Below are 72,089 nucleotides of genomic sequence, written 5' to 3' on the forward strand. Positions count from 1 at the left end.
TCCCCATGTGTTCCTATTCTAAAGAAAAAAAAGGGGGAATAATATCAAAATCTAATTGTTCCACTCATTCTTTCAACTAAAGTTCATTGGGAAACACCTTTGCTTGAAACCTAAGCATTGCTTTTATTTACATTGCAACTTGCTGGATGAGTGGTGCATAGTGACAACAAGTGTTTTATAAATTATGTTTGATCATATGCCTTTAAAATAATTCTCGGCAGGGGGACGGCTAAAGAGGTGGTTCAGGACACTGGCTACTGTTTTAGAGGACCTAGGTTCACTTCCCAACACCCACATATAAGCTTAGAATTATCTTTAACTCCAGCTCCAGGTGATCCAGTGCCCTCTTCTGCTGCCCTCCGTGGTAGTACGCAGATATACATGCAGGCAAAAAATGAATACACATAAAATTTAAAAATAAATAAATCTTTAAAAAATATTCTATTTATTCCCCTAAAAAAGTATGACAGAATGTCAACATAGATTCAAATATAGCTATCCCTCATCACCGTGAAACTATGTACGCTTCCCCCGCTTTTATTGAGAATAGATATTTTCCATATATTCAATATATTTTGATTAGATTCCACTCCCCCGACTCCCCCAGATCCTGCCCATCTTCCCACCCACCAAAATCCATACACTCCCATTAGAAACCAAACAAGCATCTAAAATATAAATAAATAAAATAAGACAAAATAAAAACGACCAAAACCGAATGAGACAAAACAAACAAACAAAAAGAATCAAGGCACAAGGAATACACACAGATGTGGAGACACACACTGGCGTACGTTAAAAAACTCATAAAAACATAAAATCAACATTTACACAACGGAACACTACTCAGCTATTAAAAATAACGATGTCTTGAAATTTGCAGGCAAATGGATGGAACTAGAAAAGATCATCCTGAATGATGTAACCCAGACCCAGAAATCCACATGCGCTATGTACGCACTTATAAGTAGATATTAGCCATAAAGTACAGGATAGCCATCCTATAATCTACAGACCCAAAGAAGCTAAGTGACAATGAGGGCCAAGGGAGGATGCTTAAATCACACTCAGAAGGGGAAATAAAATAGACATTTGAAGTAGGTGGAGTAAGGGAACTGGGTGAGAGAGAGGTGGGGAGGGGAACAGGGAGTGGGGATCAGGCGTGGGTAAAGGCTGGGAGAAAGAACTGAAATCTCATGGGGGCATCTCTGGAAATGGGGGGGCTGCCAGCAGTCTATGGTGGTAACCCTAGCTGAGACTCCTAGCAGCAGGGAGAGATGGAGCCTGAAGCGGCCAACTCTTTAGCCAGGTAGGACTTCCAGTGGAGGGAAGGGGACACCAACCCACACACAAAACCTTCAACCCAGCCAATCAATGACTGGTCCAATTTGAGTAGCATGCCATGAGAGAGAGAGCCCACCACTGACACTAATAATAATACTCTGCTATTCTTGCAGACAGGAGGCTAGCATAAGAGTCATCCGAGAGGCTTCACCCAGCAGCTGATGAACACGGATGCGGAGACCCACAGCTAAACATTATTAGGTAGAGCTCGGGAAGTCTTATGGAAGAGGGGGAGGAAGGGTTAAAAGATTCAGAGAGGTCAAGGACTACTCAGCTCACCTGAACTCATAGGGGCTCACAGAGAATGACCCACCAACCAGAGAGCATCCATGGGACAGACCTAGGCCCTCGACACATACGTAACAGATGTGTGGCTTGGTCCTCATGTGCGACCTCTGACAGCAGAAGCAGGGGCTGCCTCTGACTCTACTGCCTGCTTTGGATCCTTTTCCCCTAACTGGGCTGTCTTGTGTAGCTTCAGTAGAAGAAGACACACCCAGTCCTACTTGATATGTCAAGGCAGGCTGATGCTCATGGGAGGTCTCCCCTTCTCTCTAAGAAGGGAAGGAGCACGGAGGGAGGGGAGGGGAGGGGAAAGGGAGGGGCTTGGAAGAGAGTAGGGAGAGGAGTTTCCTACCAGGATGTAAAGGTAATTAATTAATTAATTAATTAATTAGAGAACATAAAATCAGAAACTATAATATGTAAATAAAAGACTTGTGAAAACATGCACAAACAAATCATTACCCAGCAAAAGCCCCCCCCCAAAACTACTATTGAATTCATTTTGTGTTGGTCATCTACTGTTGCATGTGGAGTCTGCCCCTAAGTGTGATTTGTATACCCAGGAGACACCATTGGCGAAAACTAATTTTTCTTTTGCCAGAAGATATCAGTTAGAGATAGGTCGTGGGTTAGGCATGGGGCCATGTGTCCACTACCCCTCTCAGTGCTGGGATCCCATCTGGCTTAGACCTGTGCAGGCCCTGTGCACGCTGCCACAGTCTCTGTGAGGTCATATGTGCAATAGTCCTGCTGTGTTTAGAAGGCCATGTTTACTTGGTGCCGCCCCCCCCCCCTCTGGCTCTCAGACTCTCGTACCTCCTCTTCTGCAGAGTTCTCTGAGCCCTGAGGGGAGGGATTTGGTGGAGACATCACATCTGGGGGTGGATGTTGTAAGGTGTACGTTATGTGGTTGTGGGTCTCTGTATGGCTAGCCCCCCTCACCTGTAAAGTGAAGGTCATAACAACTTCTTCGAGAACTACTTCAGTCTTAGAAAGTTAATTCATAGTGCCTCAGCTGTAAGCAGGTCCCAGAGGACTCCCGTGTTCTCCCATGATTCTCTTTGCTCTCAGAGGACTCCCGCATTCTCCCATAATTCTCTCTGCTCTGACTGACGGCAGGGATGTCAGCTGTAACAAGTCCCAGAAGACTCCTGCGTTCTCCCATGATTCTCTCTGCTCTCAGAGGACGCCCACGTTCTCCCATGATTCTCTCTGCTCTGAGAGGACTCCCGCGTTCTCCCATGAGTCTCTCTGCTCTCAGAGGACTCCCGCGTTCTCCCATGATTCTCTCTGCTCTCAGAGGACTCCCGCGTTCTCCAATGATTCTCTCTCCTCTGACTATGATGGCAGGGATGTTCTCCTGGACATGCTTCCCTCACACCATGACTTTGCATCCTCTCCCACCATTAAGAGCCATTCTGGACCTGAATAAATCCTGGACTGATGGTTCCTGTAGTCTTTACAACATGCGGACATGGCAGTAATGCTTGATGGGTTTTTTTAATCTTGTATGTAAGACACTGCACTGTTTTGAAGGTATTAGGTCATTTAATACTCATAAAATGATATTGGTTGTGTTAGGCTCCTCACTTTCTAGATGCAAATTTTTAGTAGTTTTTACAAACCTGTCTATGAATAGAAAGCCAGATCAGAATTGAAACCTAACTCAAGACAACTTGGCCCAAGAAACTACAAGCTAAATCCAACAAACCTCCACAGAAAAAAAAAAATAGTACTTTTATTTTTCCAACAGGAGAATAGGGCATCGAGAAAGTAAAAGAAATTTCTGAGAGTGAGCAAGTGGTCATGTCAACTGAAGGCCAGTCCCAGCACTTTTCACAAGCCCATCTGATGGCCGGAGGGCTCTGATCCCAGTGCCTGTGACCTTGGAATTAATAATGTGTCCCCAGACTAGTTGGATTAGTGACTACAATGGATAGCCATGCAAATATGGGGGCTGGAGTTCACATCCCCAGAACTCACATAAAAGCCAGACACCCCGAGCAAGCCCATGTGACTCCAGTGCTCTTAGAGAGAGAATAGAAACAGAGAGAAGAGAATCCCAGAAGCCCATGGGCCAGCTAGCTGGGGACTACAGGACAAAAAAAAACAGCAGTGATCTCATCTCAAACAAGGTGGGAGGGAAAGACCAGAGTTTAAGGTTACTCATGAACTCCACACATGCACATACCCACATATACACATAGGAATTCAATATGCATACATACACACATACCACACACTCACACACACAAACACACATACACACGTGTGCATATGCAAGCAACTTTGTGGTTCTGCCATGTATGATGAAGTAACTTCCTGCTGGGAAGAGAGGTCCTCCAAGGGAGCTAAACATACATAAATGCCAGGACAATTGCCGCGCAGTGGTGGCGCACGCCTTTAATCCAAGCACTTGGAAGGCAGAGGCAGGCAGATTGCTATGAGTTCGAGGCCAGCCTGGTCTACAAAGTGAGTCCAGGATAGTTAAGGCTACACAAAGAAACCCTGTCTCAAACAAAAACAAAAACAAAAACAAACCAGAACAAAACAAAAAGACACCAGGGCAATTTAGTATTATTCCATGAGATTCTTACAGGTTCTCACACAACTTAATTGATTATGTATACTCTCACAAATCAGTTGTGAAGCAAGGATACTTTAGAAGAAAGGATATTTAATACAGAATTACTCACTCATAATATGTACAGTTGAAAATATAAAGCTCAACAAAAGGAATGACGTTCCTGTATTATGAAGGAAACTTACCATAGGAGATGACAAAATATTACTATCATGTTATCCAGTTACCATGGTATTTGATAATTTTAAAAAATACATTGAGCAAAGAAAGGACTTGTCAGTTGCGTAGAAAACCCAACCACAGCTTGATACTGAACACTCAAAATATTGTACCGCAAGGAGTGGCTGCTTCTGGCAAGTTTCACAGGTTTTCCTTTTTATCTCTTTTAATGGATTTTGTAATTTCCTATAATGAGTTTACTTTATAAACACAAGGGCATTCAAAACTCACAAAACTGTACTGGAAAACCTTAAAAATATAAACATGAAAGCTAGAGAGATGGCTCAGTAAGTAAAGGTGCTTGGTGTGTGCATCAGCCTTGCAACCTGTGATTGCCTCTCCAAACCCAGGCAAAGGTGGAAAAGGAGTACAGACTTCATGAGTTTGTTCTCTGACTTCCACACATGCTTTGTGGTACACACACGTACACATGCACACGCACATGCACACGCGCACACACACACATGCGCACACACACACGAATACACTCGCCATAATAACAAATTTAAAAAATTTTAAAAACATTTTGAAAACACTTCCTTGTACGGGACTCTAGGCCTGCTTTAGTGCACACAGCCACACAACTGGCCCCTTACTTCCACTCCTTTATTTCCTTTAAACTTCCCTCCTCAGTCAACTTCTCTTCAGCATGTGGCCCATAAATACATACAATTTTGAATCATCTCTTCCTACGTATTTGCCTTGGCAACTCATCCCCTTCACGTCATTAACTGGCTTTGCTATGGGACCCAAATGTATGCATGTTGCGGATCTCTCCATCCCCTGACTCATGTTTAACCATTGTGTCTGCTCAGATATCACAGACTCACTTCAGCCCCACATATGCAGCTCTTGGCTCCTGTTCTGCCTACGACATGCCCCATCTTGGCTAATAAAAAATCCCCCTCTCTAGTTGCTCAGGGAAAAACACTTCCTGCCATCAAGGATCTTTGTCTTTCACACAAAATGCTAGTCAGTCTCTCTGGAAGTTCTGCTGACCCTAAATTCACACCCATGGCCCAGCTACTCCTGTCACCCATGCCCAACTCTGGATCTAATGTAAGGCCTGTACTAGCTTTTCTACACCAGTGATAACCCACCCCCTTTGTCTTTTCTGACAACTCTCTTAAATATATAAGTCGGATCATTTTACTGTGGTGCCCAGACCCAGTAGTGCCTCTCCAAAGACAAAGGAAAAAAATCAACCATTTCACTGTAGATACACAGTCCCTTATCATTCACATCCACCCAACTTGCCCCTGACATATTCTTCAACTAACTATACATAGTTTGTTAAAGGGTGATAATAGTAAATTCCAGAGCCAGGCAGTGGTGCCACTTGCCTTTGGTTCTAACACTTAGGAGGCAGAGGCAGGAAGATCTCTGAGTTTGAAGCCAGCCTGATCTACAGAGTGAGCTCCAGGATAACCAAGGCTATACAGAAGGACCTTGTCTCAAAGGAACAAACCAAAAGCAAAAAACAAAAACAAAAACAAAAAAAAACAAAAAAAAAAAGAGGAGGAAAGGGAAAAAATAATAAATTCCAGGGGGCAAGGATTTTTAAGCATATTGAATCCTAAAAGCTTCAAACGCTCCGAAGGAAGATAGAGCTTTGTTTTTTTCCTTAAAAGTTAATTAATTCACCAAATGAAGGAGACATCATAACTAGCCATGGCTGGCCCATGAAGCTACTTTTTTTTTTTTTTTTTTTTTTGGTGTGGCTGGCATCTTCACAGTAGCAGTCTATAGAGCTAAGTGGTAACCACCAAGGCCCAGCAGAACCTCACAGGCTCTTATGGCTGAGGAGAATCCAAAACATAATATTACATTCTAATTCCTCTGTGGGTTTGCTTTCTATTATCCTTTCCCTAGCAGTTTCATCTCACTCTGTCTTCTGTGTGGCCATATGTTGTTTGTTAAAACCATGTCTCTGAGTAGAATATTAAAAATTGGAAAATATATCACCTTAAACTTGTAGATGTAGCAATAAAAAATATGAGTGTGAAATTGAAAACCAGAAAAAGAAGAATTATATACTCATAAATAGTACGTATCGAATAAGTTCTTCATGACAGTGACAATTATGCCTAAATGACACAAAACATATACTAATTACCAGACATTCTTTTCAGATAAGCTACTACTAGACACAGTTTGTAGACAGAACAGGAAATGCTGTCCCAAGGTCAAAAAAGGCAATAAAATGATGGATCCCAGATTCAAGCTGTGTCCTTTTGAGTCCAAGTGCCACAAACCTCCCCCTTTGGAGCACTGGTGCTTGTATAATTCTTCCTGGGGGTGGGGCTGGGGTAGCTTTTTGTCAGTCACCTTTATGATTTCTCAGTAACCACATTTTCACCCAACTGTCTTCACTAGTAGACAGATGCATAATTCTTCTAGCTCCAGAGCAAGTGAGCTCTGTCCATTGGCAAATGCATGCTGTCATCCCTCCGATGTGTCCGTGTGGGGCTCGCACACATTTTCCACGCAATCCAGGATCTGTGTCCCTAAAAGACAGCTGTTGTGATTGAGTCACCTCCAAGTCATTAAGATATGGAAACAAGGAGGCGAGGCGTGGTGGCACACACTTTTAATCCCAGCACTCGAGAGGCAGAGGCAGGCAGATCGCTGTGAGTTTGAGGCCAGCCTGGTCTACAACAGTGAGTCCAGAACAGCCAAGGCTACACAGAGAGACCCTGTCTTAGAAAATGAAATAAAGCAAAACAAGCAAACAAAACATGAGAGAGAGAGAGGGAGAGGGGGGGGGAGGAAAGGAGGGAGGAGGGAAGAGGAGAGAGAGGGGGGGAGGGGGGAGAGAGAGAAAGAGGGAGGGAGGGAGGGAGGGAGGGAGGGAGGGAGGGAGGGAGGGAGGGAGAGGGAGAGATGGAAGCTCTTTCAAAAGGGCTGAGACAGGGTCAACTACATTGTTCCATTTTGGTCTTTTTGGTTGTGATGATGCCTAAGAATATCAAGAAAGAGCTTCACAAAGAGAGTTCATAAACAGATGCATCCTGGCTTGGTGTATAAATGAACACCTCCCACAGACTCTGGGCAGGGAGGCACATTTCAGACACAATGATCTGCTAATTTCCACATACCACTTCCGCTTCTACTCAGCAGTGAAAACATAGTCACTAAAGTTGCCTGAAAATGTACAGGACAGTCCTTAAAAATTCCGGGCCAGAGTGCTCCAGTGCACCATTCAGTGCTGTGACTAGCAGTCTGTCGGGGCCTTCATTTCTTACATACTAAAATAATTGGCCATTAAAATAATAGATAATTTCCCCATAGGTCTCCAATGAGTATTCAGTGAGGTAGATGAAAACAACATAGAAGAGAGCCAGGGAGAGCAGTGGCATCTAATGGTTCATTGTTATGGTTTTATAGTTGAGGCCTGAAGACAAAGTAGAATAAATACCTTGCCTGGAAATTGTCAGTCTGACAATGAACAACAACCATCTCGTGACTCGTTTGCTTTTTACATACATCATCCAGCATTCTATATCTTGTCTTTAACACATACAAAGATGTTCATTATGGATAAAAAGTTTACAGTCTCTCCATGCCTTCTTGGGCTATGATCCCTGAGTCTTCGGTGCAAGAACGGTGTTACTGCTGTATCAGTTATGGCTGGCCACCACGTGATCATATGTTCTTTATATTCTGATTATTTGTAGCTTTCTGTAATGGCCTCCATTGGTTGTTGCAAAGACATACTTCTTTGCTGAGAGGTGAGACCTATACTTAACTCAGGTGTTTAGAATATAGCCAGAGATTATGCTGGCTTAGTAGACTGGTAGTTGTAGGTTCACCTCCTAGACCTATGAATTCACCAGTTTGCTAAGTTTCCAGTACCAGGCATCATTTTCCTCTTGCCAAGCAGATTTTAAGTGTAATTGGAAAGACATGGTTACCACCCAGGCATGTGTAGCATTTCTGCACCCTTAGCTTTACTGTCCCATGCTGGTCACTGTTGTTATTCTTATGCCTCATAGAGTATTGGCTGCTTCCCTCCTTTGGATGCCTGCATGGTGCTCTCCCATACCACGAAAGCTAGTCCTCAGGGAAGAGTCATCCAGATCAGTTCCAGCTCCCTGGTCTCTAGGCCCTGTGTCTAAAGTGTATGGTGTCTTCAGCAACAGGGACTTAGCTTGTGACTCTGGGGAGCAACCAAGGGCAAAGAAATAGCCTGTAATGTTTTAGGACATTTTAGTCTGTAGGCTTGGGTGCCAAATTGGGTGCCATCTGTAGGCTTCGAACTATTCCAAACCTACTTTACTTGGGGTTCTTTAATGCTTATACCTCCCTTCCAACTCACCTATCCTAGATAGGAAAGAAAAGAGGTTAATGGGAACAGAAGTAGACCTTAGATTCGGTTCCTGGGAGCGATTCCAGTGATGTAGTCAGCAGGACTCCAGGGGACCCATTAAACAGCAAACCAGCAATTCAGCAAAGGTGGATGCAACCACAGTAACTGTAACCTGGAACCTCAGAGCATTCTCTGGAGCAGTTCTCTCTAGGAGAGTCTCGAAGTGGAGCAATGAACACCCAAACAATAGAAAATGATGCCAAGACCAAAAGGCCAGCCTCTTGTTTTGGGTATATATATATTCTCCTCTCAGAGTCTATAGTAGGGTGTTTTTTAGCTAGCATAGACCAAGCCCCTGAAAGAGGCAGCTCCTATTCTAGTAGATAAACATCGCCCGTTTTATCACAAGTCTGTTTCCCATCTCACAGTTAGGATCAAAACTAAAACATGTTTACATCCACTACATTAGTCTCTTGGACAAGCCTGACCAATAGCTAAAAAGAGAGTTTCTGATATTGAGGATTTTGTTAAGTAATCTTTGGCTTTTGTAGGGAGCACTTTCAACCCAGATGAGAAACTTTCATTCAAACTATATATGTATATTTATACACAGAATTATATATATTATAGGCTTTTAAAGCAAATTGTTAATAGTGTGTAATTTCTTATGGCTTTTTCAGATATCTTTGCAGTTATTTTAATACAGAAGGAAGAGGGAGAGGAGGAAAAAGCAAAATTATTTTTAAAAAGAATAAGTAAATGCTTAGGGGACAGAGAGATGGCTCAGTGGCTAAGAGCACTTGCTACCTTTGAGAGAGCCAGGATTCAGTCACAGAATCCACATGGTGGCTCACAGCCTTGTGTAAACACAGCTCTGGGGGACCTAATACCCTCTTCTGACCTCTGAGGGTACCACTTGCATGTGGTACACTTATATACAAGCAGCCAATCGTAAGATTAAAAACAAAGAAATCTTTTCTAAAATGTTTTAGAAAACAAATGTTGTAAAATGTGCATTACATGAGGGGGGCACTTCATCTGCCTTTAATACATAGCATAATTTAGGTCATAAGTATTTCCAGGTATGTAATTGAGGACTCTGAGAACAGTGAATGAGCCACGTCATATTTTAGAAGGCTGTTAGCCTCTTGATGAGAGAAGTGTAGGACATGTGTCTTAGATTTCCGAGATTATGATTTCATTGCTTCGCATGAGTGAAAACTGATTTCTTTCTTATTCAGCTAATTTCCTCAGTAAATGGGCATCAGCAGAGATGCCCTTAACAAAGTATGGAACATAAAAATGGAAAAATGACTATTTGTTTCCACCAAATAGATGGAAAAGAGTGTAGTCACTAGCACTGGCTACGCATCCATCAAAGTGAAATGTCAAAGTCAATGTGTGTAGCCATGAAGGATGCTGCAGTCGAAGGCTGGCCTTGCTGCATAAAGCAGGACATATGAAAGCCCACGACACCATCTGTGCTATGAATTACTTTTCCTCTTCCTATTCACTACCTCCTGCCCCTGTATTTTAATGATAATGAAACCCTGAATTAGGTAGTGCGCATCAACCTGAGGCATGCCTTGAGTGCCCTTGCATTTGTCACCTCAGCACACATCCTCAGGCTGAGCTGCAGTCTGTCTACTACATTGCACAAGGACAGAACGGAAAGATTGGGAGTTGACAGTAAGACACACTGCTGTAATATATATACTGTGTCATGCTGTCAAGTCAGAAAACACCGAAGGGCCCAAACAATACTCTTTTAAATGGTCTCCCTTTTTTAGGGATGCTCAGAAAGAGATTGATTTTTAAATTGTCTGAAGGTAAACTATTGGTATCACTTCTGAAGATATGCCAGGAGTTGGTCCTTCATATGTATTTTTTCAAGCACCTAGATATGATTCTAACATATCACTTGTATTAGAATGCTGGATTAGTTTTATTTTAAAATATTGAATGAGTTATATTATTGAATATAAAGAACCATTGAATCTAGATAATCATTAACGAATATATAAAGTATATGACTGTCCCAAAATAACTGTCCATAACAGTCTCTTCCTCTGCTTGTATACACTCATCTACTCAAGCATTTAGTTAGATCTCTTAGTCACTGGCAAGACACTATAGAAACAAAATCCACCTTTCTCCCCATTGTGTTCAGTAATTAAGGAAGGGGAAGGTAGTAAATATATCCAAAACTTTACAAAATATAGTTCCTGCAGCACAGTGATTTCAAATCACATCTTTGAAGAACTGGTCACTCATAAATGATTAATCCAGCTTCTTCACAGTTCACATAATGTAAGAATAAATATAATGCTAAGTGGAGAAAGTATACCTCTGCCCCTACAAGTGCTAGACGACATGAGAGAGGAAAAGATACACGTAATATTTCCTAAAAGACTTCTTAGAGACTTCAAAGTGGAAGACACAGCAAGCAATTCAAACACAGACACCAATAAAATGATGACAAATGCTGCGGGAAAGGCCAGGACTTATTCACTGCTGGTGGTACAGCAAACTAGCACAACCACTATGGAAATCAGTGAGGTGGTACATCAAAAAGCTATCAATAAGTTTATTGCACCATCCAGCTACACTACTCTTGGACAGACACCCAAAGGACTCTACTACAAAAACACCTGCTCATCCATGTTTATTGTTGCTTTATTTACAGTAGCCAAGGAATGGAAACAGCCAAGATGCACATCAACTGGTGAATGGATAATGAGTATATGATGTATTTACAGAATGGGATATTAGTCAACTATTAAGAAAAAACAAAATTATTAAATTCACAAGTAAATGGGTGGGCCTGAAAATAATCATTCAGAGAAAGATAGCCCAGCCTCAGAGAGATAAACATCATGTGTTTTCTCTCATTTGTAGATGTTAACTTTGAATCTTCAGATATGTGTGCTTCATTTGAAATACCCATAGAGGTCAGGAAATTAGTGAGGGGCTGGGAATACGGGGATCTTTCAAGGGACGGGAGATAGAATGCATTGGTACAAAGGCTCAAAAAGGGAATCAAAGAATAGGATTAAATTGAGTTGGGAACTAGGAGGACAGGGTGCAGGGGGATAAGGAACATTAAAGATCTTTTTTTTCAAGTCATACAGAAACCTATCTACTACTGTTGAAGCTTGCATGCACATGTGCATGTGTGTGTGTGTGTGTAAGTGAAATATTTATTCTCAATAAAATATTGAGAATTGATAACTACTTTATGAATTTTTAGCTAGTGAGGTCTCATATATGCCCAAATATTACAAGCTACTGCCATTGCTTTTGGCTATCCTCTAGAGCCTGACAGTGAGACCCTATTGCTGAAGACACCACATACTTGGCTAACATAACATGGAGATGTAAAGCTGATACCCACCCGGAAGTCTCATTCCTGCTGCCTAGCCTCCACAGTGCTAGATGGATGCCATACACACTATCTGAGGTGTGAAAAGCACTTGACGATACTTAGCCAATTATGAATCTGGGAATTTACAACAGCTGCCCCGATAAGACATACCCACTGATACAATAATATTATAAACAACATGGCAATGATCAACCACTTTCTGGTCAGATTTTTAGTTTCTTTCCGTAGGATGAAACCCATACGTGCCACCACTGCAGGCCAAGAACTGGTAGCTCAACAGGCCACAGATCACAGGGGAGAACCTACTGCTATCACTCTGCCAGATAGATGCACAAAGTATTAAACCGACTCTTCATGAGCTATCATTATACCTGCAGAGTAACGCATAGCTCAACCCTCATCAGAGAACCTTCTATTTGCAGTAGATGGTGAATAATATGGAGACCCACACCTAACTCGAGGCACAGAGAGTATCAGACTGCAGAATTCTCACCTCTGAATGGGGCATCTATATCACAGTCCTTCCCAAGTCTCAGGGAGCCTTGTGGAAGAGAGGGCAGAGTGTAAAGTAAGAGGTAGCAGCTGACTACACGGAAACACAATCTTCCAGACATAGCAAGGAAGCTACACAGATGAACTCACAGCAATTTTGACAGCGTGCACAAAGCCTGTGCAAGCTCAAGACAGGCCAAAGTCAAGCATGGAGAAGGAAGATGGGCACAGTGCCTCAGCTGTGGACACACAGCTAAGGAACGCTTAGCAATTGATGGTTACTGAAAGAAGGAGAGTGAATTTCCTTCAAGGGCATTGATGCTAGTAACTTGATCGTGCTACAGTGGAAGGCCATACATCAAAGAATATATGGGCAGCACAAATTGGACCTAATGGGTATATATGAAAAACAGAGGACACAAGGTTGGATGGATAGGGAAGAGAAAGAGGGGATATGGATCTTGGAGGAGTTGAGGCAGGGAGTGAATATGGTCAAAACACATTATACAAAATCCTCAATGAACTAATAAAAATATTTTTTAAAACCAGAAGAAAGGGAAAGGGGGTGTATAATGCTGTCTTCTGTGCATGCCACAGCTAATTCACTCAGGACTTTCCAACAGCTACAGCTCTCTGCAACAGGCCTACATAAGACTGAGCCTATTAATAATCTGTCATAGATCATGGAGGTGCCCCTGGGGCCCTACCCCTCCCTCCTTCCTGACAAATTTGCTGCTGATGGATTCTGGGGGACTCAGTTGTATACCACTAATCTCTAAAGGATAGTTCCATACCTGTGGCCATACGGATGACCTTGCTTAAACTCAATGGATCTGGGGAAAAAAATCCTTGAGAAGGAATTGACTAGTTGGAGGGTTAATGAAGAGTATGGAAGCCAAGGGAGGGTGGGAGTTCCAGTAATCAGAGCACACTTGATACACACATGAAATTGCCACAGAACAGATTCAATAAGTGTTTAAAATCTAATAATTAAAATATCTGCCATCCAGATAACTATGAATTTGATCTTATTTAGGAAGTGGGACAGACGCAGTTCATTAAGGAACCAAGATCAGGTCATCCTGGTTTAAGATGGCCACCCAATTTGATGAGAATGGTCTTTTGAAGGGCAGAGGAGGGAGAAGACACACAAACAGGACACCAAGATGTATGCAGGAATTAGCATGAAGCATCAACATACCAGTGAGTGCCAAGGGTTGTGGGCCACCAATAGAAACGCAGAGAGGCACAGGAACCAGCTTCCTGTTCCAGAGCCTGCAGGAGGAACAGATCCGTGCTGAAGCACTGACGTCAGGTCAGAGCCACCTGAGCGGTGAAACCACGTATTTCTGTTGTCTTGAACCACGCACTTTGAGGCGTGAATCAGATGTAGTGGGCTTGTGTCACTGAATTAGCAGCGGTCAGCTGGGCACTGTCGGTACACATGCTCCATATTTGTGCTATTCAGAACTGCATTCACCTGACCCACGTGATATGATTCAATGCTCCAATTCAAAATGAAATGTTTCAAATGCCACAGTAACTTTCTTCCTATATTTTCCTTAGAAAATGTGCCAAAAGTCCATTTGGATATCATCAAAGGTCTGGTTGACTTAAGATCCGGCCTCTAGGGAAGAAAACACGGAACGGTAAATTTGCTGGAGGGCCCCGTCAGTGCCTGAGCTAGCCACAACGGACCCTTTATGTGACAAGGCTGCCCTCAATTTTACTCTTACATTTATGACTCCCATTACCCTTTCCACTTGTGACATTCCTATTTGCCACTAATTGACCAAATTAATCAGCGGGATGGGAAATAATCGCTCACTAGCTGTCAAGCAAACCCCGTCACTTTGTGACTTCTGAGGGGCTCAAAGCCATTCAGTTCAATCAGCTTCATTGTTCTACGGATAGTGCAGTGTGATCACCGGCAGAATTCCTTCATGCTTTGTTCTCTTTTCCTCCCCCACGAGACAGCGAGACATCTTAATAAATATGCCAAAAATAGACCCAGGCCCTGCGATGGTACAACGGCTGCCTTTGAAGGACTCTGTGATCCAAGATGATCCGCTGAAAAAGTTCTGTCCTTTCAGACCACCCTTGTAATGTCTTTAGGGAAGAAGTAACAGATTTTTCTGGTTGTCCTAAAAGATCAGTGGCTAATTACAGCTAATTGCAGTCACCTTTCACCTATCTGTGCTAATGGAAGGCATCACCCATCACCGATGCCAGCAATCCCCACCGGGCCATTTTCCATTAGTTTTCAGCAAGGAAAAGGACAAAAGGCATTTAAAGCAGGAGGCTTGTCTCCTAGTTCTTTGGGAAAATCCTGAGCAAGTCAGGGGAAGGTAGCCTTGCTCCTTGGTCAACACATTGGCCTCGCTATTACAGGTTCTCTAAGACTAGAGCCCCTTAACAGACAGTGCTGAGAAATAATTCAAACTAACAAACAAACCGCCTAGGGCAGGTGTGACTTTAGGCCTGGAAGCTGACTTGAGATTGATGGTTATAATTAATAATCATTATAACAAAAATAATAAAAAATTTGCCATTGTTGGGCACCTTTGAAATGCCAGGTAAATACTGGAAACAATCCTTCAAGGTGTTATTATCTTTTTGTGCACAAGAAATTGAGGCTCACAGAGGTTACATAACCGGCCTTATGTTGCCCAACAGCAAGTGACCAAATGCCTCACCCTGTTTAGGCTACTGTAGCAAAAATGTCCTGGGTACCTTGTAAGCAAGCTTATTTTTCACAGTTCTGGAGAGTCCAGACGGAAGTCACTGGCATTGTCTGGGTCTGGAAGGACCTTTTTATTCCTTATAGGCGGCCCATTCTCATTTTCTGACAGAAAACTCCCTCACTCTTAAAAGGCACTAATCCCTCTCATGAGGGCTCCACCCCCAAGATCCAATTATCTTTCTAACTTTACACCCTATCAGGGGTCAGCATATGAATCTGGGTAAAAGACAGCATAAGCACATAGACCATTCTGACTCTGAGGTGAGATTCCAATCGCATCTCACTCCAACTGAAGGGGCGGGATCTTACTTAGTTTCTCACTCAAGATTGTTTTACTTTCCTTTCATGAGACTGGGAAGCAAAACTACTGGACAATGTTTGCTGATCCTGCCTTTTAAACCCTCCACTAGGAGGACAGGTGCTTGTTGCCTGCTCAGAGGATGCTGGCCTTAAAATCAGATTATATCTCGATAATATCCTAAATCGATAAGGCACTGTTGGCTGCCTAGTGCTGCCCAGCACTAAAAGAGACGATGGTAGCACATACCCACAACCCTGGAAAGATCAAAACTCAAGCCTAAAGTGTAATTTCTACTAAATGCATCTCATTTGCGCAAAGGTAAAATTAAAAATGAATAAATCAAGCACGGTCAGTCAAGGGCTGTCTATTCCAATTAAATCACGTTAGAGAATTGGGTGCTTGGCTAATACAAATATATTAGCATCTCTCTAAAGGACATAATTTTTTATGACAGATGGAGCTTGAGGGTTTAGCAAAGAATCTAAAAAGATTCTAGTTAGAGGTTGTTTTATTTAGAAGCCACCGACAGGGATAGAGAGCCTACAAGGCCCATTAAATTGAGACTGTGCTGCATAAATGTGTCAAAATCTTCTGCCTACATCCACTACGCCCACTGCCTAGTGGGCACCTCAAGGGGAATTCCCACCACACAAACCCAGGTTATGTGTCCTTACTTTGAAAATATTTTCTTCCTAAAATTCACCTTTCTCTCAAAATAAACTTACACTGGATATTCTAGAAGAAAAGATAAAATGTTGGAACACCAATAAAGAGAAAGTATACGCCTTCAGAGTTAAAGAGGTGATGAAGCACTATGGCTTTATATTCTACAATAAGACTGTCATAATTTAATAATAGCGATTTAAATAATAAGCTCATGGGATGATAGTGCTAATTAGATTACTAGTAGTAAAGTCCATCCTAATTTTCAAATTGATCAAATCAAATACTGTACGTCCCTGACAACATCCAGAAGTGATCAATCGTACCCACCCACACTCACACTGGGAAGATACACATATGCACAAATAATTATTTCTAACAATATAGTTGCTATAAGCACCCTGGGGGGTCACAATGTGTCCAGACACCCGGATTCATTTTCCATGCACCATACTCACCTGAACCTCTTTTTGGCTTTATGAGTTGTCTCCGCTCTGTCCAGTCTTCTGACCCTTGTGCTCATCGCCTTTGCAGAGACTGCTACCTTTTCCTACCTGGGACTCTGTAGGAGTCTCCTTCCAGTCTGCTCATGAGTGCCTGAGTCCACTGGCATATTTTTCCTTATAGAATTATGAGGCCAAAGTGAAGACCCACACTGCCTCCTTAGTTAACACATACATTTTCACTACAAGAAGGATTTAAATGTAAAACATTAAATCCTGGATTTCCATCCTGATCTTGGGTACTACTTACACTCTTGGACACCTTTATGTCATGTGGCTTGGAAATCTTGGGCATAGATGTATAGTTCAGAAGCACAGTTAAAAATATCCTGAGTGCATCACTCAGTAATGAACAAATGATAATCATGATTTCAAGCTCCTTGCCTTTAACTGTCCCAACCGCTTTGGCTGTAGCATAATAGAAACATTGATAATCATCACCTGGCAGTGTCAAACTTTCCCACAGCATCATGGTTTTGCCTATTACTTTGGCTAAACTTGGAATAATAGTCTTTGAGGGACAGTGATCAGCTGAGAACTATCCATCTGACATCACAATCTCCCTAAAGCAGACCACACGTGATGCACAAATCCTCGGAAGTATATAGGCTCCACCTTTTGGTCCATAGTACAATAACATTGACGGGCAAGAGTTCCAAATTCCATATCAGATGCTTGAAGCTTTACTATGGTTCAAATTTTTCTCTGCTGAAGGAACTTTGATTTCCTACTACTTAAAATGGTGGGTACTTACAAAACACTGGTAGCCCAGACTGCCTCAGAATCTTCTAGAGAGAACTTAATGCATGATGCCTGTATTTGGACCTGGATTCTTTACTACTTGCCTAACAATTCATTTCTGTCTCTGATGGTAAATGGAGAGTAGACAGGCCCTAGCATGAGATGGCCCAGTTGTTAAGCTGGTGATAAATTGGGAAGACACATTAGGGGAAAGGATGTAAGTTAGATGGTTCTTACAAAATCTCCATCTCATGTGTCAAACTGGACCGCCTAGGGCTATGAGTAACTGTAAACCAGGACATGACAAACTTTACTTAAGGAAAAAAAATGACAGACACTTTTTAGCTTTGTGAGCCTACATGTTCTAGTGAAGATGTATATGTACTGATATAAACATTTGAAGTGCAGCCATAAAAAGATTAAACCATTCTTAGCTTTCAGGCCATTAAAAAAAAAAAACAGTTAGGCAAACAGATTTGACCTCTGGGCCATAGTTTGACAACCCCTGTTATAAAATACCGTGAGCTCAACACACAAAGTCAAGACAGCCTGTTCTGCCCTGACTACCAGGAGGGAGAATCTTTGGGAGCCAACTGAAAGGCTGGCTGCAACACTGAAAATGCTCAACAATTTATGTACAAATCTCTTTCGGTGGGGTTTAATTAATATCTAAGCTCTAAATATTAGTGGTATAAATCCAAATCAATTCTCATAATGAGATCCCTGTTAGCAACCCTTTAAACTAGAACCAGCAGTATTTTTAAATTTTAGTCGTTTAATTATTTCTATTATTAGTTGTTTCACGTGGCCAACACAAACTGGACTCCGTGGTTATTTTAGCGGCATGAAGGTGGAGGTGGGGGATGGGGAGGGATGGGGATGGGGGGATGAGGGTGGGTGGGTTGGGGAAGGGTGGGGGGATGGGAGGATGGGGGTGGGGACCTGAAGGGGGAATGGACATGATCAGAATATATTGTATGACATTCCTAAAGGATAAATAAATCTTTACATCTCCAGTTGTCTCTACCCATTGGAAACTTCATTGTTTTCTCTTTTGATTTTTATTACATCCTCCTCTTGGTTTACTTGGTGAACAATTTGCACACATTTTCCATTTTTAAAAATAAAATTTTAGATTAGTTTAAGCTGTTTTCTTTTCTAGAAAGCATTCAATAATATAATTTCTCACTTATCACTTTGTTAGTGGGCCCGGTGAATTCAAGTATCTTGTGTTTTAACCAAGAGCTGGTTAAAACTATGTTTCGTTTTTTCACAAATTTCTTCTTTACTTGTGTTATATTTAGAAGTGTGTTTCTTCAGAGATATATTTTCTATATTTGTTAAAAAATTGTAAACTCCCAGACCACAGAGACCAGCCAACCCATGCAAATATGACAGTAACTATGTAAGCTAAAAACACAAAAGCAAGTAGAGCAAAGTCAGGCTCAGTCAAATGTCTCAAATTACCCTATGATGACAGAGAAAGCCTTAAAAAGTAGCCAGAAAAAAAGGCTAATTCCATAAGAAGTAAAGGATAGATGATTGCAGATTTCACAGAAGAAAGAGCCACAAAAAGTAGACAACTAATACTTTAAAGATATTGAAGGAGAATAATGCCAACCTAGAATTCTATACCCAGAAACAACAAAGGGAAAAAATATGAAAGATTGTGTTATAAGCAGACCAACAATGTAAGAAAAGATAAAATAAGTTTCTTTGGTAATCTGTTCTTATTCATACCTCTATGGGAGAGGGTTAGTGCAGTCCTCCATAAATGCCACTTGACTTTCACAAATCTGTAGATTATTCCAAACAGTGTGATTTTAATAAGACAAGCAGCTTCATCCTTGAAGTAGAAAAATAAAAATCCAGTCAATACAGAAGCTATACAAATGTGGCAAATTAATTTTGTCAAAAGCTTAAAGGCAAAACAAGAACCCGTGAGAGTGCTCTGATAAATAATATTGAAACAAGTGGGCATCCACACTAAAAAAAATGGTTTCCCACCTATACTATGTAAATATTAACTACAAATTTATTACAGATACTCATGTAAAACTCGGTTATAAACAGTTGATAAGAAAATGTAGGTGTTAATGGCATTGCCCTTGATTTATATGGAGAGTTCTTAGCATGAAGGGTGGAAAAAACCCACACTAACATAGTAATAACCTAAGCATTTAATAAAAGTTTCTTGTCACAAATACAGAAAGAACTATAAAATGAAAATCCAATTTAAAAATGAATGAAGATTTTTTTTAAAAACTTCACAGAAGATATGGAGATGAAACATACAAAATGCCTAAGGATAAAACAATGCAAATTCTCACAAACCCTTTGAGAAATCTGAGGAGTGAGAAATATTTCCCATTTTAAAATCTATTTCACTCATTCTAAGAGTAACGTGTTACACTGTAACAAAACCAGCAAGAGAGCCTAAGAAACAAGTAATGAATGTAGAAGCTTAAATCTTGCGATGCATAAAAAGGATAAGATTCAGTCCAGGAATTCAAGGTGAGTCTAATACATGAGAACCAAGCAGTGGTGCCAGTGTAGTGGCTCAAAGCTATAAGCCTGGCACTCGGGGGCTGAAGCAGGAGCATCATCACTTTGAGGCCGATGTGGGCTAGATAGAAGCTCCTGTCAAAAAGCTCTCCACCAGTGTAATATAGTGACAAATTGGAAAACTGCGTGTGTGTGTGTGTGTGTGTGTGTGTGTGTGTGTGTGTGTGTACGTGCGTGCACACGCGCAGTGTTATATGAAGATGGCTTTTGAATGTGAATGTTCATCCAGAATTGATGGTGGTATTTCAGCTGCTTCTATGTGCTCTAAATGGTTTCACTATCATTCCTGATGGTGAGACCTGGTGATTGCTAAACGTCCATAATTGCATTGTATTATACCCAAGACTCCATATTTTCATTTATTATATTTTCCTATTGAAAAAATAAAAATAAATTAACTTTAGCATACTTTTTAAAAAAAACAGGAAAACATTTAGCAAAATCTTTGTTGTTGTTATTTTTATAATGTTTACAATTAGGAAAGAAATGGAGGCATATTCTACAGAAACAAAACCTCTTCATTCTCCCAGACTCATAGGTAAACATCTAAATGATCTACTTAAATATGGATACAGAAATACACAGGTTAAAATGGCAAACAGTAAAAAGCCCTGGAGAGTCACCTCTGCCTTCTACAGTGAGCATAGGATATCGCTATGGCTATGACATTATGAGTAGAAATAAGGCGAAAACCTGAGCATCAAATTTATGGATTATATGTATCCTAATATAGAGGAGGACAGAACAAGATACACTGTGGTTTTGTAAGAATCTGGGTAGATGCATGACAATGTGTGTCTTTTTTCATACAAAAATAAGAGACTAAAATATTAATAGTCAACTGAAAGTGATGCCAGTCTTATTTACCAATGCCAACATGTCCAGAGACATGTTACGAAATATGAAGTGAAAACCTTCACTGCCTACAGTTTTTCCATGAGAATAAAGAAAGTGCATTTTTCGCAGTACAGTAGCAGAAATTAGAGCCTATTGAAGAGAGAAAATATGTAAGAATATCACACATTAAACTATAGTCTCATTTTATCCAGCCTGTTTCCTATAGAAACCAAAATGATTAAATTAAATGACTTAAAAACCAACTCTAGATCTATTCTAACCCAACCAAATAGTAGCTCCAATTACAGCTGCTGGGGTGAGCAGGTTCATCACTGCTACATCCTATGTAGAAAGCTCAAGGTACTTATAGAACCATTAGTTTGAGGGAGACTCCAAAGCAGTTCACACTTACATGGGAAGACACCAGAACTACACTTTTCCCAATAGGCTGTGTCAGTTCACCCTCCTCTGTCATTAGCAAATTCTTTAGAAATTTGAACCACCTGGAGTCCTGCAGGATATTACTGTAACTTTTTATAAGGGCCACATCTGGTTGATTGAACAAAATGAACAAGAAGTGCTAATATGTTATAATCCTTTGTAAACTATACAGATTATACATACTGGCTCGGAAAACTTTTCTATGCTACTATTCCTGACAGCAATATGGAAGTTCAGAAATCAAGGGGTAGAACTCAGAGTAATGTTATGTCCCAGTCCTTAGAAATAGCCAGTGATGGACCCAAAGCTCTAGGTTAAAATCCTGGTCTTCAGTGAAACACACCTTCCATGGGAGGTCCCAAGTCTCAGCATGAACTACCAAGTGTAAGTTCTCCTCTGGAGCTTTTGACTTATTGTTCCAGGAAAGAGTGTGGGGACTACATCACAGCCAAGAACTCAAAAGTCAACATCAAAATGTGATTATTTCGCTCGCTACAAAGCTAAAGTGAGGAATGCAGGCAGAGCAGGCCGTCCATTTGGATACATGGGGGCTGGGGGGGGGCAGTTGTAGCTCCTCTGCCCTATAGGTTAGTGCAACACTCTCAATTAAGCTCTGAAGACCCAAGAGGCTCAGCTCAGCTTCTGAGTCTAGGAAACATTCATAACGAACAGTGGACAGGAATAATAATCAATCTCAGAATACGACCAACAGCAGCAACAGGCCTGTGTAGCCTCATATCTAACCTGCTTCCCCCAAGCCTCTCCTTTAAAAGGCATATTGGGAGAATTACATCCTACACATGAGTATGACTTTCAACAATATAGTGGAAAGCTTTGGTTTGTTGAGACTGCCACGTGACTGCCACTGAGCTATCCCCTTCAGGGGAGAACCTGCAGAGGAGAGAACGGCTAAAAAGCCCTGACCTCTGGCTGTTGTAGCATAAGCATCCATTACTGGACGGACCTTCTCTCTCCCAGCTTCTCCCAGATGGACTGAGTTACAGTGGATGTTGAGGCGGGGAGCATCGCTGGTACCTGCTCATTTCTGCTGTTAAGTAGGACTACTCTAACACGCGATTTTCTTCTTGTCCTCCGCCTGTGTCTGAACAAGAAATCCCAGCGCCATCCCTGCAAGTAAGGCTCTTCCTGCCCCGTGCCCCTTCCTGCCCTCCCCTCCTCAGAGTACTGAGCATCTTTGACCTTAAACAATGCATGATATTGTTTAGGGATGGATGGCTAGTTACAAAGAGAGAGAATAAAGATAGCAAAAACTAATCAAGAGAGGATATAGACAGATGCTCTGGAAATAGACGTTAGAAGATCTCTGACTCAAAAGCCACTCAGCAGACACTTCATAAAGGTACCCCGCAGTTTCAGAAATGAATGCAGTGGAGTTACGAAGGGCTCCGGCCCTCTTGGACACAAATCTTCAGGACGCCCATGTCTAACCACGGCATTCCTCCTGTTGGCAACATGCTCCGTTCCGACCGTGTTGGAGTTGAGGCCGCTCTTGCACGCTGGAAATAACCCAGGGCAGATGGGGCCAAACAGAGCAGCTGCCTAGTGTCTGAGCTTCATATGGGTTAATGATGAGACTCCCTCTATCTCTAAAGCAGGTTATGGCATTATTTGAAAGGCACAAAGATTGAGACTAGCCACCGAAGAGAAACATGAAAGAAGCATGCCTTAGGAACGCGCTGAGCTTGCTAAGTTCTACGCTGATCTCTGTCAGCTTGACCCCAGAAAGGAAGGACTGTATCCCAGAATTCCTGCTTGCTTTTAGTACTTTCTGTCTTCCTCTTGGCCTTGCTATGTAGACTGTACACTTGTGGCTGTATTTGTGTCCCAGGTATTTCTATATGCATCTATACATTGAGTATAGATTCTCCACTATTAGCCCCCCAAAAACTAACACTCATACTTATAGAAGCCATTTCATTTGGTACTGAGAAAAAAATGATCTCAGTAATAAGCTTATTTATTTTTTAATCTATCATCCAGAAGCCATAGGGTTTATGTTTCACTTTTCAGAGCTATAAAGAATTAAATGCAAGAGCACGCAGTAAAGTCTTCCAAATCACCAAGGCCTCCAGAGTAGCTACCATGAAGCCATCAAGAGCTTCAATTAGACAGCAAATTCGACATCCCCAAGACTATATATAGCCCAGATGGTAGGTTTGGGCCATAATATATAATTTTTAATAAATTCTCAGGACATTTAAAAAAATAAAAAGAACGCTTGGTGTAGAAACTTCTCTGACAAATAACCCATCCCCCTTCCCCAACAAGAAAGCCAAGCCCATCTGAAGGCTCCACACACTATGGAAATCCCACTGTAGCAAGTCCATGCAGGGCCAGGAGCTGAGAATGGAGGTTGGAGCAGCTTTCAAGCCTGGCTCACCGCAGGATGTAAACAGTACAGGAGCATCTGGGCCCACGAGAGAGAACCAAAGAGAAGAAACAGCAGGCTTAAAAGAACAAGCAAGAGGAGGACCCGGAAAATGTTACAGGACAATAAATTACAGCCCATAGCCCAATCCAGATGTCGGCTCACGGCACTGCAGTAGCCACAGCACGGGGAGGCTAGTGAACCACATTTACCATGTGTGCATTGCTCTGTATTTAATGTTTAAGCTCTTTAATTCTTTGTGTCTATGAAAAGCCTCAGTCAGAAAATCCAGATGGACTATATTAATCAGAGCACATAATTTTAGTGGTAGACATGCTCATTCCCAGAGCCTGGATATATTCCTAGAGCTTTGCAGTGCCTCTTTGTCTTGAGGGAAAAAATATGCTTGGCTCGGCAGCATTTGTTAATTTATGTAAGAAGGAAAATGAATCACATATAAACATATGGAAATATCCAAATGCCAATTTTTTTTTTTTTTAGGTTAGCTCCCTGCGTCCTCATTTTCCTTCTGGCTTGGGATTGGTAGTACCGACTTTTAACGTTAAAATGACTCCTTGCTTGTGTCTGTGTGTGTGTGTGTGTGTAGGGGGGTGTTTCAGCACAAGCAAAATTAGTGTTTTCTTTGGACAGAGAACTGACAAAGGACGGGAAATCCTTACTTTAAGATATTAAAGTTAAGGGTCATGAACATTCAAGCAGGAGTTACTGCCATCCAGAGGCAGAAAGCCACGGACTGCCACATCCTATTACAGTTTCACAATGCAGGACGGAAGCCAAGAAAAATGTGTAGGTTGTTGCAGTTTTGGTCATTAAATCATCATAAAAAAAATGGAAAATACCAAGATTTAAATGTCACTGGGTCTCTGGTATCCTCCAGAATAACAGTGTCTCCAACACTCTCCAAAGCTAGTTACAGTAAATAAAATAATAAATAAAATAAAATAAAAGGCAACATCCTGATCTCAGGCAGGCCATCTGTGCAAACTGCCCCAAGTGCTCCATTACACTTTCAAAGTGAGCTTTGCATGTGTCTTTGAACATACATTTTTCTTGTTTTAAAGCTATGATGCTGCCGTGGTGACACTGAGGTCACTTGGTCTAGCAGCTGACCAGGCAGCTTCATGTCCTTTAATATAAGTGAAATGCTCTGCTTCCTGCCTGGAGACTGTCTGGCTGGAAGTAAAGATCATCACCGTGCATAACCATGCCCAGCATTTGGGCAAGAGCTTCCAAAAGTGTGCACATGAGTTGTTTTAGTGGCATCAACAAGTGAAATCCTGAAAGCACTGGCAATGCCTGAGCACTGTGTGGTTCTTCTAAGAGAACTCCTTAGTTCTCTTGGCTTGGCTGCCAAGAAAAGTGGCCCTGTCTCAGGCTCTATCATCAGACATTGCCACTAACCTTCCTGAGAACAATTCCAAAGCATCACAAAGACAAACTTCTCTCTCTCTCTCTCTCTCTCTCTCTCTCTCTCTCTCTCTCTCTCTCTGTGTGTGTGTGTGTGTGTGTGTGTGTGTGTGTGTGTGTGTGTGTGTGTGTGTATTCCAACTCAAAATCAGGTCAACTGAAGTTTTTAACAACAGGCACAAGTAATTGCATAATTGCATTTGCCACTTATGGGTATTTTGTACACTCATGACAGGTATGACTGTTTTGGAATAGGTTTTAAAACTTGGAAACACACACACATACACACACACATACACACACACATACACACACACACACCACCACCACCACTACCACCACCATCACCACCATGTAAACTCTCAACCAAGCAGAAATACAGTGTCTCTCTGGGCAAAGCTTACTTCAACTCTCTAACTAAATCCTGTCTACACAAATGCAAACATTTTGAGTCAAATAAAATAATTTATAATTGCAGGATAAAACATTATTAATTTTTTCACTATACCAAAAGTATTTCATGCAATGCTAGAATATTTTAAGGAAGCCACTCTCAAACAGTGTAAAGGAGAGATAAGAAAGGCTGTACCCACTGGTAATAGAAACAGTTGTGACTACAAAACACTGACATGGAAGCAAACTGCCTACGCTTCTCTGAGCTCCCTCCTGGTCTTAACACAGGGCTCCCCTGTCTTAAGGGGATCTTTCCACTAGATGTCTTGCATGTTCAGAGTTACCAGTGCCCTCTGCTGGCTTTCTGCTTGAAGTGAGAGAAAGGAGAGAAACTGACAGAAGCAGAGGCAAAGGCAGAGGCAGAAGGTGGAGGGCAGAGAGGCAGAGGGCAGAGAGGCAGAGAGACAGAGGCAGGGGGCAGAGGTAGAGGGCAGAGGGCAGAGAGGCAGAGAGGCAGAGAGGCAGAGGCAGAGGACAGAAGCAGAGGGCAGAGGCAGAGGGCAGAGGCAGAGGGCAGAGGGCAGAGGCAGAGGACAGAGGACAGAGGCAGAGGGCAGAAGCAGAGACAGAGGTCAGAGGCAGAGGACAGAGAGGCAGAGGCAGAGGGCAGAGGCAGAGACAGAGGCAGAGGGCAGAGGGCAGAGGGCAGAGAGGCAGAGGCAGAGGCAGAGGGCAGAGAGGCAGAGAGGCAGAGAGGCAGAGGGCAGAAGCAGAGGCAGAGAGGCAGAGGGCAAAGGGCAGAGGGCAGAAGCAGAGGCAGAGAGGCAGAGAGGCAGAGGGCAAAGGGCAGAGGGCAGAAGCAGAGGCAGAGGGCAGAGGGCAGAGAGGCAGAGGCAGAGGCAGAGGGCAGAGAGGCAGAGAGGCAGAGAGGCAGAGAGGCAGAGAGGCAGAGGGCAAAGGGCAGAGGGCAGAAGCAGAGGCAGAGAGGCAGAGGGCAAAGGGCAGAGGGCAGAAGCAGAGGCAGAGGCAGAGGCAGAGGCAGAGGGCAGAGGCAGACAAGAGGACATTCAGGTCCTGGAAAAATGCTACTGCTCTAACTAAACAAGAGCAGTATTCTTACCTTCTTATTTTCTTGATTCGTTGTTGTCCTTTTTTTTTTTTTTTTTTTTTTTTTTCTTGTTTTTTCCTTCAGGACAGGGTTTCTCTATGTAACAGCCCTGGCTGTCCTGAACTCACTTTGTAGATCAGGCTGACCTCAAACTCACAGAGAGAGATCCACCTGCCTCTGCCTCCCGGCTGGCTTCATTATTATCTTAAACCACTATCAGCTTCTTCCTGAGGAGTTCTCGCTCCCTGCTAAGTTTAGCATCTGGGAAAGACTATCAGGCTGGGATGAAAGGGGAAGTGAAAACATTTGGGGGAAATACTCACTTTACATATGCATAAACCACTTTTATGGCACAAGGAAGGACCAGCTCTACATCCACCATCAAATGCAAGGCTGAGAGGATGCCCTGGAGAATGGCAGTCCTTCCTCAGTGTGGGCGTTGTTTAAATGTTTAGCAAGCAGGTGTCTTCCTAATCCTTTCAGTTCTTCTCCAGCTCCCACCCATTTTCAAATCAGTGTCACTCTTTCCTAGCCTCCTCTCTGCTTTCCTTGTTCCTCTTGTGTTCCCTCTGAAGAGATCTCCAAAGAGCAGTCAGGGTCATTTTTTTTTCTCTTTTTAAAATTGATTTATTTTTCCTTAATGTGCATTGATGTTTTACTTGTATGTATGTGCGAAGGTATCGGATCCCCCCTGGAACTTTTGTAGACAGTCATGAGCCATCATGTGGGTGCTGGGAATTGAACCCAGGTCCTCTGGGAGGACAGTCAGTGCTCCTAACAGCTGAGCCATCTCTCCAGCCCCAGGTGATTCTTCTAGAGTTGCATTCACATTATGCCTCTCCCCCAGTCAAGTGGTCTCCCCGGCACGTTTATACTACAACCCAGTCTGTTTGGCTCCCAAATTGCTCAGAAGCAACAATAATGACTGGTACAAAATAGGTACCTGATGGTTTATTTTAACACATCATGAACAGATGAAAGACACACAAGACTTCGAAGGTGTTAATGCGCAATCCAAAGATAAAAAATCAAAACAGATACTGAACCTGGAATGGTGATGCTCAGTGGTTTGCTGGCCAATGAATTCCCTCTGCCTTTCTGGATCCATTTGTCACATGAACTAAAAACTGGTTGTAGGCTTAAAGCTTTAGTGATCTGAGGCTTCAAATGCTTTCACCTAAACACACACACACACACACACACACACACACACACACACACACACACACACACCGGGTGTGTGTTTATCTTATCCTGAAGACTGCACAAGGCAAGCCAGAGTGTACTACGTAATATCAACGTGGAGCTTTTGACATGCAACAGTGCTGGGATGAGCATTCGTAAATGTTTTTAGAATTGAATATAAGATCAGTAATTAACATTCCACACAACCTTGACAGAGGTTATTATTATATAAGTATATAGCTAGATGGTGATTACTATTACTTAATTTGAAGATAAGAAAAAGGAAATAAAGCCACCTAGTTGGTAAATAACACGCTGGGATTCATTCTGCTGCCACTGGAGTGCATCACTCAGAACTACCCTGTAACTAGTAGGGTCCTCTCAAATGCGAGGTGTCCACTGGCTTTGTCCAACTAGTTTTTACCCTAAACTAGAGATGAACGAGTCGTCCCTATGTCACTAAGGAGACAGCAAGGAGGGACCCACCCCAGCCCCGTGCCCTTGCCCTCAGTGCCACGTGGAAAGAAAGCAAAGGAAAGATATTGTGTTTTACAAACAAAAGTGCATCTTACAAAATGGAAAGCTAAGAATGTAAATATCCATTGCAGAGAGAGAGAGGGAGATGAAGGGTTCTCTCCCATGAAGTAAAATAAAGGCGGCCACTAAAAATAATGACACCACTGACATAAACAGAGGAAAGATGCAGAAGCTAAAAAAGCAAGCACTACAGTGATCATTGCACAGCACTGATCACACAGGACACTAAGATTCTAATTGATTATTCTTTTGGAGCAAAGAAGAAACAAAAATCATTTTTTTTTCTAAAAGCCTACTCTGAATAAATGATTTATATAATATAGGCTTAGAAAAAAGAGGGAGAAAAACTGTAAAGAACTGTTATCACCCACTGAGAATGTTGGAGCCCCCTTGTTATCTTCCATACCATAAGATCAGTTCCTTAGGTAGACATTTTCCACTAGCACATCCCATCCCTCATCCCAGAGGCCACATGGCATTCACACTTGCTTCTAAACTTATTCCGAAGTGTGTTCCCTGGGTACAACCACCTGACAGAGTTACTTCCTAACTCTACCCCTTCGTATCAGTTCTTGGTGTGAGATGTTTCATATTTATAGACTTTATCATTTAATAGAGTTCTACAGAATCCCAAATGTTACCTAACAACCACAAGGTACCTAACAACTTGTAAGAAACACGGGTGGGTCTGAAGTAGCGATCACAGGAGCAGGGTTCCTTTCCCAACAGACTCACAATTTTAAAACAAATTTAAATTTTTAAAGTCACATTACTTCCTTGTCCTTATTTAAAACATGTGTGTAGGGACAAACAGTTCTCTGTGATGAGTGTGTTTTGTGTTGTGAACATCTTGTTTTTGTCTGTGTGTGAATGGAACATATACATGTCTACCAGCTCGTCAACTAATTCAGCTCTGTCTTCACTGCTGTTATCACTACCTAGTGCTTAAAACTCAAAACTTAAGTGTGACAATTATTATCTCTCTTTTCCTAGTAGCCCTGGCTGTCCTGGAACTCACTCTGTAGACCAGACTGGCCTTGAACTCACACAGTTCCGCCTGCATCTGCCTCTGGAGTGCTGGGATTAAAGGAATGCATCACCAAGTGGCCAGCTTATCTATGCACTTTTTAGCATAGAATTTGAATCACTTCTATAGCAAACAAGACTTTTCAATTGTATAATAATAATTGAAGAATAAAAAACAACTCCCCCGCTACATAGATGTGGCCAATGGGCAATTTAGTCCTCATGTGTGTCCCCTAGTAAGCGGACCTGGGCTGTCTCTGACATGGACTCTGTTGCCTGCTTTTAAATCACTTCCCCTGGTGAGGCTGCCTTGCCTGGCCTCAGTGGAAGAGGACGCACTCAGTCCTGATGCGACTTGATGTGCCAGGGTGGGTCAGTAGAGGGGTGGGGGCTCCCTTCTTCTGAGAAGAAGGGTAGGGGGGATGGGGGAAAAGGATGGGAGGGTAGGGACTATGATTGGGATGCAAAGTGAATAAATAAACATAAAAAGCAAACAAGCAAAAAGAATAAGAAACCATTTGAGAAGGAGTTGGAGAGACATAGAAAAAGTTTGAGAGAGATGGAGGGGGATGATTAAATACAATAGCCATACATAAAATTCTCTGTCAGTATGTCATGTATAGAAACCTCCACCCAAAAAAAAAGGTTAGATACACATTATTTGTAAACTCATATAGCATATTACCAAGACAGGCTACATTGTTGGCCCATAAACACATAAATCGGTAGATAGATAGATAGATACATAGATAGATAGATAGATAGATACCTAAATAAACATTATTTTAAAAATACATATTCTCATATCATCCTGGAACTAAACTACAAACTAAGTACAGAAAACAAAGGAGATACATCCAAATATTTCTGAAGTAAACAACATATTTTAAATGTGTGCCAGTAAAGAAGCCACAAGAGGAATTAAAGAACATCTTAAACTAAAGGAAAATATAAGCTAATAAAATGTGTTGTGAGCAGTAAAAACTATTTGGTGGGAAATATAAAATAATCCCCAAACTTGTTGTGATTGTATCAGACTTTCCAGCAACCATATTTGGAGGTGTTTACTCAACTTCCTAAAAGCTCAAGTTTATATAAATATCCACATACAGATTATTGTACTATTTTTAGTAATGTGGAAGTTATATTTTAGTATATTTGTTTTTTAAAAACAATTTCATTATTACAATAGTCCAAATTGTCTTCATAGTAGACCTTGAATAAGTGCTGAGACACATTGGGTTCATAAAATAAAATATTCTGTGCTAGTAAGCTGCCCACAAGCTATCTATAATTCAAATATACACAATGCTAGTACATAAAAATAAATTATATAAAACACCTCTCTAAAATTATCATAAGAGGAAGCCTCAGGGTTTGGTAAAAATTTTGTGGTTTGATTTTAAAATATAAACATAATAAATAAGGACAAAGGCGATGGTACTCTGCGTTAGGAAATTAGTTCTTTCAGTTGTAAAAAAATAAAATAAAATTAGAACAATTAAGGTCTGGTAGTAATGACACCTGAATGATCAAGGAGATGGAGAGAAAGTCCAGTCGTGAGTACATTTGTGTGTAAATGGCCCATAATAGCTAGGCACTGCAAACCTGTGAAAAAAGAGTGAGACAGTCACATGAGGCTCAAGGACAACCGGTTCTGCATTAAAAGTTAAGTCTCAGTTCTCCACAATGCATGGAAATCACTCCAGTGGTAGTAAATCACTGGTGTGGAAAGCAAAACATAAACTTAAAAGCTATAGAAAAGATGTCTCCGTGATCCTGAAGTCAAAAGAGGAAATTTTTAAACACAAAGATGATAATCCATAAAGAATAAGATTAATTTCTCTATATTCAAATGAAATGTCTATTCACCAAGAGACACAGAACTGAAATTGAACAAATAAGCTACGTTCTTAGAGAAGATGTCTTCAACATATATAATATAGAAACAATTTGTGTGTGGTTACATACAAAATGGACAGCCCCCTCCGCCAGGCTCACGTGTTGAGCTCTTTGGTCCCCACATGGTGGCACTATTTTGTAAGGTGGAGGAGAACTAGGAGGTGGGCATACCTGAAAGAAAAGGATGGCTGAGAACACACTTTGAAGGTTGGAACTCACTGCTGACCCCATTCTCTGTCTCTGCTTCCTCCACCATAAAGTAAAGAACTTCCTTTGTTACATACCCCCACCACCGTGATGCTCTCTCTACTCAAGTGCAGGGGCCGAGCATACACAGACTGAACACTCTCACTGAAATCATGAGCCCAAAGAAATAGTTCCTCCCTGGTAAGTATGAAACAGCAAGAAAAGGGCAAACAAAACAGAGTCCACAGGAAAATGGCTAAAGTGTGTCTCGGGGGAGTTTACAGAAGACAGGTCACACGAATCCTCTAAAGTGCTAACCCTGGGATGCTGAAACCACAAATGAAGACAGCACTAAGCAATCACTGCCCAGTCATTTACAACAATACACTGTCTGCCGAGAGTGACAAGGAGCAGGAGACACCAGACAACATCGGGAGCAATCCTCCCGTGGATGCACAAAGGCCAGGGCCTCAGCAAATGCATGTCCTTAGCCTGCAGATCCTTACACACCAGTCCATGGTTTCACGGCTCCATTTATAACTGTTTTTCTATGAGCACAGTACAAAATGAACATACGGATCCCAGCTCTATATATCTACAGTTACTTGGAATGAGTCCATCTGTCTGAACCTCCGTGATCTAAAGTGAAAATAATTACACTAACGCCAGCAGAGTGATGGTGTGAATTGGTGATTGACCACTAGTGGAGGAAAGCATGCAGTGATGTGAAATGCAGAAACCACTCAATACACAGAAACTGCTGTTACCTGGGTGCAGCATGTGGGTACCCTGGAGAGTTGTCCCTCGAAGCTAATCAACCTGAAGCCATGCCTGCATTGGAAGTACAGATGGCATTTTCTCGAAAGGACACACATGGCTGCCGAAAGCCACTGAGGCCTCGGACTCCTTGCCACTCGTGTTTGCATGCAGGACACGTATCACATGGATTCAGTCAAGTGACATTCAGTTCACTTTTGCACACCCAGCAAAGTTATCAGAAAAATGCTACTTCTTTGTTAGTTGGGGAGGGAATCGTCCGTGGCCCAGGAACTAATTCTAGGTTAGTATTTGAGTGAGGTGGGTAAATGAGCTATTCAAGGAGCCTTAGGGAGTTTTAATACTTTCCTTCTTCTCCTACAACCTGCCTTGGTACTCTCAGACCCACTTAAGCTTGACACCAATTGGCAGCCTGGAGGTTGCTATTACACCATGTTGCCTACAGAAAGAAAGAAAGAAAATTAGATACCCCCTACTAAAGATAAACACATGAAATCAGGATGCTCTTTTCATTTTCTGACCAATCAAGGAAAAGCCTTCACGGGAGAGAGAGAGAGAGAGAGAGAGAGAGAGAGAGAGAGAGAGAGAGAGAGACTGTGAGTGGGGGAGAATCTCTGTGACAAGCTGGAGACCTAAGTTGGGGTAGGCTCCTGGAAGGATATGAGGAGGATTCTGGCAGAGACTCCTAGTAGCAGGGACCATGGGGACTGAAGAGGATTCTCCCAACTAGACAAGACTCTTAGTAGCAGGAGGGGGAACACCAATCCACCCACAGAAACTTTGACCCAAAATTCACCCTGCATACAAGATATGCAGGGATAAAGATAAACCAGACAGGGAAAGATTGAGGGAATGTCCAACCGACGCCTGGCCCAACCTAAGACCCACCCCATGGGAGAGAGCCAACCTCTGACACTATTAATGATACTCTGCTATGCTTGCAGACAGGAGCCCAGCAGAGCTGTCCTCTGAGAGGCTCCGCCCAGCAGCATTTTGAAACAGATTCTGAGACTCACAGCCAAACACTAGCCGATGCATGAGGAGTCTTATGGAAAAGTAGGGGGAAGGAGAAAAGGACCTGGAGGAGATAGGGGCTCCACAAGAAGACCAACAGAGCCAACTAACCACGACCCAGAGGGGCTTGCTGAGACTGAAGCACCAAAAAAAGGACCATGCATGGACTGGACCTCGTCCCCCCACAAAGATGTAGTCAAAGGGCAGCTCAAGATGTATGTGGATCCTCTAATAATGGGAGTGGGGGCCATCTCTGGCACGGACTCTGTTCCCAGCTTTTTGCTCACTTCCCCTGGCAGGACTGCCTTGCCAGGACGTGGGGGAAGAGAACATGCTCAGTCTTGATTCTACTTGATGAGCTGGGGTGGGTGGGAAGGGGGCTCCCCCTTTTCTGAGGAATAAGGAGGGGCAATGGGGAAGAGGGAGGGGAGGGAGAGTAGGACTGGGAGGAGAGGAAGGATGGGGCTATGGCCAAGATGTAAAGTGAATAAACAAATAAAGGGGGAAAACGAAAGAAAAGCCCTTCACAGCTTCACAGGTGCTACCAATTCTGTATATTTATCCCTTTTGTTCCAAATTTCACTATTTCTACTCGGGGAAAAAAAAAGGAAATCATTTTTTAAATGATTAGCATGACATATACTCTAATTGTCTTTTCCCTTTGGTCTATGTAATCACAAAGACATATATAAAACTGATGAAGAATAATTATGAGAGAAAGTGCTCTCTAGATATAGCACTGTTGGGCTGAACTCCAAATGCAAAAGCAGAGACACCTTCTGGCCAGCAAGCCAGGTGCTTGCTCATCTCACCCCTCCAAGCCAGAGAAAATGACAGACAAACCTCCTCAAAAGACCATATGTGTTGACCAGAAAACTCCTAGTTTCTCGCTTTCATCCCTGTTTTCTTCTTTCCCCTTCGCTTCTCCCATGATTTGCTCTGTTGAGACCACAGGAGACTTTCCTGGGCTTAAACTCTATGTTGTGGTTAAGTACCTGATAGAAAACAGTACAGCCTGCAGAGCAACACAGCTCCTGCCTCACAGAACAGCTTACAATACAACCTAGTGGCCAAGCTGGAGATGACAGCACCTCAGGAGAAGCCCTCACTCACACAGACCCAGGGCAGATGGGAAAGAGACATGAATCCCTCCCTCCCAACTTGGCATGTCCTCAGCCAGCCACCTCGTTTTCAAGCCCATCTGAGTTCCTTTTTAGTCTGACAATGCTGCTAGGTCACAAGGGCAAAAGTGTTTGTGAGGCGCATCTTTAAAAGCAACAGCAAGACCTGTTATACTGACATTAGGAAGACTATTAATATAGCAAATATATTAAGGGACAAACAACATAATGTTGAAGGCTACAATTCAGAGTTAAGAATAAAAACACTCGGTATCTACATATTCCATTTTTCCATATGGAATATAGAATACTATAAGGAAGTTTAAATGCATATCTCAGTATAAAACAGCTTTAATGTTGGGTAAGTTGGTGAACGAGGAAAATGCACAATAGTCATACTCAATACTTTTTCTCATTGCTGTTCCTATACACCTGACAAGAAGCAACCTAAGGCAGGAAGGATTTACGTATCATGTGTAGATTGAAGGGATGTCGTTTATTGTATCAGGGAATGCATAGCAACATGCACGTGAGGCAGTTTGCCACATCTGTCCACAGTCAGGAAGCAAGGAGTACAAAGGAGTCCCCTAACGCTGTCCACAGTGACCCACCTCCCTCCATAAGACCCCACCTCCTGTAAGTTCTACAACTTGACAGCACCGCCATCTGGGAGCCAAGTGTGTAACACATGAGCCAGCATGGCACATGCAGTGGGATGTGTATGTTATAGGTGCACACTGCAATCCAGACTTTAGAGTGCACTAAAAGTAAATGTTCTTTTTAAGTAAACATGGATCACATTGAAACATTGACTACATTCAACCCTGTCAGCATGCAAAGGGACTAGCCACCAACCCTGAAGGCCTGAGTTCAATTCCCTGAGCCCACATACACACACGGTAGAAGGAGAGATCCAGCTTCCTCAAGTTGTCCTCTGACCCCTACACACACTGTAGAACATACACTTTCATATAACTGAATATATAAATAATTATAAGATAAAACTCAATCAGAAGCAATTGAGTTGTAATCTGAATAAATTAATAAAATTTATTTTTTTTCTTGATTGTTTCATAACTGTTCTTTTTTTTCTTTTTTTTTCCTTAATTTATTCTTGTTACATCTCAATGGTTATCCCATCCCTTGTATCCTCCCATTCTTCCCTCCCAAAAAATAAAAATTAAAAAAAATTTAATCAGTAAAAAGTTTAATAGAAATAGCATTACAATATTAACATAAGTGATATAATGTAATTTGGCCATAATACACAAAACTATAAACTAATAAAGATCATTTAGGAGACTTTTATTTGAAATGTTTTTAAATGATATTAAGCATTTTTTGTCTAAAAAAGATAGAAGTCAAACTGGTAAAAATAATGACAATGAAACAATGAATCTATAGATGATTGCCAAGTTGGGGCTCAAAGAAAGAATAATATATTGTATCACTAGTAATACAGATTTACTTATTAGTAAAATATACCTTGATAAGCTAAAAAGATGAACAAATGAACAAAACAAATCACATGATCAAAAAGAACAAATGCTTAATATCTAGAAGATTGAAGAGATGGAAATCATGAAGGAAAGAGAGATCTTAAACCATCAATAAACCAATTGTGTGTGTGTGTGTGTGTGTGTGTGTGTGTGTGTGTGTGTGTGTGTGTATATGCACGTGTGTGTGCAAGTGTGTGGGGTGGGGTGGGGAGACCGGGCTAGAATTGAGGGCTGTGCACATATTAAGCAAGCACGTGACCATTGATCTACATCCCCACTCCAAATCTAGTTGTTTGTTAAACAGAATGTAGAATTTATACACAATAGTGAGAAATTACATAATCAAAGTATACAATTTTTAAAGAAATGTCTTTGCCTGACTCTTCTTTTCAAATTACTTTTTATTGTTTTTAATTTTTATACAATATCTTTTTGTCATAATTTTACACCGTCCCATCTCCCTACCCACCCACCTCCATGTTCTTTGATTCCGCCCCCTCTCTCAAAAATAAAAAATAAAAAGAACACATACACACAAAACCCAAACCATAACAAAAAAAAGAAATGGAGTGTAATTCATGTCGGTCAGCTACTGCTGAGTACGAGGCCTGCCCTGGAGTACTGTTCACAAACGAAGTGTTAACCTTGGAGAAAAGTGATTTTTCCTTTTCCCAGCAGCTATCAATTGCAAAAATACCTTCTTCCTTACGCATAGAACTTTGTGTCTACATCTCCTTATCCATGAAGGGAGGGACTTTTATCTGGCTTGAATTTGTGCAGGCCGTGTGCATGCTGGTTTAAGCTCTAGTGCACATGTGCATCAGCCCTGTTGTATCTTGCAGGTGCTGTTTTCTTGGAGTCGTACATTTTTCTTGCCTTCTCTGAATAAATTTCTGGGCATTGAGGGGAGGAATTTAATGAAGACATTTCATTTAGAACTGAGTGCTCCAAAGTCTCTCATTATGTACACATTGCCCAGTTTGTGGGTATCTGTGTTAATTACCATCCACTTTGAGAAAAAGCTTCATGAAAATTAAAAAGCTAATATACAGCAAAGGACACAATCATTCAAGCAAATAACCTACAGAATGGGAAAATATAGATTTGACAGAAGGTTAGTATCTAGAACATGCAAAGAATTCAAAACTAACATCAAGAAAACAAATAACCCAAATTTTAAATGAGGTACAGAACTAGAATTCTCAAAAGATAAAACTGAAATGGCTGAGAAAACAATTTGTTCATCTGTGTCCATTGATACTCTCTATTCATAATAAAACTTGGAAACAGACTAGATGTCTATCAAATGATGGATGGATAATGAAAATGTGGCACATTACACAATGTAATATTTTCAAATGGTAAGAAAAAAATAAAATTACAAAATTTGCAGGTAAATACACAAATCCAGAAACAATCACCCTTAGTGAAATAATCCAGATCCCAAAGAACAATCATTGCATGTTTCCTCTTATGTGCAGGCATTACCTTTTAAGCTTAGATATATGTGTTCCATTCAGAATATCCACAAAGTTTAGAATAAGGGCTGGGGAGGATCTTCTAAGGAACAGAAAATAGAATATAGTATTATAGGGATACAGAGGAAACTAAAATAGGTGAACAAATAAGAGTTGGGGCAGAGAGACTAGGGTAAAGAAGGAAATATGAAGAGATATAACCAGCACTAAAGACCTTTTGAAAGTCCATATGGAAACTTAGTACTCTGTAACATTTCTAAAATATATTACATATATAAAAGGAACGTAAATGAGTTACCATGAAATGAGTGAGACAATAACCCAACTAGACATCATATGCCACCTCGTTAAGTCCCCAGAACCAGGAATGGACTACAACTTTTCGAGTCATTGCCAAAGTCACACACCGCCCCCAAGCATGGGCTATTACCAGCACTATTGGTGACCTTCCCAACTTGATGGTAAGACCCTATTGCTGAAGAAGTAACCACTTATTTACATCCTTAAACATGGAGAAACAAAGCTGATGTGCAAGTAGAACCTTCATCTCTACTGACTAGTATTCATAGTGCTAGAATGTTCTATATACAATCCTATAGAACAGCAATCATCAGTCTCACACAGCTACAAACCTTGCATCCTATAATAGCAATGCAAGTTTGCAAGTCACACTTGTGCAATAGTGACACAAATGTTATGGGAGAAAACAACCACATTTTTATTGGATTTAAGCTCCACTTCAAGATTAAAACCCATACCTGACATTGCTAAGGCAGTCAATAGGTTCTAGAGGAAAACTTACTACTATTATTTGTAGTGGAAGTTTTTGTCATGTTGTGCGAGTGTGTTTTTGTTTTGATCCCAAGTGTGGGAGGTGAAATTGCCTTTAGTTTGCCTACAGCTGATAACATCCTCATGAGAGGGTACATGATCTTTGTCAGCTAGGGACTGCATAACGTAGGGGCATGGTTTTGCCAGATGGAAAATGTCATGTTGCAGACTCTGAGAGGGTATAAAATAAGAGCCCAGAGTCAAAGAGTCTTTGATCTGTATCACTTTGCTTTGTTTCCAGATGCTTCTAAGGAGAAACACTCCAGAAGAAACTTCAAAGAGGCTGCTGCTGATTTATTCTGCTGTTGCTGTTTCTTTACTGTTTGACATTTGCTGCTACTGTTTGCTGTTTGACTGGACTGCTGTAACCTTGATCATGAAGAGTGGAATCGCCCCCAAGAAACTGAGTCTAAGAAGGTCTAATTCCCCTGTCTCTACTAACCCTCTTTTTCTCCTATTTAGGGTCAGTGGGTTGGAAGGGAGGTAGAGGCACTAAGAAACGCCAAATAAAATAGGTTTAAAAAAAAATCAAAGCCTACAATTATTCTAAATGAACATAGAAATAAGATGAGTCCTAATGGCGTACTGCTGTACCCATAGAGCAGAACTTTGCTCAACCAACATCAGGGAAGCAAGCAATTTTTAAAAATAGATTGAATAGATCAGTTCTTTATCAAAACTAACTCCAAAAAAAACCCATAAATATATTTAGAACATTTAAAAACTCATTCCTTATTTTAAAAGTACCATGAGAATTATATCATTTTTAACTTAAAATAGTCCTAATACTTAAAATATAATTTAAATACAGAAAAAAAACTTCCCAATGTTTTGAATTACATGTTATTGATCGACAACTTAAAAAGGAATGCACATTATACCACACCTTTCTCTCCCTTCAAACATAGCACACTAGGTTCATTTATAACTTTATGGAGAAAACATAAAAAGTAAGTAACACCTGAAGGCAAAATTTCAAAGAATATACCAAAACCAGGAAAGAATGTGAGGGTAGTTTTGCACTGAAAAATCTATCATTGTATATATTAATAGATTTATAATTAATTGGGTCATTTCTAGAAGAGTAATTACAAATGCAAGTTTATGTATATAATTTAAAATAAAATTCAATTGATAAAGGTATGTATTTACCTATTCTTCATCACAGGAGACAACACTGTTACAGAACTAAGATGCCCACTCTCTTTGTATCAGAGGCATTGGCTAATAAAATCACATTTAATGTACAAAATAACATAGGCTAGAAAAAAATTGAAGACCATTTTTGTTGCAGATGATTATGAGTATATGCCTAAGAAGCTCAGAAAAGTCACTGAAGCTGTTACTAGAAAAACATGATAATCTAGTGAAGTAGACAGATATAAGCATGTCAGTTGTGTCTAATTAGCCTTCAGGTAGATGACCATCCTGTTAGAATATGTAATGGTTGAGATAAATGAATGCACAGTGCTTAAAGTTCAAGGAATAAATATAGCATAAAATGTGCAAAAATATCTTTGAAAAAGTCAATAGCTGTTGTTAGCTATACAATTTTAAATGTAATTTCTTTCTATAATTAGCTTACAAGTATAGCACAATTCAAATAAAGATACCACACATTTTTAACCTAAAAAAACTAATGATAAATTTTATATAAAATAATAATGGACCAAGGGTAGCCTAAAACATAATTATTCACAGGAATAGCCTTTATAAACATAAAAGCGTATTATAAAGAAACTGTAACTAAAAAGAGATAGTATTGTCTGGGATAGAATGAAATAAATTGAGAAATGAAGTATGATTGAAAAAAATCAGTATAAATTATAATCATAAGCAACAAAGGATGCTTTCAGAGCAGCAGCTGAAACCCTGACTTTGAACAGTGTTTGGGTCAGTTGTAAAGCAGAGGGCAAAAGATACACTCACATCTGTTTCCACGCAGTACCGTGGGGCGCTTCCACGTAAAGGAGAGACGCACAAGGAGGATGTTACCCCCAGCATCTGAAACAGTTGAGTCTTGGTGACCCGCAAGCAAGGAGAATTACTCAATCTAGACAAAACCCGACTTTATGCCAGGATTCCTAATTCTAGAGACCTGTCTAAGTCACGACCCTGCCTCTGGTGTTTAGGGGGTCTTCACCCCAGGGCTTTTTGTCAAAATGTGGAAGACCCGCCATGCATGAGTCTACTTTTGCCGTGCTATCAGGATACTATGCCAGCTTTCTCCTCCCTCTTCCCATGATCCCACGGAGTTTGAGAGAAGTGCCCTCCGCTGCTGGGTACTTCCACGTCTTAGCTTCGGGTTCCCGGACCACAGTTCCCCTTTGCAGTGTCTGCTGTTTCCCGAGTGCTTATCCAGCCCTGGGTGTGGTTTCCACCACCTACACGTTCTCCCTCCAGTTCTGGCAGAGACTACCCGTGAGAGAAGTTTGCTGGTGGCTGCAGCTTACTCCAGCCAGCGGTAGCAGTATTCTGCATGTGAGCACAGGTAGCTTAGCTGTCTCTTTTTGGAGAAATTCCATCTTAAGGTATTCCTGGGTGTTTGGGGATTGGTTGTCATGGTTATCACTCGATCATTTGTTCGTCTGTTTAGCTCGTTCTCAAGATGAATATTGTATTTTTATCTCACCTTTTAAAATGTGATCAGACAGCTTCTAATCCACCAGCTTACTCTTCTCTAAATGGCTGTAAGTTTCTAAACTGCATTTTGCCACCCTCCTCTCGAGGATTTAAACACATCTTCGAAAAAAGAGAAACTGCAGAGTCCATAGACTCAAACTCTGAGACACTGAAAGTCAGCCAAGGAGCGTGTTTGTTCAGCATTGCTATGTATGATCTACAAAAATTAGTAGATTAGGGCAGCCATTATTTAATGGTTAAATTAAGATAATGACTCAATAACATGATTTCTTTGCTTTCCATGTTCATAGAAACCTAGGGCCAAAGGGTTCAGGAAAAACACATTTAAAATCCTCAAGTGCATTCAGTTGGGATAGGAGAGACATTCCTGACATCACAGACAGACCCAAAAACCTACCGGTTTAACACCAATGCTTCCTCTTTGCTCATGATGCACACTCAATACAAATCCATGTGCCCAGACTCTCAGCTGTCCCATGTGGGTCATGTGACTAAGTTGTCATAAGAACAGGGAAAAGACAGAGGACATGCCTGTCACTGTTTCAACTCCAAAGTGACACAGACTGCACTCATCACCAGCCAGAATGCACTATTTATCTCAAATCTAACTTTAAATGATGCAAAGAAATAAACTTTTCCTTTGTACCTAATAAAAATAAGTTACAACAGAACTGAAAAAAAACCTGTTTCTTCTGATGGTGAGGCTTCCTACTTACTATAAAAAACTATCAGTATTTATTAATCTCACCACATATTTGAGATATAGCATCTAAAAGTAATATGCAAAATCAACACACTTCTTTATCTAAGTGGATTTCGTGAGTGATGTACTGTTCTGAGAAGCGCAACACATAAAATCTATCTCAGAACCATCCTGAATTTCCCATCTGTACAGTCTTCATTTGAGCACTGTATTATGCCATTGAAAGGACAGTGTATTTCTGTGTGTGTGTGTGTGCGTGTGTGTGTGTGTGTGTATGTGTGTGTGTACACGCACACACACACACATGTGCGTGCACACCTGCTTGTGTGCACATGCATGTGTACATTGCACACATAGATGTGTGCATGTGTGTGTATGGGCATGCAAGTGTGTTTATGTACATGTGTGCATGGATGTGTGTGTGTGTGTGTGCTTGTCCTTATATAATCTCTGGAGAAATGAGTACATGCATCTTTATGTTTCTGGTAAAGATCTTGACGGAAACTAGACAAAAACATGACCCAAGTTACTTCGTCTCTTACACTAAAATGGCCCCTCCCACTCACGAATCTGTTCATTCAAAAGCTGTGTGCGTCACACACGAGGCCTAACCTGGCAAGTGTGGTGCACAGCCAAGAGAGGCCACACATCCAGTGCCAAATACTTGAATTCTAATCTGCTTCAACTCACACTTTAGGAAACAGACTACAAGTGCACACCGCACCAACAAACTGTCTGCTAGGATGACATCGATTGCAAAGCGATACCAGTCCTATAGGTAGCAGGAGAGGAATTCCTACAGAGGAGCAGAACTGTACTTTATGAAAGATCCAGAACAATGTGATACATGGTAGTGTAATTGTAAGCACTCTATGTATGTCTTCTACTTAAATAAATTTAAAGGCCTACTTGCGCATTATTTTTTAAAAAATATATATGTCTTATTGTTTATTATATACTTTGATGTCAAGTCAATTCACTTGTATTTTGTATATATATCAGAATGGTATAGTAAATCAATACAAACATGTCAAATTGTTTAATTTCCCCATGTTAATTCAAGAGGCAGGCATTCATTCCTAAGTAACAACAGCTTTTCAAAGATCCTAAAATAGCCTTTTTTCTTGCTTGCTCAAAGAATTACTTGCTAACACAGTCAGTATTTAATGTTTCATGCTGCTAGTGTAATAAAGAGGAAACAGCAGTGTACATGTATATGGAAAGTATAGATCCCCTTGTTAAGGTAACAGGCTAGATGTAGGGCTGTGTGGTTTTGCTTAACAGAATTACTATTCATATAGGAAAAGAAATAAATAGTATAAGCTCTCCAAGTACCATTCATGATTATAATAAATCACAGAAGGAGACAAACACGAACGCGTTTCCCTCTCAGAAGGAAACTGTGAGGTCTAGTTAAGGTTTGCTGGTCAATGACTGCCCTCTTCCCTTTTCTCTCTGTTCCCGCTGATTCACTCTCTCAGCACCTGGTCACCTAAAGTGAAGTCAAGAGAAAGACAGTTTATTCTGATGCATGAAACTGCTCTGATAAAAACCATTAGAGACAGGAAAACTGAGCACCCAAGAGAAAACAGGACTGACTGATTTACAGCAGATTGAAAGGGTCACCTATCCCTTCAGATAGAGTCAACATTTATGGGGATGTTGAATCAAATAACTAACTTTTAAGATGTTAGTACAACTAAGGATGTACTGTAACTGGGAAAGAAATTCCTTTCCTGGTCTCCTTTCTTTTTTCTCGGATCTGAAATCAGTTTTAGAGTCATTGTAAATTATATACATTGAGCCAGATGACGGACAGATGGGTGGATAAATAAAAGACAGATGGACAGATGTAAATAGATTTTAAACTATGTGAACATGTCATTTCATAAATTGAAATAGTTATACATATGTGGAAGTCATTCTATGGATAAATTAATAAAGATAAACTGATATAAGCCTTAAAATGTCAAACAATGAGTTCTCAATGGACATTTACAGATAAATTGAGACATTTACACAATCAGTTAAGAGCCAAGTCAAGCTGTAAATCACCTCATCCCAATTTTATTTGGGGCACTAAACTGAGAGCTGAATTATATAGACAGTATATTTAGAATGGCTTTTCCATGTCTAGCTTACATTTTCATTTTAGGATTTCAAAAGTAAAACACTCTTCAAATCTAGAAAGAGAAAATTCACTGCCAAGTAATTCAAAGTCAAAGGCACCAGAAAAATGACTCTTCTTCTTGCCTGGCTACAAGGGCAGTAACATCACAGTTACAGTAGAGATGTTTTTCATTGGAATTCTAAAATATGATCCAGATAGGAAAATCCATCACTTAAAATAAAAACTTACTGTGAAATAAGTTTCCTGTGCTTCCAACCTCCTGGGCAAGCTAGCCTGGGATCTTAACCTAAAGGTGTCTGGAGTTTCTCAAGCTACTGTGACCAGTGTCGTTTACTTTATGAAGAAAAGGAGGCATTCAGGAAAGGAGAGTGACTGTTCATGGTCCAGTGTGAGTTTCGTACCAATGACCAGGTTTGCTTTCCTGCTCCTTAGATAGTATTTCTTTTAATGCCACATGGGATGGACACACTTCTGCAGATGGACCAGACAATTCAATGACCTTTGCTTCTTTAGGTTTTGTACAGCTCCACTTTCAGGCCACTGTTACATTTGCTCAATCCTCTGTTTAAATTTTCGGTGATTTACCTGTGAATATGATGCATTTGGTTCCATCCACCCCACTCTTTTCCCTCCAATTTCCTTCCAGGTCTTCCCTCCACTTTGTGTGTCCCAGCCCTTTGTATCTGGCTTATGAGCGTTAAGGCATGAGACGCTTAGTTCATCTACGTGATTTTGTTTCTTAGTATTTCTTTAAAACATGAACTGTTATGGGGTGACAATTTTTAAATGTCTCTGAGAAAGCACTATTTTTTTTTCAAGACAGGGTTTCTCTGTGTAGCCTTGGTTGGTCTGGACTCTCTTTGTAGACCTGGCTGGCCTCGAACTCACAGAGATCTGCCTACCTCTGCCTCCCTCCCGAGTGCTGGGATTAAAGGCGTGCACCACCACGCCCAGTGAGAAAGCACTATCTTTAAATGGCTTTAAAGCAGTGAGGTGATTCCATGCAAGGGTAGATTTAGTACAGTCATCTAGCGTGAGCGCCTCACTCTTTGGTGAGGAGAAGTGCAGCCAAGAATGTGAGTGATCTCTACTCAGTAAGACGTCAGGTGGAATAACCTGCGGACACCACTTAGACGCTCACCACAAAGGTCCTAAGTGAAGCTGGGCCTCTGACAGGATACACCAGAGGCTGGGAGCCACAAACCAAAGCCCTCCAGTATAAAATTGGGTCAGGTTCGCCTCTGCCCCACCACGATCTATTTGGACAGAGTCAGGTCACTTGCCTGTGAGGAACTAAACGAACAACACAGGGATATCTAATTTTCATCGCTTAAGTTTTAATATAAAAAAAATGATGCATTAAGATCCTATGTACAGCATGCTCTATTTTGTCGTTAGACCACAGACAGTGAGAAACCACTGATCTTGCTGGTGGCAGATAACTGCACAGTAAGGACATCCAGGAGAGGCAGAACACACAGTCCCGGAGCACAGGCTTCCAGTTTCTACGGCTAAAATCAACCTCTATAAGGGAAGCTAAGCACTCTGTAAAAGAAGCATTCTGTTTCTTATTTTTACATTTATATGATCTTATATTTTAAATTTTGTGTATGATGATCAGAGGCGGAGAACAATGATGTGTTTCATTACGTGTAAACTGTGGCGGTGCCAACAGGATCTATGACATGACACGGCTGGCTGACTCTCAAACTGTCAGCTGTGATTTCCCAGCCCGTCTGACCGGCTCTACCCCCAAGTATATAAAGATTTTCACCCATAGATTCCACTTGTTGGAGGAAATCTCAAAAGGATGAAATCATTACAGCAAGTTGTATTTGTATATTTTTGGACAGTCAGTGCCCTTCTTTGAAGGCATTTGCGGTGATAATTTTATCCACATTTCTTTTATTGCCTGTGTCTGGAACCTGCCCTGGTCTGCCTACCACTGCTCTCCTGTAAACATTGTAAAAATGAACTGCTGCCACAAGAAATTGTCTTCGAGACAGACCACTCGACTGAAGCACATGCCACAGTGGCAGTCGAGTGAGGGAAAGAAAAATACTTCAACTGAGAAATTAACACTAAATGCCCTCTGATGCTTTTCCCCTTAGCAGTAGAGATGCTGAGGTGAATGGTAATCACTATTGTTGCTATTACATTACATTGAGCATCCAACCAGCACTTCCTGCTGGAGGCCCTGAGGTGGGTGTGGGATGCCCTTCACCTCTTCCTAACCACAGCAGTACAGTGCGGTGTCAATCTCACTGCTTTGCATGAGGATTAGACAAAAGCCACCAGAGGGAATGACTGCCACCCATAGTCTCGTGACCTGGAGCCTCTCTCCCCAGCCACGTTCATCACTGGTAGAGCTTGAAATCTAACTCATCCCACAGGCTCCTAAAGTGGGAAGCAGCAATCAGCTGAGTACTCAGCAAAATAAAGCATGCTCCAAGAGGATGAGGGATCGAAATGGTCTGCACATGAGCATGCCTCCCAAGAAGCTGCTGGTGGCTCAACCAAAACCAGAGCAAGAAGCCAAGTGTGAACTGTAGCATGGGCATGGAAACCAAACAGGGTACACAACGGTAGTCTGGAAACTTCTAATCCTGTTCAGATACATTCTATCTTCCCTCGATGAGTGTGGGTGATGCGGGCCACCTAACAATGAAAGCAGAACCATAAGAGAGATAATTTGAAATCAGCTTAAAACGTGCCACAGCCTGCAGTGCCTGTGATGAAGTTTGCTTGGTGTTCATCATATAATGATGCAGTTTTAACCAATACCAACTGGTTTTCAAGCAAATGCCACTAACAAGGAAGATGGGCAGCATTTTAAAATGTCACTCCAGCAGCAAGGCGTCTGAATTATTCAGAAAAGGGAGGTGTAACTTAAATGACTGGATTTATTCATATATGTACACGCTCACTGTGGAGTTACTGAAGCCTATGATTTTTGCTAGCACCTGAGGAAGAGTAAGACAACCAATGCAGACAGAACCAGGTCACTTGCCTGTGAGGGACCAGACAAACAGCCCAGGGATATCTAATTTTCATCGGTTAAGTTTTAATATTAAAAAAAATGTGCGTTCATATCCTATGTACAACATGCTCTGTTTAGCCTTAGACCACAAATGTACTCCTTCACATGTGCTGATAGTATGTCGAAGGGTATCCAGGGGCAGTGAATCAGTACACGAGACGGAAGAGGTGCAGAGCACAGCTTACAGGCTGAGGTGGGATGCAGACTGTCTAAAGATGCAGCATAGGCCAGGCTTATTGGACACTCTGCTCCACAGGCCACCCTATGATTGTGCATTACAGTTCTAACAAAAGCCATCCTGTATAGAGATGTGAACAGAAAGCAAGGTAGCCTGAGTTCCATCCCAGAGTCTTGCCAGCTCCCTGCGCTGCCAGGAGCCAGCTAGTCAGCCCCCGTTGACTCAGTCTTCTAAAATATATGCAATTCAGAGTCTGCGCTCTATTTCCTTCTAAGTAGGTATGTAAACACATTTCTAATCTGATATCAGCAGTTTAATTTCTCTTAGTGGAAAATTTTAAGAATCCAGAAACGACATTATGGTCTGAACCACCTTTGCTCGCCAGCAGCAAATAAGCTGCATTATAAATAGAGTCTAAATTCAGAGCTTATTCTCAAGGCATCTACGTCTATATCACACTGAAACCTAAATGTCAAAAGTAACGATTTTATTGATTATTCGGTTGTATCAACACCATGCCATGCTGAAATGCCATGCCTCTTATGAGGTCATGGCTGGGATTTAAGAACTCCATTCTTACATTGCATGGCTCACTATATCTGGACTTCTCCTGTTACAGTTTAGATGGTTTTCCAGTTAACACCTCATCTCTGGGATTTCTCACCTATGGTGCAAATGTCCCTGAGAGAGTTCACTGTGATAAACCAAGAGGCAAGAAATGAGAATGCAGGTGTTGTAACTAACTGGTCATGGCCATGAAAGAAAAAAAGAAAAGAAATGTGAATTGTGCTGCTTCTGAGGGTCGGGGTGGGGGGGTGCTGTTAGCACAGAGAACCCTGGGCTGAAGCCAAACGAAAGCCTGCATACACAACAGGGACACTTGGCGGCGGCAGGAAGCCCAAGAGCAAGCAGAGTGGGAGAAGGCAAAGCAGCACGCGTCCTTGTTATCGCTGTTCCAGGGGTGAGTCCTGACGCCAGATGTTTGTCATCTAGTCAGCAAAGCCTGAGGTAAGCGAACTCTTCCTAGCTAATCCTGAAACATTTTAATTACTCGGCCATGTTCACGGACACGTCAAGAGCATTTGAAATTAAATGAGATATTGCACATGAAATGATTTGTATCAACTCTAGAGTAAGAAACAGATGGTATTGGTTTTATCTGATAAAGAAACTGAGGGTAAAGGACTCTGGCGGATAAAGGAAAAGGAAGTAGCTATGTAAATATATGAAACTGTAGTTGGCAGCATAAGCTAATTTAGTCCAAAAAGGCAATTTTGCCTTTTCTTAATCATAACATCAATCTTTCACTTCTGAACAGAAAACATGAGTAGATCTCCTACAGAGACCCTTTCCCCCCACCTAAAGATGGCAGGGAAATAAAATAGAAGCAGGGTCATCCCAGGAAAAGAGGCTGTGGTGGCTTGAATTGGAACGGCCCCACAGACTCGTGTATTTGAGTGCTTGGTCACCAGAGAGTGGCACTATTAGGAGGTGTGGCCTTGTTGGGGTAGGTGTGACCTTGTTGGAGGAAGAGTGTCACTGAGGGTGGGCTTTGGGGTTCCGAATGCTCAAGCCAGGCCCAGTCTCTCTCTCTCTTCCTGCTGCTCTGAATATAGAACCCTCAGCTCCTTCTCCAGCACCATGTCTGGCTGCACGCCGCCATGTTACCCAGCATGATGAGAACGGCCTGACCCTCTGAACCTGTACGCCAGCCCCAGTTAACTGTTTTCCTTTGTAAGAGTTGCCATGGTCATGGTGTCTCCTCACAGCAACAGAACAGTGACTAAGACAGAGGCTAGGGAACAGCCAACCCTAGAGTTCTCAGAAGACAATAGAGGTCCATGTGGGAAAAATTCTGACTGGGGCAGAAAACAGTAATATAGTGTAAGTTCCAAACATCTTTTTCCGCACAATCCCACAGCGTCCGTTTATACGATGACCTGAGGGCAGCCATCCTGAAGTCACCTGTGGGTCTCCGTTTATGGGAGATGAGCTGTGTGTGATTTTCCATGTGTCTCCAGAGCCATCTCTTCAGCAACAATGAGACAGTGACTTTTGAAAAGTCTTTTTTTTTTTGAGAGAGAGGGTTTCTCTGTGTAGCCTTGGCCATCTTGGACTCACTTTGTAGACCAGGCTGGCCTCGAACTCACAGAGATCCGCCTGCCTCTGCCTCCCGAGTGCTGGGATTAAAGGCGTGCACCACCACGCCCGGCTTGAGACAGTGACTTTTGGATGTTCTGTTTCTGAATATTGTGTTACAGCTGAGTTTAAAGTGTTGAGCAACAATTCTCCATCCTCAAACAGTTACGCTAGCCAGTCTTTGAAGCCTAGTTACAAACATGAATCATGGCAGACATAAAGTAATGCACTTCCTCAGAGAAGAAAAAAAAATTCTAATTTATATTAGAAATATGAGGACCCACCTTCCATAATTTTCTGGTAATCCAAACTTGGGTGTGTGACACTTGAGTTTCCAGAACAATTCTAAACACTTTACACCACACTCAGTCTTCAAAAATATTGCACCACTCAAAAGTGTAATCCTTCTTTTAAAAATATTTTTACTCCAGGTGAAGAAAAAAAAAAACAAAAGAAACAGAATAAAATGAATCACACAACACTGTATACATAACATAAAATACAGATACCCCCAAACCACAAATTATATTTAAGATCAATATTTACAAACAAAAAGATCCAGATTAAACACCACGAAAAGCTGCCAGTGAGGAACATGGAGAAATAAAAGAGCATTTGAAAGGAAGAGAGGGGACCCTTACATAGAATCATAATTTACTATAAACTAGGAAATGTGCTTAATGTCATCTGTATCTGAGGTCACCATTTCTTCTCTCTGCTTTGACGGACATGTGGGTTTTCTCAATTCACTCTTTGCTCCTCTGCACCAACAATCTTTCTACAACAGCACTGTCATATGCTGATCCAGTGCCCTTGAGTTGATGAACCTTTCGAAGAGGCACAAGGCTCCACATACACACTGAGATTCCCAGACCCAAACCTAAATTTCTTGTTTTGACCTTCTAAAATCACCATGTTTAGGGCTGGCATTTTTTTTACTAAGGGGTAGATTCTTACCTAGTGCTTTTGAAGCCTGGAATATAAAACCCAACATGATAGAGAATTTAAAAGGGGAGATGGGGAAGGAAAAAGAAAAGACAGGAGGTCAAATGAAAGTATAAGAGATAAAAAGAGAAGAATGAAAGAATAGAAAAATGAAAATATTTTATGGAGGTGTGGGTGGGTGGAAGACACCCACAGGCCCACCCATACAGGCACCATAAAGATGTGCAAGTATGTGGTAGAGAGAGAGAGACAGACAGACAGACAGACAGAGAGGGTGAGAGAGAGCACAGAATTGGACATGAGAGGATGGGAGGAACACCCTGATGTGAGTGCCCTGTGCTCCTCGTGAGACCATAATGAAGTCTCAGCCTGTGCTGCCACTAAGGGCCTCATATGCATCGATGAAACTGCAGCATCAGCGGTCTATGTCAATCTTCATGTCTCATGTTACCACCAAAGTTGGAAAAGAACTAAATATCAAAGTCTTACACCTTCCGATGAGGTAGCTTAAGGCCACCAAAGTGGCACCTGGCCACTGGCCACTTAACCTTAGTGAGATTTTTTTTTTCTCTTACATACTTAAACTGCACAGTTTAGCAATGAATTGCATTGCCTTTTATAAATATAGTGTTAAGGCATCTGACATCTTTTGTGGACAAAGGTAATATCTTGTTTGTCTCGCTCACTGCGTCCAAAACAGCAAACATGCATAATGATAAACAGGTGTTTGTCAGTCAGTAACTGGAAGGACCAACTACTAACTTCTCATCTTGCCATGACAAACCCTGAGCTCATAAGGGACCTTTATGAATTTACTTGATATTTGATTGAATTCATAAACTTAAAATATGCTGAGAAACCGAACAGTCTCTCTAGGATCACTCTTCTTTTGCCCAGTTAGTTCTTCCCTGGAGCACAGCAAATTAACTAAACCATGACTCAGGACACATATCACTATGTGACAGCTTGCTAAAGCCCTTGATCTAATGTTGGATCAACCTCCCAAAAGCCTTGCCACATTGATTTTTCCTAAGTACTGAGCCTTCCCCATCACACGAGAGGTAGCAAACACAGCTTTAAAATACTAGCAGCACTTTCCTTAGGCCTACCTCTCTGTTTTTTCCCCAGCATCCAGGAAGAGCCCAAGCCCTGGTTAATTTTCACTTTTAAGACTAAACACAACTATCATTTACCCAAGGAAACTCCCGAGCACTCATTACATCCTTAGGGGACAATCTGTGTATGCACATGTATTTTATACCCACAGTTACAAGCTACAAGAAAGAAGGAAGCGAATTTGTCTTTTAGCATCTTCTGAGTTCTGGATTCATGGTGTGAGTTTGGTAAACAAAGCAGATGTTAAGGAGCTGAAAGGGCAAGACTGTACACCCAGTTGATATTTTTTATATCAGTTAATCAAGAGAGTACAGTGCCATTGACAGTGAATTCCACAGGATGGGCAGGCAGAGTACAGCTCAGTTAAACTGATACAGAGTGGAAGAGGGAGCTGGCTTCTCAAGTTAGAACATGGAGAGTGGGCCACAAGCATGGATGCTAAGCAGGAAGAAATGGTTGGCACTGAGGCCATGACTGTGAAAGTCAATGTCAAAAACTCAGGCAGGTAGCTGGATAACAAAGGGTCCAAGTGCCAGGAAATCAGAACTGGATAGAGTGCTGAGCTGGGGATCCTCATAAACATCAGGCCAATTACAGAGGCCAGTGCTAGAATATGGCTGTCAAAATGAGTTGATGGCATGCACGGGAAAGAGAGATCAGCTTTTAAATAATATCTTTATATCTTAGCATGGGTTCATTAAGGCAAGAGTACATCTTAATACCTCTCCCCAAATGACTAAGACTGAAGGACTTATATCAACAATTGCAGCACTGCGCGCTCCTATAAAATCTCTCAGCTTTGTTTCAGTACACACACACACACACACACACACACACACACACACACACACACACACAAATAACAATGTCGGTACAAAACAACTGTACTGAAGGGCTACAGAGGATTAAAGGTGTCCTCCCGAGGAAATGAATGACAAGTATGTGAGGTCATGCTTCTGCTAATTAACTGCACATAGCCGTCCCACCACATAGACATACTTCAAAACAATTGCAAAAGTAAATTTTTATTACTTCTGTCAATTAAAACAAGTAAACATTAAAAATTTAATCAAAGCCACCCATGACATCCACAGGGAATGACTTTCCCTGTGTAGAATCCTGTAGTTTGGCATGTAACCTCTATACATCCTCTCAGCTACTTTATTCCATCTCTGGATCGTGCCTAATTCAATGTAAGTGATAATGTAAATTGCTGTTACATGCCATTAATAAGGAATAATGACAGGGAAAAAAATGCCTGCCCTTGTTCAGAACAGAAGACCTTGGGAGACTTTGTTTGTTAATCTCCTTGCCTTTAGAGCATTTCCAAAGGAGAGTCATTGAACCTGCAGATGCCAAGTGTGTGGGTGCAGGTCTGACCACAGATGTCATATAAGCCTTCCATTGTGCTCATAGCAAATACAGTTTTAATTATAAGAGGATAGGACTGTGTTTTCACATGAAATGTTAAATTTTTCTTTTTACAATGTAACAGTGCATACCTTTAAATACTTACACTTATATCTGCAGTTTTATCAGAAAACCAAGCTCAGAGGTGGAGTAACAACTTGTAAGAAGAAAGTTCTGGATTGTCTCTTACAAAGTCACAGTGTTCAGATTCTGTGTGTTTGTTTTGTTATAAAGTTGGCTTCTTTCACAAACACCTCCAGTTGGAACTCTGCAGATGAATCAGCCCCTGGCAATGAACTGACTCCAAAACGAAGCTGGCAGCTCTTCCAGGTCACCAAGAATTGGGGACTTCTGGGGAAATAACAACTGCCCCATCCTCCGTGAGGTGGCTGTGGCTTCAGTGAGTGATTTAGAAATTTTCCAGTTTTTTTTTTCCCCCAGAAGTTTCCAAAAGCTATTACCAAACTTTCTCCAGTCAAAGTCTCACAACACAACAGCCAATGTGTGCTCTCTGGCTCTTCCACTCATAAAAGTGATATAACGCCCCTTGAGAAGCAGCCCACTAATGCTCCAGGAAGAACTTTCTTGAAGTCTACAGAGTCAGGGAGGGTGATTGAAAAGAATTCAAAAACATTTACAGGGTCATCAGAGATGAGAGGCGGGGGACAGGATTTAGGGCAGGGTTAGTCAACTCTCTGCTTTTTCTCCACCCTTTCTTACCTAGCTGGTTGATACGAGCAAACGCAGGGAACCAGCCACACATTCTTGCACAGAGGTTGCTGAAGTGGTTCTATCCAACTCACAGGGTCAGAAGCAAGCAATTTTTTTCCTTGCTTTGGCGTGCATTTGAGGTGACTGGTTTGGAATTTGATACACACGATGCATTCTTCAGGAAAGGTAGACTTTTGTTCCTAATTCTAAAGTGTTATTTCATTTTAAACTTTGTTAAGCACAAAATAGGGTATGTTAGGTCATGTGCTGATCAAAGAATAGGAAGCAGACATTAGCAGAAACGCTGGGGATTGGAATGAAGCATACAGTTTGCTGAATAGGCAAATGTTGGTTTCTTAGTTTTTCCAAATGTAGCAAACTACATTGGGGTTTTCACAAGGAACAGTAGAGTATGCAGAAACTATCTCTGCTTTGTGTTAATTTGCAATTATTCCAAAACAAAATGCTTAGTTTCTTAAAACTGTATGATATCTTGTCAAATGTGTAATGTAGTAAGTGTGCCAATGTACTTCACCCATGTAGACTTTAAAGCACATATTAAAATGCACCGTCACCTTATAGCTAAATTAAAGGTCCTAATTCATATTAGAATAAATATTTATAACAGTGTCTGTGGAACCTGCAATCTCATTAAGAATTAAACTACAGATGAGAGAAGATTTGTGAATCAAAGGATTAAAATGCCACAATATAAGTTCGTGTGGTTTTTAAGAGGATAATAAGTTCAGTTAGTAAATATTGTGAATTTTCTATTTTCTTAAGAAAGTATAGAAAATAGAAACTTATTTTCTTTGTGACTAGAATAGTAAATGATCAATTAGCTTCTACTTTTGTGAAATGTCATTGATTCGCTGCTCTTATTTGGAGGCAGAGCTACTGAGAGAACATTTAAATGACAGCAGAGTCACCAATGCCCAGCAGTGCTCCCTAGTGGATGTATGTGTATGGTTTGACCCACTAAGAGCAAAATCACCAAGCAAAATGAATATCTATATCAACATTTAATACCGCAAAGGAAAAATAAATTTAATCCTCCTAAATGAGAGGCTGGTGAGTTAGCCCAGCCAGTAAAGTGCTTGCCTTGCAAGCACAAATACCTCAGTCCTATCCCTAGAATCCACGTGAAAAGCCAGGCATGGTGGAGTGTCCCTATGGTCCAGGGCAAGGCCACAGAGGTGAGTGGCTCCCTGGAGCCCACTACCCAGCACAAGGAGCCCACTTGGAAAGACCCAGGCCAGGAAGAGACCCTGGTCAAGCAAAGAAGAGGAGAGGAGAGGAGAGGAGAGGAGAGGAGAGGAGAGGAGAGGAGAGAAAAAAAGAAAAGAAAGGAAAGGAAGAAAAGAGAAGAGAAGAGAAGTGTAACCAGTGCCAAAGGAACAACAAACTGGGGTGGGCCTTTGGCCTCCACGTACCTGTGCACACACACCCACATACACTCACACAAGTGCACACGAATATATGAACACATATGAATTGCACATCCATCCATGAAACATTCTTCCAAATTACTTTCTGTTCTATCTCAAAAGCAACAGGGCCACTGAGATGCCTCAGTAGGTAAAAGTGCTAATTACACAAACCTGGCCCTGCGGTTGACCTCTAACCCATGGTGGAAGGAGAAAACTGACTCTCAAAGGACAACTTTGACTTCTACACATGCACCGTGGCATGAATGTGCCTGTACTCACACACATGTCTCACACACACACACACACACACACACACACACACACAAATAATAAAGTAATTTTTAAAAGCATGTATAAATAGCTAAATGAGATATGGCTGAAGGAGCAACAATAGAACAGTAATAGAAGGCAACAGATACCAGCAACAGCAGCAGACACAATGGCCATCAGTTTGTAACGGCCCAGTCCACAATCCTTCTAGATAATTAATCTTGTTCCCACTCCAAAGATACCTAGGGAAAACATGCATGTTGCACTGGGTAGTTTTATGTAAACTTTACACAATAGTCATTTGACCAGAGAGAATCTCAATTGAGAAAACTCCTCTGTGTGATCAGGCTGTAGGAGAATCTACAGTGCTTTTTCTCAATTAGGGATTGATGAGGAAGGGCACAGCCTACTGTGGGTGGTGCTGTCCCTGGGTGCTTTCAGAGAGCAGATTGAGCAAGCCACAAGCCACAGGGAGCAAGCCAATAAGTAGCTTCCTCTATGGCATCTGCTTCACTTCCTGCCTCTAGGGTCCTGCCTCAAGTTCCTGCCTTGACTTCTGTGGATGATGGGCTATAAGCAAGAAGATGAAATAAACCCTTTCCTCCCCAAGTTGCTTTTGCCCATAGTGTTTTTATCACAGAGACGCTGGTTGTGACAACATGGGTTCCTTCAGTTGTCTGTTGCAGCAGTTAGAAAATCTTTTGGCTGAAGCTTTCTCCTATTTTCATTTCCAAGTGAGTAATTAATTTCATATAAGGGGGGGGGGGCATTAGGACATGAACAATTCTAGCACTCTTTTCCTCTGGTGGGATATAGGGACACCATTCCTGGAGACTAATCTTCTCCAGACTGAGTAAAACAGTTCTGAGGATGTGACCCTGAATGGTGGCACATCAGCCTCCCAGATGATTTCCACTGTGACAGCACAACACCTTGCACAAGGAAACTGCCAATGTAACATCACAGTGCTTCTTAAAGATGTGATATACATGTTTATAAAATATATGCAAATGCTATTAATGTGGTTTAATATGACTGCCTTAAATAAAATTGGATTCCAATCACAATGTATGAAGAAAGTAAAATCTCTTCATGGTGTCTAACATGGCATAAAATTTACATTAACAAAATTCCACAGTAATATCTCCAGTCAGGTAGCATGGACAGTAAATGTCCCCAAAACTGGTGTTTCACATGCTCTATCATTTTCAGACAGGCTTATTTTGGCTCTTTGAATTTTTTTTTTCGTAATAAGGAAGTTGAGACATTTACTTGGACACTAAAATTAACAAATTACCTTGGGTTTACAATTTTATTAATGGTGTTTCTTGGCAATCTCAGAACAGTTTGTGAAATTCAGTCCTAATTAAAGCTGACAAAATATTTTAGGCCACTGGAAATGCCACTCGTGTCATTTTCCAGGCCAGTTTCAAATTGAAAACACATTCCTACTTTGCACACAGTTTTGTCACACAATCCTCCCTGAGTGAACTGAAATGGTACTTTAAAAAAAAATAAAATAAGGCTATACATATGACAACTTTGGACTGAACAAATAAAAAAAAAAGACATACTTTTAAATATCAATATTTTCCTTAAAAAAAACCCAATAACTGTTAGCTTTCTATACCAAAGTACGAAAGACCTGAGACTTTTATCCTCAGTGCCTCAGCTGCCCTGCATTTCCTACATTGTTTGTGCAAAAGATGAGCTAAAATACACTATTTAAATGCAGGATTAGGGCTAGAGAGATGGCTCAGCCCTTAAAGGCTAGGCTCACAACCAAAAATTAATAATAAACTAGAGAGATGGCTCAGCCCTTAAAGGCTAGGCTCACAACCAAAAATTAATAATAAACAAACAAATAAATAAATAAATCCAGCATTAGTGGAATGTAGAGTAAAAAAAAAAGGACCTTAATATCTTGAATTCTGGATTCATGTTATAACATTCTTTTTCATTTTAAAATATGTGAATTGTTCATTATAGTGGCAGTTCTAAATTGTTCTAGCTTTTTACGCCTGAGTCATTGAAAGAATGACTACAATAAATAAAAATTCCAAAATTTGTGGAAAGATGGAGGAAACTAGAAATGGTCATACTGAGTGAGTTAACCCTGAAGCAGAAAGACTCACATGGTGTATACTCACTTATAATTGCTCACTAGCCCAAGAGGCATGCCCCATGGAAGTCTTCACTTACCAGGAGATTGGGATAGTTGTAAGGACAACCTTTTGGCACACTCTAGGTGAGGGAAGTATGGGAGAATGGGGAACTAGAAGGATCCAGAGGGTCCTAGAAACCTACAACAAGAATATCATGGTGGGCGGGTCTGGGCCCAGGGATTCAGCTCAAATTACTGCACCAACCAAGGACAATACTTTCAGTAAACATCGAACCCCTTCTCAGATCTAGCCAATGGACAGGACATTCTCCACAGTTGATTGGAGAGGGAGGATTGTCTCAGGCATGAACTCTGGTGGCCCATATTTGACCACTTCCCCATGGTGGGGAGGCCGGTGGCACTCAGAGAAAGAATAAGCAGGCTACCAAGATGAGACTTGAGAGCCTTTGACCATATAGTGAGGGAGGAGGTCCCCCTCAGTCATAGACATAGGGGAGGGGAATAGGGTAAAAGCAGGAGGGAGGGAGGAATGGGAGGATACAAGTGATGGGATAACAATTGAGATGTAATCTGAAGAAATTAATCAAATAAAATTAAAAATAATATAAAGTGCACGTGTACGGATTAGCACAGAAGGGAAAAACTGTTTTTTGAATTTGCCTTTCAAGTCTTTATATAAATAAATTTATCCTACATAAATACAGGAACCAAGTATATTAAGATCTAAGACTGGTTAGGGAAGATCCCCCATGAAACAGAGCTACCAGGGAGAGGGAGAAAGAGTAACTAACATATGAGTCTCCAGCCAACCTAGAAAAACCCAAGCATTGAACATACTGACTTATCTCCACCTCTGCACACAAGTTTCCCCACTTAGCCCTCATCCTTTGATCCACCTGTGTGGAACATTACGTCTTCCCAAAGTCAACAATGGTATTTATGCAGCTTTCCCGGGTAAGCAGTAGTTGGGCCTGAGCGAGTGGGCCAGGACTTAGGGCGCACACATTCCTACCACATGAGTTGGGGCCAGCGTGCAGATGGAGGAAGCTCAGTTAGCATGGACATGGAAGGCAGTAAGCAGACAGTAAACAGCTTGAAGCTGTCAAGAGAACAGTTAGCCAGCACCGTGGAAGACAATCTGGAGAGAGTCAAGGATCCTATACTAAGATGAAACAAAGAATGTGTGTGCAGTGCATTCCAGCCAGATAAGCTCAGGATCGGTGTGAGAAAGGCTCAGCAGCCCAAGGGAGCTTTTTTGAAGTTGAGAAGGCAAGGTGTGGGAAGGGGTCTGACAGCGCTGGGGTCCTGAAGCACTACCGTATAGGAATGCCGAGAGGAGAGTGGAGGAATCCACTCACAGTTAGCTGTTCAATGGATGTGAAGACATTATTGGGATAAATGCACTTAGTCCTGCTGCAACTTGAAGTGCCAGGGTGGGTTGGTACCTACTGGGGGAGGGGAGGAAACTCTCCTCAGAGAAGAGGAGGAGGAATGGGGGGAGGGGCGTGAGGGTGAAGCCTGGGAAGAGAGGAGGTAGAGGGCTGGGATCAGGCTGTAAAGTGGTTAAATTAACTAATAAAAAAAAAATAAAAGGTAAATGAAGTTTAAAGTTAGGAAAGCTAAAAGAAAAAAAAATATGGTTAATCTGCACAAAGTGTAGAAAATAGGGGAAGCGGAAAAGGAAGACAGCAAGCCGCGGGTAAGAGGTAAGAAGATAAGAGGGAACGACACGATAGTCACAGTGACAGACAGAGCGTCCAGAAAGCAATAAAGGAAAAACCAAATAACGCGATTAAGACAAAGAATTTGAAAGTAATTTTTTTTTAACTTAAAAATGAAGTAGACAAAGATTCAATAGCAGTCATCATTTCTTCCTTGTTGGGATAGATGTGAATTCCTTGCTGTTATATAAAGATAGACCAGCTGCCAGGCAACATTTATAGTATAAGAAGATTTATGGTGAGGAAAGAGGAAGAGGATATAAAAGGGAGGGTGCTCATGACAGAAAAAGAGACAGAGAGAGAGAGAGAGAGAGAGAGAGAGAGAGAGAGAGAGAGAGAGAGAGAGAAACAGAAGTGATGGAGAGCTTTTATCTCTTCAGGCACCTGGCAGCAACAGGTGATGACATCAGAGGTTGCTAGGCAATCCAGAAGCAGGCTGGTGGGAACTCATAACACCTGCTCCTTGAGCTGCGTTTCTGGAGTTAAAGCTAAAAGTGGAAGAGCAAATGTTGTTATCTCTGGAGCTCAAATAGCTTAGACCAGAACAGAGTGTATACAGGCTACTGGCTGGCTGGCTTCCTTACTGAGCGGAAGTCACCATCTGTGGTCAGCCCTCCAGTGGGATGCCTCTGAGCACAAACCCACCTGGCCAGCTACTGTTTTCCAAGTCTTCCAGGCTCCACGCTTCCCATGTGTGGACCGGGACGTGAGTCTCTGAGATGGCCGAGCCCTTGTTTCTATTTCCCGCAGTAGCTGGATTCCCTCAGCTTACCAAAAGTCAAGCTGCTTTTATTCCAGTGCCCCAGTCTTTGCCTCAGAATATTTGCATCTACTGCATTTGTGTCCGTATCGTTTCCCGTGTAGTGCCATGCGGTCCTCAGTATCTTTGCACCTGTCAGTTGAGGGGGAGAGGTGGTTTTGGTTGTAGAGACATAAATAGTGTCAGTGATGTCAAATATTCTACTCTCCTTGGAAGAGTAGCAAGTACATCCTTGCAGACCATGGGAGGCCTGAGATCTCTACCTCTCTTCTCCTTCCCTCTTCCTTTTCACTGAAGTCCTGTCCACGATTAAGCATGAGCCATTCCCTGCTCCTTTCTTCCCTATCACATTAACTTCTAAGTACCCTAAGTATAACAATAGGAAGTCTACTCCTGAGCAATTTGTCTTGTCCCTGCATCCATTATTAGCCTTCATGATACCTGTCTTAGTTCCTTTTCCTATTGAGATTAAAAAAAAAAATACCCTGACAAAAGCCACTTACAGGAGAAAGGGTTTATTTTAGCTTAAAGTTCCAAAGAGATAGCATCTATCCTGGTAGGGAAGGTGTGGTAGCAGGCAGAGAAGATATAGTAGGAGGAGCAGGAAACTGGCAGGTAACACTGTATTTACACTCAAGCAGTAACCTGTGAATAGGCAGTGGGGCCAGGATGCACAGCCTTAATCCCTACATCCAGTGATGCACTCCCCCAGTAAAGCTTCCTCCTAGAAAGTCCCATAGACTTCTCAAACAGTGTCACCATCTGGGAACCAAATGTTCAAGCACATGAGCCTATGGAGGCACACTTTACGTGCAAACCACAGCATTCCAGTCCCGACTCCTATAGGCTTGTGGCAATATCTTGATGCAAAATACGTTCAGTATAACTTCAATTATCCCCATAACCTAGCAGTGAGTCTATAGCTCTGTGACAGGCATCTGGAATTCCTAACATAATTATGTCAGTTTGAACAGGCTGCCTGAAGTGCCCCCCCCTTAGGCTATTGCCACTCTTTCCATGTATTTTTTTTTTTTTTTAGGTTGACATCTCAGAGTTGTGACAATGTTAACATCCTGGAGTTGTCACTGCAACTTTGGCTTCATCTTCACAGCTTCACACAGTGTCCTCTCGGGGCCCCCTCCGTGGACCCCCAACCCTAGGGCACATTGCCTGCCTACAGTGCTCTCTGAAACTCTGGAGCAAGACTCCATGACCCCTTCAGTTTTGTGCCTTTCCTGTCTCCCAAACCATTATCACGTGAACAATACTGTCAAGTTCTGTTGCCAGTTTTGAGTAGAGCCCGGACCACTCCCCTGCACCCACTTCTAAATCTGGGGAAACACTCTTCTAGGCAGTTGCTTTGGAGGAGCAGAGAAAACCCTCGGATTCATTTTCAGTTCATGTTTTCTCCTTTCATAAAATTTGAATCTTTGTAAGTTAGAGCCTTGGATAGATGGGATCTTGCTCAAGACCCCCTGAAGTCCAGGGACAGAGAATAACGAGCTCAGTCTTGTTAGTGGACAGCTCAAATCCTCTGTCTCTTACAATCGCTAGCCAAGGAGTGGTCCCACCTATGACCAAGATGGCTCCTCCCACAAAACCAACTGTGAGTTCATTTTAGAACTGCCATAGTTATAATTCAAAGTCTAACCCTACGCATCTTTGCCATTAAAAATAGTTCCAACCAGATGCTTTTCCCATTATATCAGGTGAGGATACAAAGGGGAAAAAATGCTATTTATGAAAAAAAAAGAGTAAGCTTTCATCAAACGAAATCAGCAGGCACCTTGACCTTGGACTTTTCAGTCCCTAAAATAATAAGAGATACATTTCTATTATTAAATGCCATCCAGTTTGTAACAATTTCTAAGCCATGTACAATAGGACTAGATGTCTCATATAACAAGATAGGATTCATAGTACTGAGTATTTTTGTTTGTTTGCTTAGTTTCTTAGTTAATTTTTATGTGTGGGGTTCCTTTGCCTGCATGTATGTCTATGCACCACAGACATACACATAGGTGTGCCTAGTGTCTGAAGAGGCCAGAAAAGGCTTTGGATCCCTGTCATCTGAAGTTACAGGTCATTATGAGCCACCAAGAGAATGCTGGGAGTCGAACCTGAGTCCTTTAGAAGAGTAGACAATGCTCTTAACCCCTGAGCCATCTCTTCAGCCCCAACCAGTCAGTGGTTTTGCTGTTCAGTTGCTCTCTATATAAATGCTCACGCTGCATGTACATGATCCTAGATGTGTTGTAGAGAGGCAATTTATGGCCTTTACCTTTACACTGGCCACAACCCCTTTTTAAATATCTTCCTTATTGCTTTTGTAAAAAGTCACATTAATCTGCAGAGGTATAATTTTACTGTCCTTATTTCTTTTCAGATTCTCAAACAGTAATAATTCACAGTGTGAAAAATATAGTAAATCACTTAACAAAGAAAAGTATAAAAAATTAGAAAGGACAGAAAACTTTTAAAATCTTTCCCAAATGTCTCAGACACTCATTGACTTTAAGAAAATGCTCAGTAGATGTAGTGTTCTGTGGTCTGGAAAGACATCTGAGGCACTGGGTTATAAAGCATTCCAAAATATGTTTCTAAGTTTATTAGGTTAAGTATGTCACTGAGATTGAAATAGTAAGTAATGAAAAATGTCAGCATCATGGTGAGAAATGTCTAGTGGGTGGCAAAGACGACAGAGATAAGACTGGTTTTATGTACCATCTTAATTATTTGGGAAGAGGAGTAAACATTTACAGATTGCATTCTGAGATGGTGATAACTTTAATGATGCTACAAAAATAATTAATGGAAGTAAATAAAATGTGTCATGCCTTAGAACATTTGGAAATATGATCAATGAAAGAAAAAATAGATTTAAATTAAATAAATGGGAAAAAATAACTTTTACAATTATTGAAGAATAATTTTAAAAGCAACAATTCTGGGAGTTTTATAATATCTACTGGGGCTAGCAAATTGTTTTAAACATAACAAATGTGGACAGTATGGGTTTCAGCAGCTTTTGTTTAATTCACTCAAAGGCAAAGTGGAAAATTGTCTCTTAGGGTCATGTAGAATCTGGAAGAAAAAGCTTTGAAGTACTTTAAGGATTCTGAACTGACATGTACTTTTTGCTATGAAACAGAGAGAGGGTTATAAATACTATGTTATATAAAATCAATATTAAATGTGTTATTATTGAAACGCTCTTGCTTGTCCCAAAATATGACTTCAAGGAGTCTTTATGACTGGATGCCTGTAGCACCGGGGCCGTTGGAACAAACGCCTTCTGGTTCCAACAGAAGAGGAGAAAATAAAACTTGACATCCTCCTGCTGTTGAATTATTAAAATATTTACCTATTTTGATGCACATTTGAGATCTAAAGCTTTTCTTAAAATGTAAAGAAAACATGCAGAATGTTGAAAAGAAGAGGAACCGGGGCGTGAAGAGCAAGCAATTGGGCTACTTTCACACCTGCCCGGGGTGCTGACGGGGATGAGCAGGTTCTCCTATCAGAGATGTGTTTTCTCAGGGCCAGCTGGAGCAGCCTTAGCACTACGCCCCCAAGTGAAATGAAGAAGCTGCACTCTCTCAGGGACCGAAAACTGCACAGAAGTTACCACTAACACAAAGAAACGGGAACTTGGTTCTGCTTGTGGCTTTGAAGAAAGGGAGGAGTTCTTTGAAATTACAGCAGTCACTTTCTGCTCCTGCCATCTTGCGCATGACCTAGATTGAGGAGCCAAATCTAGGAACCTACAAAGTTGTAGTATTTCAAAATAGAAAATTTAAGATTTGAAAATAGCCCTCGCCTGGGGCCTGAGGAGATGGCTCACACAAACATGAGGTCCTGAGCTTGGATCCCCAGCACCCACACAGGAGCTGGTCACAGAGGAAAGCCCTGCAACCTCAGAACTGGAGAGGAGGGAGTAAAGACAGGCAGACGCCAGGAACTCAGCCAGAGAGCATAAATGGTGAGCTTCGGGGTCAGTGGGAGGCCTGTATTCAAAACTAAGGTGAGGGCAATAGAGGATGCTAGGAGAAGTCAGCCTTTAACCTCCGCATGTACATGCAAGGAAGAAACAATCTCTGATACCGGTTAGCTTATGATACAAACACAGAGACAACTCAGTCAAGTGAGACGAAAGGAAATCATTCATCGTGAATAAATCTGCTCACAAAAAGCAAAAAGTTGAGGAGGGAGGGAGGAACAGGAGGAGAGAGAGGGGGGGGAGGGAGAGGGAGAGGGAGAGAGAGAGAGAGAAAGAGACTGACTTGAGTTTTTTCTTTGCTTGTTCATGCTTCCCTAACAGTGTACCCCAGACAGAGGCATTCACATAGTAAGAGCACTGTCTCAAGTCCCAGAGGTCGGCCACAGTGTCTACAGGACGGGCTTCCTTTGAGGCGTCTGTCTTTGGTTTAGGGGTATCTACTTTCTCTTCTTTCTTCACTTGGTCTGTGCCCTGCATGTGAGCATGTACTGATCTGAGACCAATTTCATTAGGTCGGTGTTATAGCCATCATGAGTCTGGCTTCTTTCCCCAGGAACTATTTAATTGCCTCAATGTCTCACTTTTGCCCCTTGTGCTATCTTTGCCTCAAGTTTCATTTCATCAGATATGATTTAATGGTGTCACTTAAATTGTCTCTTTAAAGACCGTGTCTCCACAAACAGTCTCGGACTAAGAAAGTAAAAGTTAAGCCCTCAACATGTAAGTAGGGAGGTGGGGAGGGACAGTGCAGACCAGAGCCATGATTCAACAGTTACATGGGAAATGAAAAAGCAAGTGTGGCAGAAAAGAATAAGCACCTTAGAAAGTATTCAAAGGCAATTCTAGAGGAGGAAAATGCAATCGATGAAGATGAAAATCCCACAAATGGAAGAAGCCCATTAGATATCAAAGAAAATCAGTAATTTAGGAGACACAGTTGGAGAAATTATCTAGTCGGCAGCAGAGATATTTAGAGGAGGAAAAACTAAAGTAGGGCAAGGAAGACAACATTTATTTAAACAAAAACAAAAACAACTTCTATGTATCTCCGGCAAGCTCCTAGTGGAGGGTTTTAGAGACGACAAAGGAGATGGCGGCTGGAGGCGCATTAGCTCAGAATGCTTCACCGCTGGGGAGCTCCAGACAAGACACAGATCAGAAGCCGTCCCTGTGTAACCCGGCAAAGAAGACTTGAGGTAGACGAGAAAAAACTCCATCACCGAGACAGAAAAAAGGGAAAGCTTTCAGAAACATACCAAGGGAGATAGGACAGTTGAAAATTGCAAGGAAAAAGCAAAGTGAGAAAAAGCTAATATACAAGGCACAGTGAGCGCTCCAAAGCCTCCGTTAGAACTACAGCCAGGAGTGGCTGCCTGTCCGTGCCCGAAGGAACCATGCTGCCTGTGTAGGATCTTCGTTGGGGAGGTGCTTTCTCGCCTTGGCATTGGTTTGTTGGGAAAAATAAACTGGCCTGAGAGTGAGTGGGTTGCCCAGGTGTGGAGAGCCATAGATAGCAGCGCCCCCTGCTGCTTCACCGGCGCAATGCGCCCCCTTCTGTGCATGCGCAGTGAGCAAGCCCCTTATGTGCATGCCTGAAGGCATGACGTAAGGTGGCGTGATTCTGACAAGGCATGGCGTGAGGTGGTGTGTGATCTGACAAGGCATGGCGTGAGGTGGTGTGATCCGAATGCACCAACCAGGAGTGGCGACGTGGCAGTTTCTGATAGGACAGGCACACTATAAAAGGTTCTGTGGGAGCTTTTCCCGGGGTCACTCCGATAGTCAAGGATCCTGAATAAAAACTGCTACAAGAAGAGTTCCCGGTGTTGGTGTCTTTCCTGCACCCAGGCACAGCTGGGAGCCCAGTCTACCGTTAATAGAGACATGGTGGTGCAGTTCAACATAAAAGTCTGACACCAAGACTCTCCCGGAGACCTCTGGAGTGAATAGCCTGGGGCTATTTTGCGGTTACCTCCCCACCATGACAACATGCATACACAAAAAGTGTAGTGGCCTTGGCGCAATCTCATGGATGGGTGCAAATATTCTGAGTCAAGAACTGTGGGGCATTGGCAGAAAAAAAAAAGTAAATAAATAAAACCCTTGAACGGCTACTACTTGAATGGGAAGAGAATACCCCGGGGGGTTAGGAACGTACAAGCGTGGCTTGCCCTCTGTCCTCCCTCTCAACCTCAGACAGACTGAAGACCTAGCGTGGAGAGGGAAGTCCCCAGAACACCAGAGACAGGGTTACGACTTCCAGGTGGGAGGGCTCAGAAACACCTCTCCAAAAGGAGGGAATAGCGGTCTAAATTGTCTGATTGGCTGAGACCAGGAGGCCTCTCTCCACCTGCTACAAACATAACCAAGGAGATGAAAGAGATCTATCGACAAGGAAAATGTGAAGGTGCTCAAGAAAGAAACTGAGGAGGTCACTAGAAGATAGTACATCCTCCGTGCCTGCACATTGGCAGAATCGACCTTGGTAAAATGAACGTATTACTGAAAGCAACTTACAGATCCAATGCAAACTCTATCAACACTTCCGTGACATACTTCACGAAACCAGGGGGAAAAAAACTTAAAAAAAAAAAAAAAAGGAGCACAAATGACCTTTGGAAAAAAGACATGTAGAAGCTTACCAAAACACTATATATAATTAGAAACATGTAAATTTTATTAACAGATTAACTGTATAATATCAATTATATTTATAATTGTATTTGGTAATATATAAAATTAATGTATAAAATTATGAATGAGGTGTTATAGATATGATAAATGGTAAATTAATTATATTGAATACATTTTAAATTATATAAAAATTAATAATAAATTTAACCTAAAATGTGTATATAATTAAAACGTAGGTACATTAACAGGATAACAATGCCCTAGAGGTTAACAAATAAAAAGCCCAGTGCCAGAAAAGGAGTTACTTCTTTTGGAGTCATTAGTCTGTGAGGTTGCATAGACCTTCCCCACAAAGATCATAGGCTGTTATAATTTCTCATGGTTAACCTTCAGAACTTGATGATAAGACCCTATTGCCAAGATAACACACACTTTAGTCATAGAAGATGAAGACATCGAGTTGCTATGGACCCGAAAGCTCCATCCCTGACTAGGTCTCATAGAACTGAAAAATACTATGCAAGTTACCAGAGGAGAAAAGTAATCAGTGATTTTCTAGCTATTAACCCTAGGAATTAAACAGTGACTGGCCTGGCAGTACATAACCAGTGGAATAATAGTGGCATGGCATCATAGACGTACACAAACACTTCTGGGTTGGATCTAAATCCGACCCTGGAAGATGAAAGCCATACCTGGCACTACTGCCAGCATAAGAGTCTACTACTGTCATGCTGCTAAACGGGCACAGTGTTACACCAACTCATAATGACTCATTGTTAGCATTCACAAGCCAATTTGTCTCTCTTAGTCCTCATCTGAAAAGAACCTATTTGCAGTAGGTGGTGATTAACACAGCGACCCACAAAATGTTCAGACCTAAAGGAGACAGATGTGTTGCACTCCCTCCCAAGGCTCCGGGATCTTTGTGGAAGAGGAGACAGAAAAAAATTTAAGAATCAGAGGTAGGGGACGACTGCAAGGAAGCATTATCTTCTGAACAGAGCGAGGCAGCTGCACATACAAACTCAGTGACTGACGGCATGGACAAAACCTGTGCTAGCTCAGGCCAGACCAGATGCCAGCAGGGGAGAGGGGCACGCAATTCCACACATAGCTACAGAGTCACTGACAGTTGTTGGCTGCTGGGAGAAGAAGAGACAGTTTTCTCTAGAGGGTAAGTCAACCACTCTCCAGTGGAAGGCCACACAACCCAGAATATTTTGGCAGAACAAATTATTTGTTTTTCTTAAAAAGAGGACACAAAGTTGGATGCATATGGGGGGAGGGAATAAACCTGGCAAGAGTTAAGGGAGGGGCGTGGAATATGTTAAAAGCATGTTATATGAAACTATCAAAGAACTAATAAAAAACCACTACTAACAAATATTATTAGATTTATTCATGTATGTGTGCGTGCATGTGCATCACAGTGCATATGGAGACACCAGAGGGCAACTTGGGAAAGTCAGTTTTCTCATTCCATCAGCTAAGTCCTGGGAATCAAACTCAGGTCATCGGGCTTGGCCACAAGAACCTTTACCCACTGAGCAACCAACCTCAGTAGCCTTCCCCCCCAATCTTAAAATTCACATGGAATCCACAGCAACTCTGAGCAGAAAGAGTATTACCAGAGATATCACAATGCCTGATCTTACATTACAAAGCCTCAATAATAAAAGTAACATGGTAATGAAAAAAAAAAAAAAGACATGTGGACCAACCGAATAGAGTAGAAAACCCAGAAGTAAATGCAGACAGTGACAGCCACCCACATTTGTGAGATAAATATGCCAAAAGCACGCAGAAAAGACAGGCTCTTTAACAAACGGTGCTGGGAAAACAGGATTTCCACAGTTAGAAGAACGAAACTAGATCGATATCTTTTACCCTGCACATAAATCAATATGGATCAAATATCTTAATGTGGGATCTGAAACTTTGAAATGGCTGGAGAAAACCACTTCAAGATAAAGGCATCTACAGACTTTCTAAAAAGGATTCCAATTTACATGGTGGAATCTTATTTAGAGGTAAAGAAATATGAAATCATAGTGACATTTTTCACGAACTGGATGGAGGTCACTGTGTTAAGCAAAATAAGGAACACCTGGACATAAAAGCATCACATGCTTTCTCTTATATGCAGCACCTAGATTTAAAATTGTTTATGTGTGTGTATGTATTTGTGTGTGTGATACAAAACTAAAAATGGAACACGAAAAGGGAAAGAGATTGATACAAAATCAAGAAGACACTAAAAAAAAAAGATATTACGTGAAAATCAACTAAACTTGGTATATTTTAAAGACCTAAAAGAGGAATACAATGCAATATAATCACTGAAAAGCAAAATGTAAAAATATCTCACCTTAAGGAGTCCAAAAGATGGGTGCTTAACAAGCAAAGACATACAAAGATTTATTTTTCCATATGATCAATAAATAACATAATGTATGAAGTTTGCTCTCTTCGTTTATTGGCTCTGTATTTGACTGTACGCGTACACATTACTCCTTTTCCTTCTTGGTTTATTTCAAGCATGGTTGGCGTCTCCATCTGGTTAGCTGAGGTGTTTTCTTAGGTTTCGTCTGTTTGTTGCTTTTCGTCTTTGGAGGCTCTGTTGCTGTGTGAGCACAGGTCCTCATGGCTGCGTTTCTTGCTCGGGGGACTCTCGTATTCCCTCTCAGTCTTCTTATTTTGACTTTCATTTTTTCAGATACTAAAATTGTTGGTCTAGCTTTCCTTCATGCCCTATATGCTTGGTGTATTTTTATGATTTGTTTGCTTGTTTGAGACAGGTGGTTTCCACTGCCTCTGGCTCCCAGCTACTGGCATTATAGATACTTTTGAATTGAGATTTTTTTGGATCTCTCGTCCTTGCCTATTGATGTTATTTGTGCTTCTCTGGGGCCCAATTTTCAATCTCTTTTCGAATTTTACTTTACTTGATTTTTTTTCCTTTCTTTTTTTCTCCCTCAAAGAAGTGGCTCTTCCTTCCAGTAACACCCCACTGGCCATAGCTTAGCTGCTAACCCATAAGACACTGAGCATCAGCATTCAGGTCCAGCCTCTGAGTTAACCCAGAAGCAGAAAGACTCACATGGTATATACTCACTTATAATTGGGCACTAGCCCAAAAGGCATGTCCCACGAAAGTCTTCACTTACCAGGAGATTGGGATAGATGTGAGGACATCCTACTGAGACTGTAGGTAAGAGAAATATAGGAGATGGGGAAATAGAAGGACCCAGAGGGTCCTAGAAACTTACCAAAAGAACATCGTGATGGGTGGATCAGGGCTCATGAGGGGTCTGCTCAAACTATTGCACTAACCAAGGACAATACAATAGTAAACATCGAACCCCTACTCTGATCTACCCAATGGACAGGACATTCTTCACAGTTATGTGGAGAGCGGGGACTGACTTTGACATGAACTCTGGTGCCCCATATTGGACTACTTCCCCTTGTTGGGGAGCCCTGGTGGCACTCAAAGAAAGAATAGGCAGGCTACCAAGATGAGATTTGGTAGCCTATGACCATATAGTGGGGGAGGAGGTCCCCCTTGGTTATAGACCTAGGGGAGGGGAATAGGGTGAAAGTGAGAGGGAGAGAGGAATGGGAGGATACAAGTGATGAGATAACAATTTAGTTGTAATTGAAATAAATTAATAAAATTAAAATTTAGAAAAAGAATGCAAGTAGATGCAGTTGAGGGCTTGCTGCATCCAAAGGCTTCTCCAGGGGAAATGTCATCCCAAAAACTCTTGCACTGTAAACTGAGGCCTTGGTCTGCATCTCTAGATGATCCTCTCCAACAGACCCAAAAAGTCCCTCATGATCCCACAGCCACACACCAAAACGCAAGAAGTCCTCCCTCCTTTTTTCTATACCCAATTTGTAGCATCAGAAAGAAAACAAGAGGGCTGGAGAGATGGTTCAGTGGTTAAGGGCACTGACTACTCTTCCAGAGGTCCTGAGTTCAATTCCCAGCAACCTCATGGTGGCTCACAGACATCTATAGTGTGATCTGATATCCTCTTCTGGCATTCAGGCATACATTCAAGCAGAGCACCATATACATAAGAAATAAATAAATAATATTTTTAAAATGTTTAAAGAAGGAAAACAAGGCCATTGCAATGGAAGTGTCCATTTAAAGATGGGAAACTGACACCAACAGAGGAATTCCCGGTCCAGAGCCAGTTACCAATGCTAATTCCTATACTCCCTGATGGGCTGTGATAGATGCAGGACAAAAAATTTCATTAGTCACAATCCAAAAGATAAAGGAGCAATATTTTTAAAGCCATAAAGGAAAGAAAAAGTGTCTCCCACTGGTAACATAATTTTCTATCTAGCCAAATTCACATGGAATATTGAAAGCAGTAGAAAAACTGCTCTCAGACATATTAAAGCTCAGCCTGCTTTAGCATACTAAGAAATTTGCAGCCTCTTATTTTAGAAGAAGCCTCCAGAAGAAGAATGCAATACTTTTTGTGGTATAGAACAAGAAGCCAGGGAGGTAAATATGTTTAAATAACTTTACTTTACATTAAAAAAATAATAATTCACTTCCTTTTAGGCTTTTAGGTCACATAGTTCAAGCCCCTCCAGTGGCAAAGATGTTAGAATTTTCTACCTTTCTACTCATGCTTATGATATACATGACCTCAAGCAAGCCCTCCTGAGGCTGGGCAGAGGGACAAGCGGGACCTCAGGAGTGCTTTTTAAGTCTAGGCAAGATTCTTGGCTGTGGATCCTTTCATATGGAACTCATGAAAACAAGTAGGGTTAAAAGCCTGTTAAACGTCTCAGGATATTGTATTTTCAAAGCAACACAAGCCTAGCCAGCAAACGCTATGCTTGTTTTCCACCCAATTCCCCAAGAAACCCTTCTACCAGAGTTCTGGCCAGGCAGCAAGTGAGCTACAAATCTGCACTGCTCTAGTGAGAGCATCACTGCAGTTCCCAATGAGATGTGGCCGTGAGCAGAGCACAGCATGTGGAAGAGAAAGAACCCCAGAGAGCAAATGTATATACACATACATGCATATAGAACAATTAATAGAGGCCATGAATTTGAAAGAGAGCAAGGATAGGTATATCAGAGGGTTTGGAGGAAGGAAAAGGAAGGGGGGAAAGATGAAAATGATGAAATTATATTGTAATCATTACAAAACTAATTAAATAATAAAAAGATGTTCTCAGGATCCCAGAGAAAAACAGTTGTTAGCTTCTATCATCAGTTATTAGCTTTGTATATTATTTATTTAAATAGTGATAACATAACACAATGTACCCTCTTGGGTCTGTTTCACTTGACATCAGATTTTGTCTGTCAGACTCATTCATCTTGTGAGGGGAAAATAGTTTATTTTTTTCATTGCTGTTTAGCACTTTATCTTATGACTATTATCTCAATTTGTTTTAGTTTCTCTTTTGATAGACACTTGAGAGGCTTCAGGTTGGGGCTATTATAAATACCACAATAAGGCTTTTTTTTTTTTTTTACATCTGCTAAATGAACATATGTGTGCACTTAGATTGGGTACAAACCCAGGAGTGAAATTTCTGAGTTGCGATATATGCATAGGATTAGTTCTAGGGCATATTGTCAAACAACCTACTAAAGTGGCTGGATTCATTCAGACTCTTGCCAGCAACATGTAAGGATTAAATTGCAGCAAGATGTTGAAGTCTGCTAATTTTGCATGGGGGATACACAACGTTTATTGAATTATTGTTCAATCCTTTATGTTTGAAAGACCCCAAACTCTTTAGTATAAGTAAAACTTTTGAAACTGAAGCTAATTTCAGAAAGAATGTTCAATACAATAAGGT

At 41.5% G+C, this 72,089-nt stretch overlaps 1 long non-coding RNA gene across 1 annotated transcript; it reads right to left on the reverse strand.

The window, feature by feature from the left end:
* Positions 1-14,013: 14,013 nt before the first annotated feature.
* On the reverse strand, positions 14,014-26,830 carry LOC311596790. Its single transcript, XR_014778979.1, has 3 exons — positions 26,743-26,830; positions 19,310-19,415; positions 14,014-14,245 (listed from the first exon to the last, which is right to left on the reverse strand). It is a non-coding gene; the product is annotated as an uncharacterized lncRNA (long non-coding RNA).
* Between the last annotated feature and the right edge of the window lie 45,259 nt (positions 26,831-72,089).

Source organism: Acomys minous (assembly GCF_964271855.1).
Source record: "Acomys minous genome assembly, chromosome: 1".
In the NCBI taxonomy this organism is placed as follows: Eukaryota; Metazoa; Chordata; class Mammalia; order Rodentia; family Muridae; genus Acomys; species Acomys minous.